Here is a 72,089-nt window from a genome sequence, read left to right on the forward strand (position 1 = left end):
TACATTACGAATTTGGTTTCAATTTCGTAAGTTTTTTACTTTGAAAAACTTTGTTCTTGATAGCCCTATCTTACTTAATTTCTTTTTCAAACCTTCTTGGACAGATCAAGCTTTTAACATATGGAAAAGGAAAGGTATAAAATGTTTTCGTGATCTCTTTTTTGAAGATACTTTGATGTCATTTGACCAACTTTCCAACAAATTTGAATTACCTAAATCTAATTTTTTCAGATATTTACAAATTAGAAATTTCTTACATAAAGTTTTACCATCTTTTCCTAATTCAACTTTGGTGGACTTTACAGATTTGATTTTTACCTTAAATCCTTGTCAGAAGGGATTAGTAGCTTTTATTTATAATATGATTATGAAGATACAACCAGAAATATCAGTTAGAATTAAACAAGAATGGGAAAAAGAACTTCGATATAATATATCAACAGATAAATGGAAAAAATTTTGCAAATGGTTAATTCTTCTTCTATATGTGCTAAACATGCTTTAATACAATTTAAAATTGTACATAGAGCTCATATGTCTAAAGATAAACTTGCTCGATTCTATTCTCATATTACCCCTCAATGTGACAGATGTCATTCAGAAGTGGCCTCATTGACACATATGTTCTGGTCATGTCCCACTTTACATAATTACTGGAAGGACATATTTACTACTATTTCCTCAATTTGGAATATAGATTTACAACCTCATTTTATTACTGCAATTTTTGGCATACCAAATGAAGATGGTAATCAGTTTTCCCCTTCAATCAGACGAATGATTGCTTTTGTAACATTAATGGCCAGAAGGTCTATATTACAAAACTGGAAAGAAGTAAATCCTCCTACCACGTTTCAATGGCTTTCTCAAACTATTTCTTATCTGAGCCTGGAAAAAATTAGAAGCACTATTTTTGACTCATCAATTAAATTTGAAGAAACTTGGAGACCGTTTATTCGACATTTTCATATGAATTAATTTGGCCTTTTCCAGACCTTCTTTCTGCTTATTCATGTTCAGGTATGGAGTTCCGGAGTTTGTTGACACTATCATATACATGTAAACTATTACTATTGCCCATGTTAGTTTAGTTTAGTGTTTTATTTTTCTTAATATATACTTTTTCTCACATACTTTCAAATTTTTTTTTCTCTTTTTTAATGGTTATTTTTGTTTTTTTTCATATATAATCATATGGACTTGATTGATTAAGGTATTTTCTTCTGTTGATGTTTAATCTTATTATCAACGTGATTTCAAGTCTATTGTATTCATAATTTACTCATTATTATGTTATGTTTTTTTTGTGTATATATGAAAATCAATAAAAAGATTGAAAAAAAAAAGAAAGAAAGGTTTTTCACCTGGCACATTCCATCCTCCCCCCACCTTCTTTATAGGGCCCCTGCCCCTCCTTCTTTAGTCCCGATGAAGGGTCTCGGCCCGTAACATTGACTGCTCCTTTCAACGGATGCTGCTCGATCTGCTGAGTTCATCCTGCTTTTTTGTACATCTTGATTTGACCACAGCATCTGCAGTGTACCTTGTGTTCGTTATCTCAGTTCTAAGAACTGCTTTTGTGCAGACTAACAGTTAAAAGAGGAAGTGTCAGAACTCTTGAATTAGCCAGTCCATTGAGACCGTATTTTAGAGAAGTTGGAACTGTAACTGGTGTCTTTCACACAGAACATGCATTCAGCAAGTGAGTAAAGTGATACACCCCTCTACTCCAGAAATGAGCTCCAACGTTTATGTGCATGTTGGACTGGTTTCACTGTCATGGCCCCTTTTAATTTTCTTTTCCTGTTAACTGATGAAGTTTAAAAAATGATAAATATACTCTTTATAGTATTATTCTGGTGTCTGATCTGTCATTTCTTGGCAACCAATAATTGTGTAGAGGGAAGTATTTGCACAGCATTCATACAATCATTGTTCCTTGATTGGAATGTCCTGATTTGCCTGTTTGGTTGAACCCCAAATCAGACAAACAATCTGGGAAAGGTTTCATTGGTAACATAATGGCCTTGCTGTAGAAGAAGTGTTTGGGTATGTCTAGAGATAATGGGTGCTTTGGTATGTGAGCTGGGTCTTTTGTTCAGTGGGAGATGAAGAGGGAAGATGCTGGAGAGAAGCAGTTGTAGGATTTGGCTTGGGGGACTGTGATTCGATGGGGCAAAGTGCCAGGGTCTACTGAGGGTTGGTGAATATGACTTTTGGAAGATTTGAGCTCCAACTTGTGCACATTTGACTGTTTAATTATAATGGGCCCTTTTACTTTTGTTTCTTTATTAACCCTTTAGTTAAGATTCATAAATATAATTCCTTTAATCATTTGCAATGTGATGTCTGTTACTTAACACTGATAGTAACTGGGTTACAAATTACACAGCATCCACACAGACCGGGGTTTGGGGTGGCAGAGCCGTCTCAAGCTCTCGGGTTTAGTGGGATTGGAGTGCGTATTCCCGAGACTTGCGTAGTCAAGGAAGCCCAGTGGGTTTCAATACGCACCCTAGACATTCAGTACATGCTTATGATAGGTGGCCTTCTCTCTGCTCAGTTACGTGGTTATTAGCAGAGTTAGCCGAGTTTGTGTACAAGCCCGGTGAGAGGGTTGCAAGTATGTGATAAATCAAGTTAAATCTTTTTATTTTTAAAATGTCTTTTAAAGATTTCTGTCCTTGGGATCAGTCTGGGCGGCTGCTGATCTCTGCCACGTGCCTCAACCTGCTGCTGCCAGGAGTTTCTGGCTGTGCCTCTCAACAGGAACTGTGCTTCCCTTGCACGACGCACTCTGCCTCATGTTCTCCACTAAACATTGGTAACTATATTATCACTAAAATAGCAGGTGCAAGTGGCCAGCTGACCCTGTTTCAGACTCCAATAACGTTCTGCTTACCGGTTGTAACCGTGTGGTACAGTGTGGACTTTCACATGAGTGACACATTTTATTCCCAATCAGGCAATTTCCCTTGCACCTAAATCTTAAAGGGGATTGGTTCCCATCCCATCATGGTGGATGTCAAGGAGGCTTGAGAGCGTCGAGGGGACCCAGCTGTGCTGCCACCTGGTCAGCTGGAATTGCTCATCTGACCCCAGCCCCGAGATGCCTCTCAGGAGAGGGTCCCTCATAACGTGAGCCGTCTGGTGGCAATGCCCACCGTGACTTACTGTGAGCCGAGAAGGCTCTGCAGGCTGCTCCTGCACACCTCTCACTTCCTTGCCCTCGTCTGCCAACTCAACTCGCCTTGGCAGTCTGTTTTACTGTCTGGGGGTGGGGGAAGGTCCAGTGGAAATCTCTTCCCCATCCACTTGTCCATTTTGTGAGTGGGAGGAGTCAGTGTACCACGTTTATATGGAACGTGAGACTTTGCAGCCCGTTTTCATATCTCAAAGGGCTGCTGCACAGGTTCTGGTTGCACTTGAGCCCTGCGCTCCTGATGTGGGTGCCCAGTATGGACTGGGGGAGCAGGCTGTGAGCTGATATCATAAATGGCACATTCCATTTCTTTCCAAACAATCAGGTCACTTCACTCACTCTAGGTGGAAATCACATGCCCCACTAATAGATGGATCAATATCGTCAAAGGCCAGTTTCCAACTCTGTTCTGACTGGGCTTCACTTTCGTGCCTTGAACTCATTGTCTGCGGGCCCACTATCCCACCCTCACAGTAAACATAGCAGACTGCAACCTGTGATCAGCACTCCCGAGAGTGTTTTACTTTCTTCACCCCCATGTCTAATTGTTGGTCACCTAATGCTCCAACCCTTTATCTTCCAGAGCCACTGTCTCCTGCATCAAGGTACTTGCTGTTTGTCAACCCATGTTTCTGTGTGGCCCAGGTCGTCCCAATATCCCTGAAATTGCTTTTAACTGTCATTGGCAAAGTCAGCCGTGTCCTTTCTCACAAACAATTCATGCACCTAGAAATGAGACATGATACCACAAATGGAAGTGACACTGAAAACCTGGCCTCTGAATCAATGGATTTCAGATGCCTCTGCTTAAGTAATTTGTTCAATGGGCGAGGTATTATAGGTAATAATTTTGCATACCCTGGCCAAATTTCCAAAGTGGTGAAACCCATTCTATAGAAATCAAACCCCAAAGGCCTTCCAACATCAAATGGCGGCCCTTCAATTCCTGATTTTGTCTCCTGCCTTGTGGAGACCGACGGACGATTCCCATTTAGTGGCTCAGCCTCTCCTTTGTAGTCTCTTCCTGCATTTAATCGATCTGTGACCTTGTAAACAATACCAGGAATTCCTTCTGTGTTCACTCGCGTTCTCTCCTCCCCTTGTCTCTTTTACTGGTCTCACCAGCACATTTTATGTTCAGACCGGCTTACAAACTACAGAAGTTTATTTAATCATAAAAGTACAGGCTTAATCATCATTCAACTATACACAAGTGCACAGTCAAGTAAACATCATTTAGCAATGAAAAGCACATACAATAACTGGGTTCACTGATTTATTAATGGTTTCAAATTAAAATACAATTTCTATTATCTACAAAACCTTCAATTCCTGGGGGCGGGTCAGAGGGAGCTCTCGGTTCTTGGAAATCCCCACTGTGCCCACAGAGATTGCAGGCTCCCCAAGGACACCCAGAAATGGAAGAGGGAGAGGCTGTCGGCTTGAGAAGGGCAGTTGATTGCCTGCTGCTTGAACTTACAAATGGTTACCTTGGCAATGTCAGCCCAAAGTCAGCCGTGTCCTTTCTCACAAACAATTCATGCACCTAGAAATGAGACACGATACCACGAATGGATGTGACACTGAAAACCTGGCCTCTGAATCACCTTCATGAATTTCAGATGCCTCTGCTTAAGTAGTTTGTTCAAAGGGCGAGGCATTGTAGCTAATAATTTTGCATACCCTGGCTTACCTTGGCTGGGGTCCAGATGCCTGGGGTTGAAGTCTGCACTGTGAAACACCAAAATGTGGGGGGAGGGAAGAGAGAAACACAAGGTGATGGGTGAAAGTAATGAGCTGGGAAGTTCATTGGTTTGAGGGCTGGAGAAAGGGGAGTCGATAGGAGAGGACAGAAGGCTATGGGAGAAAGAAAAGGGGGGAAGAGCACCAGAAGGAGGTGATGAGCAGGCAAGGAGACAAGGTGAGAGAGGGAACACGGGATGTGGTATGGTGAAGGAGTGGGGAGGAAAATTACCGGAAGTTTGAGAAATTGATGTCCATGCCATCAGCTTGGAGGCTACACAGATGGAATATAGGGGGTTGTTCCTCAAACTTAATTACTTCCAGCAATGCAACCCACCACCATCCCCTTTAATCTCTCACCTTATCTGCTTGCCTGCCTGTTGCCTGTGGAGGTTGGAGATCAGAATTTTTCTTCCAGGTGAGCTGCCAATCACAGCTGACGAGCCCATCTGCCGAAAGCGACTGGTTTTATGCGCCAGTAACCCACCTTTGCATTTCCTGTCAGTAGAAACTGTTCTGCAGGGCTTATCAGCTAAGCACACGTGAAGGCCAGGAGCAGGACTTGGTTGTCAGAGGCTATCTGAAGCACACACCATTGGGAGCTTATCTCCAACACCCTCCCCCCCGACGACTATAACAACCTTAAGGAACCCTCGCTACAACCACCATAATCATTAAGTCAGTAAGTCCCCCATTATCACTACTCAACAAGAACCGAGACCCAATGCAGTTTGCCTATCACCACGAGGGCGGATGCAATGTCAATGACTCTCCACATGGCCTTAGACCACCTGGACATTACAAACACCCATGTCAGGATGCTGTTCTTCGACTAGCTCAGCATTTAACATCATCATTCCCACAATCCTGATTGATAAGTTACAGAACCTAGATCTCTGTACTTCCCTCTGCAAGTGGATCCTCTACTTCTTAACAGGAGACCGCAATCCGTTCGGATTGGTGATAATATTGCTGACGATCAACACTGATGCACCTCAGTGGTGTGTGCTTAGCCCACTGCTCTACTCTCTATATACCCATGACTGTGTGGCTAGGCATAGCTCAAATATCATCTATAAATTTGCTGATGAAGCAATCATTGTTGGTAGAATCTCAGATGGAGATGAGAGGGTGTACAGGAGTGAGATATACCAACTAGTGGAGTGTGTCGCAGTAACAACCTTGCACTCAACGTCAGTAAGATGAAACAGCTGATTGTGGACTTCAGGAGTTGTTTTATATTGCACTGTTCTGCTACTACTAAGTTGATAAATTTCACGTCACATGCCGGTGATGATAAATCTGGTTCTGGTTCCTTTTCTGCTGCTGCTTCCCTGCCTGTCCCCAAAGTCCTGGGCAGCCTCTGGAGTTTTGCTCTGCCAAGTCATTGTCAGCCCTGCAATCTCTTTCTTTGCTCTCACATGCAGCAAGTTGAATATTCCTGATCAGATCATACCTATCATATACAATTCCTCGCTGGTGTGAAACTTGGAGTAAATAGTATATCTTTACTCAGAGAATGGCGGATGCCTGTAATGCACTGCCTCATACGGTGGTAGAGGCAAATTCATTAGAGACTTTAAAGGGATGTTTAGACAGGCACATGGATGTGAGGAAGGTGGCTGGATATGGACATTGTGTAGGGAGGAGGGACGAGTGTTCCGGTGTTCTTGATTTGCTTTTTAACTGGTTTGGCACAACACAGGATTTCATTTAAAGTCAAACCCACTAACACCTGGTGAATCAGCCAAGATTAGTAACTAACAAGACAGTGGGACTCCAAATTATACCCAACAACCAATATCCAAGGAATGCAGGCGTGTGGTCAAGAGATCATGATCTTGGTTATTGACCCCAGTCCCATGAATTCTCACAGAATTATCAAATCTGAGGAAGGAGACCTGATTGCCATCTCCCTCAGCTGCTGGATCAGGACTCCCCCAGACTGAATACCACTTGGAGGCAGTCATGAGGCGGAGGAGACAGGACCTACCCTGCTGACCAAGTTATATAGTTCTGAAGGACTTATGTGTTTGTGGGGCAACAGAAGGCATGCAAACAACCAACACGACGGGAATCGTCCTTAACATCGCCCACACAGTTTGTTGCAGGTGGGTTTGATCTGACGCTGTGGGAGACAGAGGAAATACTGATTATCAGAAGCTTGCAGTGTTATGATCAATAACGAAAGGCAAGAGGCAAACTCACAGTTTGGATTACTTGTTAATGTTAAGAACGTAATCGAGGTGATGAACACAACAATGTGAAGTCCAAATGGAGTCCATTTCCAAAACACTGTCAAGTACAGAAATGTAATTATTAGAGATCTGATAATGAGGGAATTGGAAACTTTATCAAATTAATGATTTGAAACGGAGAATGGTAGAATTAAAATCAAAAGCAGGAGAGGCACAGTGCAGGAAGCCGCCACGGTGAAAGGATTCGAACCTGGAGCAAAGATCCCACAGTAATGGTCAGCAATTCACTCAGTACTAACCAGGAAATTAAACCAATGCGATGCAGTGATCCCATTCCCAATACTGACACTCGTGCTTCTGGGGATATAGAAGTTGCTTTGAAGACTGCAGATGAACTCTACCTGCATACCCTGACAGGGTGGTGGCGAGACCTCACTGAAACCTCTTCTGGTCTCACATTCCAGCACCAAAGTAGCATCCCCACAATCCTGACCACGAACGTGTCAACACAACTGTGGACAAGCCTGAGATACCTGCTGTTCCCCCACCCATGGAACACAGACCCAAATCGGGCAGCTCACATGCTGGTTTCGGTGAAACTTGGAGGACCTTGAGCAGGTGGAAACAAATGCATAATTCACAACCACAGATTTTGAGTTGGGGGTTCACTTTAAGCGGCTTGTCTGACGTTTTCTTGTGTGGTTGGTTAAACATAAAGGAGTTGTTACGGAAAATGCCTCTGTCGTTTTATTTACGAAAACGTTTATTTACGGGGGGGGGGGGGAATAACAGCGTATATTTGAAAGACAAGAAGTGAGGGTCCCCCCAACCCAATTCTCTACACCTCACTCCAGTCCAGTTGGAGGTGATATTGCGCCGCTAACCGACATTAAAATCAGAGGAGCAGCAAAGAGCGACGCCATTTCTCCGCCCTGGCCCGGGTCCGGGCTGCGGAGAGGATTCACTTTGGAGTTCCGCCAGGTTTCTCGATCGTTTGCCTTTTGCAGCGGCCGTTTCCGCTTTGTGTGCCTGGTGCCGAAGCTTAATCTGCCGGCACTGGGGAATAATTGTTGTAAACAAACGCCATATTCGCTGTGACAGCGCTCAGAACGGTGGTACTGAGAAAGCTACCCGGGACTATTAACAGCGACGTACAGGAACTTGGACTTTCGTGGAGCGGAGTAAAGGGGAGAGGAGACGGTGTTGTAGTTTACGTTTGGTCGGTCGGGGCTCGATCAGGGGATTTCACAACTGATGCTCCATATTGAGAGTGTATAATGTGCGACGGGCCATGAAAATTTTAAGCTCTAACTTTAAAACCCGGCTGTGTGGTGTCATAGCAAACTCACTCAATGTCAGCGAGAACAAGGAAGTGATCAGAGGTGGAGAGGGTCAGAAATTTAAATTACAATCTCAGGACATCTTGAACTCAGCTTGTAAATGTAATTGCGAAAAAAAAACTTGACATCACTTCTACTTCCTTAGCAGTCTGCGAGGACTTGGCATAACGTCAAAAGCTTTGAAAAAATTACATACTGTCGGTGTGGAGAGTGTATTGAATGGCTGCATCACGGACTGGTATGGGAACACGTGCCATTGAACGGAAAATACTACAGAAGGTTGTAGATTCGGCCCAGCCCATCACAGATAAAACCTATATAACCATTAAAAACATTTACGTGTAACGTTATTGTAGAAAAAAAGAATCCATCAGAGAACTTCACCACCCAGGCCGTGATCTTTTCTTGCTGCTGCCATCAGGTAGAAGGTACAAGAGCCTCAGGACTCGCACCATCAGGTTCAAGAATAGTTACTACTCTGCAGCCAATCAGGCTCTTGAACAAAAAGGGGTAACTACACTGTCTTACCATCTATTTAGATGTTTCCATAACCAAGTCTCACTTTAAGCAACACACACAAAATGCTGGAGGAACTCAACAGGCCAGGCAGCATCTAGGAAAAGAGTACAGTCAATGTTTCGGGTGGACTGTTATTTCCATAGATGCTGCCTGGCCTGCTGAGTTCCTCTAGCATTTTGTCCAGATTTCCACCATTTGCAAATTTTCTTGTTTGTGATTGGATCTCAATTTAGGGACTCTTTAACTTGTTATTTCATGTTCTCATTTTTATTTGTATTTATTTATATTTGCATTTGCAGTTTCTTCTACACTCTATTTGAATATTTATTTATTTAAATCTTACATCTGTCCCACAATGTGAGGGAGTAAAAATCTTTGTGTTATGACTGTCACAATGTACAGACATGTGAATTTATGAGTCTAATGGCTTGTAGAAAGAAGCTGTCCCGTAGCCTGTTGGTCCTGGTTTTAATGCTGTGGTACCGTTTGCCAGGGGGAAACAGCTGAAACAGTTTATGGTTGTGGTGACTGGTGTCCCCAGTGATCTTCCAGGCCTTCTTCACACACCTGCCACTGAAAGTGTTCTCAATGGAGGGAAGTTCACATCCACAGATGTGCTGGGCTGTATGTACCACTCTCTGAAGTGCCCAGCGATTAAGGTTGGTGCAGGTCCTGTACCAGGCGGTGATACAGCCAGTCAGGATGCTCTCAAAGGTGCCCCTGTAGAAGGTCTTGAGGTGGAAGAGATGGTGGTGTGCTTTTTTTGCCACAGTCCAGGTGAGATCACTGGTGATGTGTATGCCGAGGAATTTGAAACAGTCCCATTGATGTTGATTGGTGTGAGCCTGTCTCCATTCCTCCTGTAATCCACGTTCAGGTGGCTTTTGGACATTGAGGGAGGGGATGTTACCTTGGCACCACTGTGCCAGGGTGTTAACCTCTTCTCTGTAGGCTACCTCATCACTGCTAGAAATAACTTGACCTGCTTGATCTTTCAATGAATCTTGTTACAGTTACAATTCTATAGATTTGCTGATAAGCCCGCAGGAAAAAGAATCACAGGGCTTTATGTGATGACAATTATGTACCATAATAATAAAATTTACTTTGAACTTTGAAGGCTGGCAGCATATAGACAGAATTGGATCGAACGCAAACCTGACCACAACCACATAAAGTCACTGACAAAGGCCAGTGGTGTTTGAACGATCTGGGACTATGATGGGGTAATTCCCAAACAAGAAATTCCCTTTTTTCTCATCCCTACCACAGTAATCCAAATTTAAGCAAGATCCAAATCCAGAAGCTGTGACATCACCAGACTGGCAGGGTCAGCCAATCCCATAAAATAATTAAAGTTCAAAGTAAATGTTGTTACGAAGGATGAACAACTCTGATGGGCAGAAGGGTACAGAGTTGCCTATGTCCCCCACCCCCGGGCACCATCCACGTGCTCATGAGAAAGTAAGAGAGATAAAGGAAAAAACATGCTAGAACATCTGTTACTGCTAACAGCCTGAGAGAGAGACATGTTTATCCACCATGTTATGGCTCCTGAAAGACTTATGGCTGTGGAGAGGGCTGGTTACTTGTTACCATTCTGTTCATTAAAATTCCTCAGTGGACAGCCGGAGTGGGCTGGTTTGATGGACAAAGCCATTCAAAATTGATTGACACCTGAGTGGGGATAAAAGTGAGGTCTGGGGAGACACCCCTCAGACGCACCAGGAGACACACTAGTGAGCATCAGAAACCCACGAGAAGGTGTGGGGCATCGGAGACTGAACGGATCGGTCAGGTTAACTCATAGTATGATAGCGAGGCCGGTGGGGGCTTGTGTGTGTGTCCACCCTTGCCTGGGTGACGAGTCCACCACGGAACAACGGTCTAGCTAAAGGACAGAGGGGTCATACCTGAATGGCCACAACAACACATCGATGGATCAAGAACGTAAAGGAAGGGTTGACTGGCTGTTTTTTTTCTCTCTCTCTCCTCTCTCCCCCCACTCTCTCTCTCTCCCCCACTCTCTCTCTCTCCCCCCTCTCCTCTCCCCCTCCTCTCTCCCCCCGCTCTCTCTCCCCTTACCCCTCTCCCCTCCCCCCTCTCTCTCTCCCCCCAGAACCAACAACTACCTCAGCACAAATGAAATGAACTGAACTTTACATTTACATATGACCATTCATTATCCCCTAGACAACGACAGAGCTTGTTTATATTTGATTATTATTATACCCACTTTTAGGTTTAGTATTGCTAACGTGTATTATCTATATATTTACATTGTTGATATTGATTTGTATATTTTACTAATAAACACTGTTTGGTAAATAGTACCAGACTCCAACGGACACTTCTATCTTTGCTGGTAAGACACCCAGTTACGGGGTACGTAACAATGTTATTAAAAAAGTACATAAATGTCACCGTATTCAACCCTGAGATTCATTTTCTGTGGCATCATCAACAAATCGATAGAATAACAGGGTCAATGAAGGACCACCCAACTAGGGTGTTCAACCAGAGTGAAGAAGATAACTGTGCAAATTCAAAAAGAAGAAACAATAATAATAAATATTGAGAAAATGAGATGAAGTGTCCTTGATAGTGAGAACATTTGATTGTGGGAACATTTCAATGATCAGTTGTGTAAAGTTATCCCCTTTGGTTGGGGGGGGGGGGGGGGGTTGACTCTTCCTCAACCTGGTAATAAAACTCCTGAGGCTCTTGTAGCTTCTTTCTGGTGGCAATAGTGAAAAGAGAGCATGTCTTGGGTGGCAGGGGACCCTGATGATGGATGCAGATTTCCTGTGACAGCATTCAAAGGTTCATTTATTTTCAAAGTATTCAACTCTGAAATTCTTTTTTGCCTGACAGTCATGAAACCAAGAAAATAAAAGAAAGGCAGCGCAATCATCAACCCCCAAATACCCCCTTCCCACACAAAAAAGTGAATAAAGACGGAACAGGCACATCAACCCCCAAAATCGCACCTCCTGCACAAATAAAATGAACAAAATGGAACAGGCATATTGACTGTTTAATGTCGATGTGCTCAGTCGTTGCGAGTGCCTTACCTGTGATGGACTGGGCTGTATCTGCTACTTTTGGAGGATTTTCCATTCAAGTGCACTGGTTTTCCCATACCAGGCTGTGATACAGCCAGTCAATATACTCTCCACCACACACCTATGGGAGTTAGTCAGAGTTTTCAATGTCGTGCCGTATCTCCACAAACTCCTCAGGAAGTAACGGTTCTGCAGTGATTTGTTTCTAATTGCACTTGGGTGCTGGACCCAGGACAGGTCCTCCAAAATAATAATACCTAGGAATTTAAAGTTACTGACTCTCTCCACCTCTGATCCTCCGATGGCTCATGGACCTCCTGTTTCCTTCTCCTGATGTCTATAATCAGCTCCTTGGTTTCTCGGCCTATGGCAGTGCTGCCATCAGCAAATGTGAACATGGCATTGGAGATGTGCTTGGCCAGACAGTCATAAGTGTAAAAAAAGTAGAGCAGGGGACCAAGCTGACAGTCTTGTGCTGCACCGGTTCAGGTAGAGAACATGGAGGAGAGGTTCACAGATTCAAAACACATTTATTATCAAAGTATGTATGCAGTACACAAGCACGTCTTCCTACAGGCGAAATAAACACCATGGAATCCATTCAAAGAGAAATATTAAACCACCACCCCACCCCCAACATACAAAAGAAGTGTGTTTTCTGTTACTATACAACACATAGTATAGTTAGTATAATGCATTATAGTACAGTTCAATTCCTGCCGCAGCCTGTAAGGAGTTTGTATGTTAACCCCGTTACCACTTAGATTTCCTCCTACAGTCCAAAGAACTAGCAGTTCGTAGGTTAATTGGTCATTTTAAATTGTCCAGTGATTAGGCTAAGGCTAAATCGGTGGGTTGCTGGGCAGCGCAGCTCGAAGATCTGTAAGGGCCTGTATCTCAACCAATAAACTAATCAGTTAGTTAACAAATAAATAAAAATCCAAAAATAAATTAAATTAAATAAAACAAAACACAAAATCAAATCAGGCACATCCAGGTCAGTTCAATCTGGTGCTATCATTTGCTAAACGCAGGCCACCTCAATTAAAATAGACCAAAATAGCAAGAAAAAATAAGGAGCGACCAGAAACACATCATAACCTGATCTGCAGAGTCCAACCCACAAACTGCTTCAATTCAACCATGCCCAAGACCCAGGGCTGCAGCGCTGTCCTCTGTAGTGAGAGGCAAAGGGAGGCCAGCCGTCACTTGCAGCAGTAATAAGAGGTCGACAGCACTACGCACGCACTCGGATTGAGGATTTCAGTTTTCCTCAAAGCTTTAGTCGGTGAGAAATGGAGTCAATCATGGGTTCTTGCCTCATCTCCAGGCTTCGCATGAAACTTGACCGAACACATCACTGGCAGCAAAATGCCAGATCACTCCAATTGGCCCAATAACACAACACCAAAATATAGATCACAGGTTCCAAAAGTAGCAGAAACAAAAGTAAGCCAGGAAATTATAGGCCGGTAAGTTTGACATCAGTAGTAGGTAAATTATTGGAAGGAATACTGAGAGATAGGGTCTACAAGTAATTGGATAGACAGGGACTTATTAGAAACAGTCAGCATGGCTTTGTGCATGGTAGGTCATGTTTAACCAATCTATTAGAGTTTTTCGAGGAAGTTACCAGGAAAGTGGATGAAGGGAAGGCAGTGGATGTTGTTTACATGGATTTCAGTAAGGACTTTGACAAGGTCCTGCATGGGAGGTTAGTTGGGAAATTCAGTTGCTAGGTGTACATGGTGAGGTAGCAAATTGGATTAGACATTGGCTTAATGGAAGAGCCAGACAGTGGTAGTGGAGGATTGCTATTCTGAGTGGAGGCCTGTGACTAGTGGTGTGCCACAGCGATCAGTGCTGGATCCATTGTTATTTGTCATCTATATCAATGATCTGGATGATAATGTGGCAAATTGGATCAGCAAATTTGTTGATGATACAAAGATTGGAGGTGTAGTGGACAGTGAGGAAGGTTTTCAAAGCTTACAGAGGGATTTAGATCAGTTGGAGGAATGGGCTGAAAAATGGCAGATGTAGTTTAATATGGACAAGTGTGAGGTATTGCACTTCAGAAGGTCAAACCAAGGTAGAACATACAAGGTAAATGGTAGGACACTGAGGCGTGCAGTAAAACAGAGGTATCTGGGAGTACTGGTACATAATTCCCTAAAAGTGGCTTTCCAAGTAGATAGGGTTGTAAAAAGAGCTTTTGGTACATTGCCCTTTATAAATCAAAGTATTGAATGTAAGAATTGGAATGTTGTGGTGAGGTTGTATAAGACATTGGTGAGACTGAATTTGAAGTAATGTGTGCAGTTTTGGTCACCTAATTACAGGATGGATATTAATAAGGTTGAGAGAATGCAGAGAAGGTTTACAAGGATGTTGCCGGAATTTGAGAAATTGAGTTACAGAGAAAGGTTGAATAGGTTAGGACTTTATTCCCTGGAGCATAGGAGAATGAGGGGTGATTTGATAGAGGTGTATAAAATTATGATGGGTATAGATAGAGTGAATGCAAGCAGACTTTTTCCACTGAGGCCAGGGGAGAAAAAAACCAGAGGACATGGGTTAAGCGTGAAGGGGTAAAAGTTTAAAGGGAACATTGGGGGGGGGGGCTTCTTCACACAGAGAGTGGTGGGAGTGCGGAATGAGCTGCCAGATGAAGTGGTGAATGCGGGCTCACTTTTGACATTTAAGAAAAACTTGGACAGGTATATGGATGCGAGGGTTTTGGAGGGATATGGCCCAGGTGCAGGTCATTGGGACCAGGCAGAAAAATTGTTCAGCACAGCCAAGAAGGGCCAAAAGGCCTGTTGCTGTGCTGTAATGTTCTATGGTTCTAAATATGAAAGAAAAAGATGACATAAAAGAAGTGACAGTAGCAGCTTTGTGAATCATTTACAAGATGTCATTGCTGGCCGTGTTGTTCGCTGGTGCCATTTTCTTACATACTTAAGCACATCATCTGTACAGGAAGATGTTCCTTCTTGGTCTCTTGGTGTTTCCTTCCTCTCCCAGGGATGAGGACTTTGGAGCTCTGTTGGTCTTCTGTAGCAGTGGGTTTTTACAGGATGAGGTTGCGAACCTCATGCTTAACCCTCCTCCTTTCACAGGCGGGCTGGGGACCGACCATGGCGAAGTTATGAAGACCCACACCTCACTTTAACAAGAGTGTCTGCCCCACTGCCCTCAGGATCGTGGACTGAACTGAAAAACCTAACACTAAGACAAAAAATTTTCTATCTCTCTCTCTCAATTTTACACTAATGTCATTGTTAATTTCTGTACATGTGCGTTATGAAAATATTGTATTAATTTTAAGTTGATGTTAAAATGGAACATTATCTAGCTGATGACGTTGTGCGGACCCATATAAACCTACTCAATGATCAGTCTAAACCCTTCATCCTACACAGCCAATAACCATCCCCCATCTTTATTTATCAATAAGCCCATTTCAAGAGTCTCTTAATGTCACTAACGAATCAGCCACAACAACCATGCCCAGCAGAGATTCCAGGCATTTACCACTACTCCCTGTAGAAAAATCTACCTCTGACGTCACACCCTATATTTTGCTCCAATCACATTAAGAGTCTGCACTCTGGTATTAGTCATTGCTACCTGAAGAAAGGAGCTGGATGTTCAAAGCCTCTTATCATCTGATACATCTCAATCAAGTTATAGGGAAAGGTTGAATAGGTTGGGAGTTCATATGTCTGGAGCATAGGAAACTGAGTGGAGGTTTGATAGCGGTATACAAAATTATGAGGGTTATAGTTCGGGTAAATACAAGCAAACTCACTCCACTGAGGTTAGGTGAAACTAGAAAGTTAAGGGTCAAAGATTAAATATTTAAGGGAACCTGTGGGGAAACATCTTCACTCAGAGGGTGGTGTGAATGTGGACGAGCTGCTAGTGTACACAAGCTGCAACTTCTGAAAATGGGGAGAGCTGTCAGAGGCCCAAGAGAAAGAGACTCCCTCTGCTTCTTCTCAGAATCTGGAATAATGATTCCAGTGCTAATGAAAATTGTTCACATCCAGGGTAAGCTCATGACGTTGGCGAGAAACTCTTCCCAGGCTCCTGCCTAAATCAAGGTCACTGGGAGGCAAGTCCACTAACATGTATCAGAAGATGCTGAATGCGGTGCCAATCCTAATTGAAGAGATTGGTCATCTGATGTGACAACTTGGATAACGTCTAACTTCTGAAATAAACAAAATGCAATTGTTACTAGATGACAAATATATACATCGACAGAAAGGTGCCAGAAAAAGGCCAGCAATCACATGAAGGATCCCACCCACCCTACACATGTCCCTCTCCTATCAGAGAGGAGGCTACATAGCATCCACACCAAGACCACCAGATACAAAATCAGTTACTTTCCCCAAGTAGTTAGGCTGATCAACACCTCCACTGAATCTTGAAATCTTCACATTCAAACACTGGAGAAACAGACAACAGCAGCAGCAAAATGGAGGAGCCAGATGTTGCAATGGGAGAAGACTGAAGCTGTCACACTGCAGAATAAGGTATAGCCTGGGAGATAAGATCTGTAACTTACAAGAGGAATGTGCCAGACAGGGTATCAGTGAGATAGTCAGAGAAATCGTGCACTACATTATATCCAATCACATACCTGTCAGTTTAACAGAGACAGAGGCTCACTCTGGGGCATGTGTTTCAATGTCTGACAGACGGTGGCATAATAAACAGAGCAGAAAGATTCTGAAGAGTGTGTACAGTACATAGGAGAGTGGGAGGGGTTAGACAATGAGTCAATTTACAATTACATGAACACTGAAACAGTGCAAGAGTTAATAGAAACAAAGTACCTGTACTTCAGTATGTCTGCCTTGCCTTGTTTCTCGGTTTCGATCTGTAAAAAATACATGAATCGTTTGTTTTTTTATGCAAATTTAATATGCAATGTTATCAGAGATACCTGACTGCACTCACCATTCTTCTGGATATATCTACTCCAGATGTTAAAGGCAAGTCCTGTTCCTAGGGCTGAGCAGTGAGGCAAATTATAAAGGAACTGAATAAGAAATTATGCCTTTAAAAAAAAGCACAGACATTGAAAATCAAACTCAACAATCCAGAGAAAACAGAAAATGATGGAAGCACTCAGCAGGTTGAACAGCAACTGTGGAGACTGAAACCAAGGAATAATTTCAGCTCCATAAGACATGGGAGCAGAATTAGGCCATTTGGCCCATTGAGTCTGCTCCACCATTTAGTCATGGCAGATCTAATTTTCCCCTCAGCCTCAATCTCTGCTTTCTCCCTGTATCACCTCATGCCCTGATCAATCAAGAATCTACAAATCTCTGTATTAAATATACATAAAGATTTGGCCTCCACAGCTACTTGTGGCAAAGAATTCCACAGATTCACCATCTCTGGCTGAAGAAATTCCCTCTCATCTCCATTCTAAAAGGATGCCCCAGTATTCTGAGGCTGTGTCCTCTGGGCTTTGACCCTCACAGCATGGGAAACATTCTCTGTACATCCACTCCATCAAGGACTTTCAGCATTCGTAAGGTTTCAATGAGATCACCCCTCATTTTTCTGAATTCCAGCAAATACAAGCACAGAGCCATCAAACGCTCTTCATATGACAAGCCATTCAATCCTGGAATCATGTTCGTGAATGTCCTTTGAACCCTCTCCAGTTTCAGCACATCCTTTCTAAGGGGGCAAAACTGTTCACAATACTCCGTGAGGCCTCACCAGTGCTTTATAAAGTCTCAGCATTACATCCCTGCTTTTCTGTTCTGGTCCTCCTGAAATGAAAGCTAACATCACATTTGCCTTCCTCACCACGGACACAAACTGCAAATTAAACTTTAGGGAATCCTACACAAGAACTCCCAAGTCCCTTTGACCTCAGTTTTTTGTATTTTTTCTCCATTTAGAAAACAGTTATCCCTTTCATTCCATCTACCAAGGTCAATGACAGTACACTTCCCAACACTGTATTCCATCTGCCATTTATTTGCCCATTCTCCTTATCTGATACGTCCTTCTGTAGCTTCTCTACTTCCTCAAAACTCCCTGCCCCTCCACCTATCTTCATATCGCCTGCAAACTTTGCAAGAAACCCATTAATTCCATCATCCAAACTGCTGATATCAAATGTAAAAAGAATCGGTCCTAACCCAGACCCCTGTGGAACACAGGTGCTACCCAGCGGAAGGTGCAGTAGGAAATCACCGGAGCAGGAGTCCTGACAACTACTGGCAGCTCCACATGAACTGACAACACCCACAATAGCTCCAGAGCTGTTCCCAAATGATGGCAGCCATTCAGGGACAAAAGGGGTGATGTGCTGAAGATTTAACCACAACTGTCTACTTTTCAGAAGCCAGAGTGACACTGAGACCTGGAGAAAGTTTTCACTGAAACCCACTGCCATAGAAAGCGAGCAAGGAGATGAACGGTTTAATCATTTTGATACTTACACTGACAGAGCAAAAGGTGGAGGAGAAAGAATACTGTACAGCCCAACATTGATGCGAAGAATACTCTCCAGGTTACGAAGCTGCTGTCACAAACTTGATCTAAAGATGCATAAAGAGAAGCCATTGACACCCACTCACATCTCTAACACAGGAACATATCATATAACCATATAACAACTACAGCTGGGAAACAGGCCATCTCGGCCCTTCTAGTCCATGCTGAACGCTCACTCTGACTCACATCTCTAACACAGGAACATATCCAAAAGCACTTTCAGAACACTTCACATACAACCTGCGATAGAAACATAGAAAAACCTACAACACAATACAGGCCCTTCGGCCCACAATGCTGTGCCGAACATGTCTAGAAATTACCTCGGGTTACCCGTAGCCCTCTGTTTATCCAAACTGCGATGAGAATGTGATGTGTGACTGTCACCATTAGTGGGTGTAATCCATCTAATATCAAATAACAGGAGTCTTCCGTAGATAGTTCCCACCAGCTGCTCCAGTGTCACAAAACCCTGCTCTGCTATCTGATCTTGGAGTCACCCTAATCCCTCTGTTGTACCCTCACTACCCTCCCTCCTCAAGGCCTCAATGTGATGGAGACATTGGCACCATCGACCTAATCTGCCCAGTTGGATACGACTGCTGGGTACTGGGTACTGGGTACTGCCCAGTTAGATACGACTGACTGCAGGGTACTGGGTACTGCCCAATCGGATGCAACTACTGGGTACTGGGCCGCTTCAGGGGAATGGGGGTGTCCAGAACAGAGGGCAGACCCAGAGGAAGAGGAGGAGGCACCCGGCACTCGACTTTGCTGATAAGTCTCTTTCTCTTCACCAAAGCCGAGCCGTCCCACTATGTCCCATTCTGACCTCCACAGCTCCCCCGAAAACAGTGATTCTGCCTCTCTCCGCACCCACCAAATACAGACTCTGCTTCCCCCAGCACGGGTCCTCTCTTGTCATCCCCAAGCAGGAACTCCACATCTCTCTTCGTAACTCCAACCGTGCACCAACTCCGGTTTCTTTTTGAAAAGAGCAGTCTTGTTTGGCACCTGTCCATTGACCCACGCTGTGCAATGTGCCATCTGGGTCAAAGCAAATCAGAGGGATTGTGGTGGCAGCCCGCCAAGAGTCACCACACTTCCGGTGCCAACACGGCATGCCCACCACGCACTGACCCTCAGCAGTATGTCTTTGGAATGTGGGAGGAAACCAGAGCACCTGGAGGAAACCTACGCTGACATAGGAATTGAATCCTGATCTTACGGATGGTGTGCTGCAAAGCGTTACACGTTAATAACCCTAAGAGTGGCTAGTGTTCAGGTATTTTGATTTGCTTTGTAGCTGGTTCCGGTACAACTTTGTGGGCTGAATGGCCTGTTCCTGTGCTGTACTGTTTGATGTTCTATAATAAACGCAGCAATAAATACAGCGATAAGTACAAAATAACGTCGTGGTTCAGAGATCGTAGTATGATGTGAAGCAGTACAAAGAGAAAGCTAAAGTGGCAATAACACGATTAAACATGGGGGGTAAAATTAAAAGTCCAAGCACGGGGCAGCAGCAGATGTGAACGAGGACCAACAAGCAGCTCAGTGTCGGCAGGACATTCTTCTGGTAAGCCCTGCTTCCCAGCTCTCTAAACATCAGAATGCCCCTTTCCTAAACCTAACTTTCTTCTGCCTCGTGACTCTATTATGTATAAAACTGTTCAGATATCCTCCCTGATATTATTACTCAGTACCAGAGCATCTCCAACTTGCACTTGTTCCCATAAACTGGTGCCAGAGAGATTCAAGCAGAGATACGGCCCACTGACGAGCCTGTTTGGGGTAGTCCTGCTTTCACAAATTCCCACATAATGCCGTCTGGACACACAGGCTGCCAGGCCATATCTTTGACCAGAGTCACGGAAAACTACAAGCACAGAACAAGCTCATCTAGTCTTATGCATCTAAAATATTTAAACAGCCTAACCTTAATTACTTAACTATGTGGCTAAGTTCAGCTCCAATTCCATATTCAAGTTTGCAGATGACACCACTGTTGTGGGGCAAATCAAAGGTGCAGACAAATCAGCATACAGGAGAGAGAGTGGCTGAGTGGTGTCAAAACAACATCCTCTCTCTCACTGTCAGCAAGGAGAGGGAAAGCAGAGCTCCATCACCCTGTCCTCATCGAGGATCAGAGGTGGAGAGCAAATTTAAATTCCTGTGTGTAATATTTCAGAGGACCTGTCCTGGACCCGGCACGTAAGTGCAATTGTGAAAAAAGCACAGCAGCACCTCCTCATCCTTCGAACTCAGCGGAGATTCAGCATGACATCTAAAAATTTGACTGGCTGCACTGCAGCTTGATGTGGAAACATCAATACCTTTGAACGGAAAATTCTATAGAGTACTGGGTTTGGACCTGTACGTCACAGGTAAAGCCCTCCCCACCAGTGAGCACATCCACATGAAACACTGTCATAGGAAAGCAGCTTCTATCATCAGTTTGTTGTCTTCTGCACTCTGGTTGACCTTTCACTGATCCTGTTATAGTTTCTATTCTAGACATTTGCTGAGTATGCCTACAAGAAGATGAATCTCTAAGTTGTATATAGTGGCATATGTGTACTTTGATAATAAAATTTATTTTGAACTCTGAACTTTGAAATAACATTTTTGATCAACAAGCTTTGATGATTATCTTTAGAGAGTTTGCTCAAGCTGTAAATGTAACCCAATATTGTATACTGTGGTGACCCATTTCCTGGCACATCCAAACCGACTCACAATTAGATAGCCTACGGGGGTTTGCGAGCACAGAGCTTTGGAGCCTCTGCGCCATGGGGGGCAGGTTGAGGGAGGCTTAAAAGTGAGGCTGAAGATTTCGAATAAAGTTTTTTTCCTTCGACTGCAGTTACCGACTCCGTGTCGTAATTTTAGCGCTGCGTGTAGCACACCGCTACAATTGGTGACCCCGACGGTCCAAACGATTTTTGGACCAGAAATGACTGACTGTTCATGCGGTTTCGTTGAAACTGCCGGGTTTCTGGACACAGCGCCCGGACCTATGGTTCCAGCAAGCCGAAGCCCAATTCCACGTTCGCCAGATCACCTCAGAAGACACCCGCTACTACTACGTGGTGAGCTCCCTCGACCAGGACACAGCGGCCCAGGTCGCGGAGTTCGTACAGTCGCCCCCGGCAGACGGCAAGTACACGGAATTCAAAGCCCTGCTCCTCAGGACTTTCGGACTCTCACGGCGCGAGCGGGCTGCCCGTTTACTGCACCTGGATGGCTTGGGAGACAGACCTCCATCGGCTTTAATGAATGAGATGTCTCTCGCCGACGGACAAACATGCCTCATGTTTGAGCAGGCATTCCTGGAGCAGCTGCCCGAGGACATACGCCTGCTGCTATCCGACGCAGATTTCAGTGACCCCCGGAAGGTGGCAGCCCGGGCGGACTTGCTGTGGAACGCCTAAAAGGTGAGCGGGGCGTCCATCGCGCAGATCTCCCAGCCACGCTCCCGGCAGCAAACCAGTCCAGACCCGGCCACAGTGCCCGCTAACCCCAGAGGCAGGAGTGGGGAGCCCAACGAACAATGGTGTTTCTACCACCAGCGGTGGGGGGCAGAAGCCCGCCGTTGTCGCCCGCCCTGCCAGTTCCCGGGAAACGCCAGGGCCAGCCGCCGCTGATGGCTTCGGCAGCTGGCCATCGGGATAGCCTCCTGTATGTGTGGGATAGAAGGTCGGGAAGCCAGTTTTTGGTCGATACTGAGGCTGAGATCAGCGTTTTACCTCCGACGAGTTACGACACCCGCAGCAGGGCACCGGGTCCCCCCCTGAGGGCCGTGAATGGCAGCACAGTAAGGACCTATGGCACCCGTCAGGTGCAGCTACAGTTCGGCTCCAGCCAGTTCACGTGGGACCTCACACTGGCCGCCGTAGCCCAACCGCTTCTGGGTGCGGATTTTTTGCGGGCTCACAGCCTACTGGTCGACCTGCCCAGGAAGAGACTGGTACACGCCGAGACCTTTCAGACGTTCTCCCTGGGTGCAGCCCAGTTGCCAGCCCCTCACCTCGGCTCCATCACGCTGTCCGACAACGACTTCAACAGCACCACATCCCGACCCAGGGACCACCCCTCCACGACCGCACTCGGCGGCTTCCCCCGGACAAGCTCCGACTGGCGAAGGAGGAGTTCCAGAGGATGGAGGAATTGGGGATCATCCGGTGGTCCGACAGCCCATGGGCCTCCCCCCTGCACATGGTGCCCAAAGTGACGGGGGGCTGGAGACCGTGCGGCGACTACCGCAGGCTGAACGAGGCTACCACACCGGACCACTACCCTGTGCCGCACATTCAGGACTTTGCAGCAAACCTGCATGGCACACGGATCTTCTCCAAGGTAGACCTCGTTCGAGGGTACCATCAAATCCCGATGCATCCTGACGACGTCCCCAAAACGGCTCTCATCACCCCGTTTGGCCTTTTCGAGTTCCTTCGCATGCCGTTCGGCCTGAAGAATGCCACACAGACGTTCCAGCGGTTAATGGACGCGGTGGGACGGGACCTGGACTTCGCGTTCATCTATTTGGATGACATCCTCATAGCCAGCAGCAGTCGTCAGGAGCATCTGTCCCACCTCCGTCAACTCTGCGCCCGACTGAGTGAGTACGGTCTTACAATCAACCCTGCCAAATGCCAGTTTGGACTCGATACCATTGACTTCCTGGGCCACAGGATTACTAAAGACGGGGCAACCCTTCTGCCCGCTAAGGTAGATGCGGTCCGCCTCTTTCCCCGACACACCACGATCAAAGGCCTTCAGGAATTCGTAGGTATGGTCAATTTCTACCGCCGCTTCCTCCCTTCAGCTGCCCGGATCATGCGCCCCCTGTTCGCCCTGATGTCGGGTCCGAGAAGGACATTAACTAGGACGAGGAGTCCGCCGCCGCTTTCGTTCAAACGAAGGAAGCTTTGGCTGACGCCGCAATGCTAGTACATCCCAGAATGGACACCCCTACCGCCCTCACAGTGGACGCATCTAACACGGCAGTCGGTGGGGTGCTGGAGCAACTCATCGCAGGTCGCTGGCAACCCCTGGCGTTTTTCAGCAAACACCTGCGGCCACCCGAGCTCAAGTACAGTGCTTTCGACCGGGAACTGTTGGCGCTCTACCTGGCAATCCGGCATTTCAGGTACTTCCTAGAAGGTCGGCCCTTCACCGCGTTCACGGACCACAAACCGCTTACCTTTGCGTTTACGAAAGCGTCCGACCCCTGGTCATCCCGCCAGCAACGCCACCTGTCCTACATCTCTGAATACACGACGGATGTCCGGCACGTCTCGGGTAAGGACAATGTCGTGGCGGATGCGCTCTCTCGCCCTACCGTTCATGCCCTTTCCCAAGGGGTAGACTTTGAGGCACTGGCAGAGGCGCAGCAGGCGGATGAGGAGATTCCGAGTTACAGAACCGCAGTCTCCGGTTTGCAGCTCCAGGACCTCCCTGTGGGCCCGGGTGAGAGGACCCTACTCTGTGACGTCGCCACCGGCCAGCCCCGTCCCGTCATCCCGACAGCCTGGCGGCGCCGCGTTTTCGACTCCATTCATAACTTGGCGCATCCCTCCATCCGGACAACAGTCCGGATGGTCTCCAGTAGGTTCGTTTGGCACGGACTCCGCAAACAGGTCAGTGAATGGGCCAAAACGTGCATGCACTGCCAGACGGCCAAGGTGCAGCGGCACACCAAAGCCGCCTGCGAGGAGCCAACTGGGCAGACGAGCTTCCCTGGGTCCTACTCGGCATCCGCACAGCGCCCAAGGACGACCTGCACGCCTTGTCGGCCGAGTTGGTAAACGGTGCGCCCCTAGTCGTCCCCGGGGAGTTCCTACCAGCCCCAAGGGGGCAAGAGGACGATTCCGCAGCAGTCCTGGGCAGACTACGCGAGAAGCTCGGTAACCTGGCCCCCATACCCACTTCACAGCACGGGCGGCACCCGACCTGCGTACCCAAAGACCTACAGAACTGTAAGTTTGTGTTTGTACGAAGGGGTGGGCATCGGCCACCGCTGCAGCGGCCATACGAGGGGCCGTTTATGGTGCTCCGGAACAACGGGTCCACGTTCGTGCTGGATGTTGGGGGGAAAGAGGAGGTTTTCACAGTGGACCGCCTCAAACCGGCCCATGTGGACCTGGCGCAACCGGCCGAGTTTCCGGCACCTCGGTGCAGAGGCCGACCTCCCAAGCAGGTTCTGGCCCAGACTGTGGACATTGGGGGGTGTATCGCCGGTTCTGGGGGGGGGGGGGGGTTATGTGGCGACCCATTTCCTGGCACATCCGAATCGACTCACAATTAGATAGCCTACGGGGGTTTGCGAGCACAGAGCTTTGGAGCCTCTGCGCCATGGGGGGCAGGTTGAGGGAGGCTTAAAAGTGAGGCTGAAGATTTCGAATAAAGTTTTTTCCTTGGACTGCAGTTACCGACTACGTGTCGTAATTTTAGTGCTGCGTGTAGCACACCGCTACAATACTAACTCAATCTTAGTTTAAAACACCGGCCAAACTTCGAGGGAAGAAAACCCCAGCACTCATTATTCCATCAGCAACCCACGGCACTTTAGGAAAAAGGCAACGTCGTACTTCTGTCCCCACTTAATCTCCCCAGTCTCCTGGGATCAGTAGAATACATACACTTGAACTCTACATTACTTCATTTCAGAGCAAAAGCCTCCTATATTAACATTCGGAAAAGTTCTCAGTCCAGAGCCATTCACTGCTCACAATAATCTTTCAATAACCAATACACCAGCCACTTAATTAACACTGTAAATTGTAGCATCTCAGTTGCCAATTGTGAAATAGATTCTGTTCATTTTAACATTATTAAATGTTAATTGCAAAACTTAATGAAATTCAAGGAAGCAATGAAGCTGAAAATTAAATTCTGTCTAATCACCATGATCCGGAGGTTGGGAATCTGTAGATGTTCTAGAAGGTTTGCTAGGCAAAAGGCAAATGTCAGAGAGATTTATCATCTCTCCATATTACCACAGCTTCTCTCGCTGCCCCTTTCCAACATCTATTCTCTACCATCTTTAATTCTAAATATACATTTGTTGTGTCACCTTTTAATATTGATGTGTATTCTGCTGTTACCAGTATATTGCAAGCCTTTAGTTAGATCCTCTCCAATCCAATCACAAACTTAAAATCGCTTTTTTAAACTTCAAAAGAAATAAACAGCAAAGGAATGCATATAAAGTCAAACCCATTAACACCTGGTGGTTCAGCCAAAATTGGTGAATAACAAGACAGTGAGACTCACAGAATTGTACCCAACAACCAATATTCAAGACATGCAGGTCAAAAGGTTGTTGACCCCAGTCCCATGAATTCTCACAGAATTATCAAATCTGAGGAAGGAGACCTGATTGCCATCTCCCTCAGCTGCTGGATCAGGACTCCCCCAGACTGAATTCCACTTGGAGGCAGTCATGTGAAGGAGACAGGACCTACCCTGCTGACCAAGTTACGTGGTTCTATGTTCGTGGGGCAACAGAAAGCATGCAAACCAACACAAGGGGAATCATCCTTAATGTCACCCATACAGTTTGTTGCAGGTGGATTTGAGCTGAACTGACATTGTACAAGACAGAGGAAATACTGATTATCAGAAGCTTGCAATGTTATGATCAATAACGAAAGGCAAGAGGAAAACTCACAGTTTGGATTACTTGTTAATGTTAAGAATGTAATCGAGGTGATGAACACAACAATGTGAAGTCCAAATGCAGTCAATTTCCAAAACACTGTCAAGTAGAGAAATGTAGTGATTAGAGACCTGATAATCTGAGAGGATTGGAAATTTTATTAAATTAACTATCTGTTTCTTACCTGTATTTTTCTGGAAAGAGACTGGCTTTGAAACAGAGGGTGGTAGGAACAAAATCAAAAGCAGGAGAGGCACAGTGCAGGAAGCCGCCACTGCGAAAAGGTTCGAACCTGGAGCAAAGATCCCACAGTAATGGTCAGCAATTCACTCAGTACTAACCAGGAAATTAAACCAATGCGATGCAGTGATCCCATTCCCAATACTGACACTCACCCTTCTTACACAGCTTCTGGGAGGACACAGAAATTGCTTTAAAGACTGTAGATGTACTCCATCTGCTTATCCTGAGAGGGTGCCGGCGAGTCCGCACTGGAACCTCTGCTGTTCTCCCAGAGATGTTCTGCAAAGCTAACACTGAAGTGTGTGCACGTGTCTGTGTCTATTGTTGCTTTTTCACTGAGTATGCTACTATTCTGGTCAACGTTTCAAAGTGGTGGAGATGATGGTTACTGGGGCTACATGTTCACTGGCCCTGGGCAGACGGGTGTTAGACACTCACGAAGCTCTCCTGGTCTCCATCCTTACACACCGACCTTCCTTTCATTTTCACAGCCCTTCAGCCCTTCTTTGCAAAAGAAAACTAATTTCTAACCTGCCATTCTGATGCTAGACCATTGACTGAATCATTAGTTCAGGCCTCTCTCTACGGAAGCTGCCAGACCTCTGAGCATTTCAAGCATTTTGTTACGAGTCAGTTGAAGACGCGGTCTGGGGCGAGTGGAGGGAAGAAGCTTCAACAGTTACTGTTGGGGGAGGTTGGGAGCTGGTCAGCAACTAAAAAGAACAGATGTTTCAGTTCAAATCTGCATGTGGTCCAGCTCCTCTGCAGGAGTGTGGACACTGAGGACAACATCGCCTGCTGGGATGTGAGGCTGACTGACTTCTGCAGCACCTAGTCCAATTTCTATCATGGGCATCCCGTGATTCAAGTTTACTTGTCATGAGTACATCAAAGCAGATAGTGAAGTTCGCAGTTTGCATTCACAAACAACAGGCCTGAGTATGTGCTGGGGTGACCGGCGTGTGTCACCACACATTCCAGCACCAATTCTCAGCAAAACACAGAACACAACAAGAAACAAAATAACAGCAGCAAAAACAGGAGCCATTTCTCCATCCCACCCACACGCATACAGAGTTCTTTAATCCCAGTACAGGGCTTCAGCCTCCAGCAGATTCAAATTCGGCCTCCCCAGCAGAGACTCACAGAATTACCTTCGGCCAACAGGCCTCCAATTCCAGACTTCCGATTCAGCCCTGGGGTCTTGATCCTTAGGATTAATCCCAAGATAAACTTATCACTCAACATTAAGCCTTGAACTCTGGACTCATTGGAGACTTGATGACAAACAAATGCCCTTGAACACCGGTCTCACTGATTTGCAAACCCAGGGGGGTGTTGGAGTTCATTCCTCCCGCACGCATGGATCTCTGACCTTGGATCCTGCCGTCAACACACTGACCGGAGCGACGGATTCCTCAATCACTCTCCGCTGGCCAGACATCTAACATCTGGCCACAGATATCCCACGTCGGTGTCACCGGCCTTCGAACATGGAATGGAGACTTAGACTCTGCTTGGCCCCGAATTTCCCCACCTTCCTGTTCCTGAACAACGTAAGTGTTTACTAATTACTGCACTTAAAAAAAATAACAGAACAGCCCTCAAAATTGACGTCGGCTCAGGTGACCCAGTCCCTGGTGCCCCAAGCACCAGAAATTGCTTCAGTCTGTCCATCACTCCCCAATACTGCCTTGAGACCTTCCATCACATCACCCTCTCGCTGTTCAAACTCGAAGGATGTAATCTCTGCTCATAATTTAAATCCTTAGTAAATCTACATTGACATCACACAGAAGTCAAAATACATCTTCCTAGCCTGGGCCCCAGTATTGCTCTCAGTTCTCCAGCTGTGATCACACCAGGGGTTTGTCTGGCTGTGAGACAACTCTTACCACCCCCCCACCCCCGTCCTCCAGTGGCACAACCCTTACCCCCACCCCACCCCCGTGCTCCAGTGGCACAACCCTTACCACCCCCCCACCGACGTGCTCCAGTGGCACAACCCTCACCCCCACCCCCGTGCTCCAGTGGCACAACCCTTACCACCCCCCCACCCCCGTGCTCCAGTGGCACAACCCTTACCCCCACCGCCCCCCCCAACTCCAGTGGCACAACCCTTACCCCCACCCCCGTGCTCCAGTGGCACAACCCTCACCCCCACCCCCGTGCTCCAGTGGCACAACCCTCACCCCCACCCCCGTGCTCCAGTGGCACAACCCTTACCCCCACCCCCGTGCTCCAGTGGCACAACCCTTACCCCCACCCCCATGCTCCAGTGGCACAACCCTTACCACCCCCCCACCCCCATGCTCCAGTGGCACAACCCTCACCCCCACCCCCGTGCTCCAGTGGCACAACCCTCACCCCCACCCCCGTGCTCCAGTGGCACAACCCTCACCCCCACCCCCGTGCTCCAGTGGCACAACCCTTACCCCCACCGCCCCCCCAACTCCAGTGGCACAACCCTTACCCCCACCCCCGTGCTCCAGTGGCACAACCCTTACCCCCACCCCCGTGCTCCAGTGGCACAACCCTTACCCCCACCGCCCCCCCCAACTCCAGTGCTCCGGATCCGAAGCCAGCATCCATTAGCTGCTTTGATGATCCCCTGTAGCTGTTTTGGACGCTTTAGTGATCAGTGAACCTCCCCTCCCCCACCTCTCAAGGGCTATCGGATTGATATTTACCATTAGAAACCACTCTGCTCTATCCTTTCTAAGTCTAATTTGAATGCCAGTGATTAAATATGCTTTGCCAAACACCTCCGCTCCATCCACTAAAAGCGAATCTTCCTGGTGGCCAAATATTTTAATTCCAATTCCCATTCCTGTTCTGACATGTTAGTCCATGGCTTCCTCTTGAGCCACCTTACATTCCGTCTGTGTGGCCTCCAACCCGATGGCATGAATATCCATTTCTCCTTCCAATAATTACCCCCCTTCCCTCTTCTTCTACTCCCCACTCTGGCCTCTGACACCCCTCACCAGCCTGTTATCTCCGCCTGGGTCCCTTCTTCTTTCTCCTATGGTCTACCCTCCTCTCCAGCCTTTTATCTTTCCTGCCCACCTGGCACCACCAATCACCTTCCAGCTATCCGCCTTCCCCTCACCCCACCTCTGTATTCTGGCATCTTCCCGCATCCCGCTTCCTTTCCAGTCCCGAAGAAGCGCCTTGGCTCGAAACATCGACTATCTATTCATTTCCATAGATGCTGCCAGACCCGCTGAGTTCCTCCAGCATCTTGTGTGTGTTGATTTGGATTTCCAGCATCTGCAGTCTCTCTCATGTTAATGACATCCATTTGCCATAGTTTTGAACATTTGCCCGGTCTAACCATCTCTCTCTCTCTCTCTCTCTCTCTTTGCTTTAATATTGCCATTCATCACTCTTACGATGTCACATTTCTCTGTGCCAATGGTGAACTTGCTGCAGCCATTGTTATCATAGATAGGAGGGGTAAACCTGAACGTATTTCGGTCGATCGCCTTAAACCGGCCGAACAAGATTTGGGGATTCCGCTACCACGCCCCTGGTGTCAGGACCTGACCATGAGTGTGTCAACACACCTCTGGACGAGCCCGAGTAACTAACGGGTGGAAACACATGCATAATTCACAACCAACGGCATTGAGTTCGGGATTCACTTTAAGAGGCTGGTCTGACGTTTTAATTCATGTGCTTTATGTTCTCTGTGGTTAACATAAAGGAGTTGCTACGGAAAATGCCTCTGTCGTTTCATCAACGAAAACATTCATTTACGATCTAAAGGGCTTTTAGGGGTAATTTAGCGTCCATTTGAAAAACAAGTTGTGAGGTTTTTTTCTCAAATTCTCTTTGACAACCCTATACACCAATTCATCTCTGCCACAGGAGTAAAATAATACTGCATAACTGGTGACGTGTCCGCCCTGGCCTGGAGAAGGTTCGACTTTATCATTAGTGTATCGTTTGCCTTTGCAGCGGCCGTTTCCGCTTTGTGTGCCTGGTGCCGAAGCTTAATCTGCCGGCACTGGGGAATAATTGTTGTAAACAATTCCCTGTGACAGCGCTCAGAACGGTGGTCACCGAGAAAGCTACCCGGGACTATTACAGGAACGTACAGGAACTTGGCCATTTGTGGAACGGAGTAAAGGGGAGAGGAGACGGTGTTGTAGTTTACGTTTGGTCGGTCGGGGCTCGATCAGGGGATTTCACAACTGATGCTCCCTATTGAGAGTGTATAATGTGCGACGGGCCATGAACGTTTGAACGCATCCCGCCCGCACTGTTGGTGTCTCCTAATGATCAACACATCCTATTTCCTTATGCACCCAACCCCACCCCCCACCCCCGAAGAGTCCGCTATCGCGCAGTTGCTTTCCCGTCCTCCCCGCCTATCACACACGCACTCACCCCACGGTCCCCCTCTCCTTGCTTTTTCATCAGATTGCTGTCCTAGAGCCATCTCTATTTCCTGAGGAGACTGAGATCCTTTAACATCTGCCGGACAATGCTGAGGATGTTCTACGAGTCTGTGGCGGCCAGTGCTATCATGTTTGCTGTTGTGTGCTGGGGCAGCAGGCTGAGGGTAGCAGACACCAACAGAATCAACAAACTCATTTGTAAGGCCAGTGATGTTGTGGGAGTGGAACTGGACTCTCTGACAGTGGTGTCTGAAAAGAGGATGCTGTCCAAGTTGCATGCCATCTTGGACAACAACTCCATCCACTCCATAATGTACTGGTTAGGCACAGGAGTACATTCAGCCAGAGACTCATTCCACCGAGATGTAACACTGAGCGTCATAGGAAGTCATTCCTACCTGTGACCATCAAACTTTACAACTCCTCCCTCGGAGTGTTAGACACCCTGAGCCAATAGGCTGGTCCTGGACTTATTTCCACTTGGCATAAATAACTTATTATTATTTAATTATTTATGGTTTTATATTGCTCTATTTCTTCACTGTTCTTGGTGTGGCTGTAATGAAACACAATTTCCCTTGGGATCTATAAAGTATGTTTGTCTGTATATGTTTCTATCCTTGGAAAGGAGGATTAAGGAAAACCCAAAGGCATTTTATACCTATATTAACATCAAGAGGCTGGAAAGAGACAGAGTAGGATTACATGAGGACAAAGGAAGAAATTTCTGCCTGGATCCTGAGGATAAAGGGAAGGTACTTAATGAGTAGTCTCCAACCTGATGGCATGAATATTGATTTCTCATTCTGTTAATTTTTTTCCTGACCCCATACCCTCTTTTATTCTCTGCTCTGGCCCTTTATCTCTTCTCACCTGCCTATCACTTCCCCCTGGGTCCACTCCTCCTTCCCTTTCTCCTGTGATCCATCCTATCAGATTCCTTCTTCTCCAATCCTTTATCTTTTCCACCCACCTGGTTCCACCCATCACCCTCCATCCAGCCTCCTTCCCCCCCAAACCTTTCCAGACCTGAAGAAGAGTTTCAGGCCCAAAACATGGACTTTATTTATTTCCATAGATGTTTGCTGAGTTCCTCCAGCACTTTGTGTGTGTTGCTTTGCATTCCCAGCATCTGCACATTCTCTCGTGATAATGACATCTATTTGCTGTAGTTTTGAACATTTGCTCGGACTAATCCTCTCTCTTTTTGCTTTAATATCGCCATTGACAGCACTTATGACATCACATTTCTCTGCCAATGGTGAGCTTGGTGGTGCGTCTTTTTATTCCAACACTTCAGTCAATCTGACAGAAAGCTGTAGTGCCAACACAGCTCCTTGTCTGACACCATTAACCTCATCCTGTCACTGTAAGCACCTGAAAATGACCTTCACTGCTTCCTGCCGCTGGCTGTGGGGTCCAGGACTGCAGGTGCTGGTAGTCCAGGTAAAGTGACTCACAATTACCAACTCATTCCATTCTAACAATCCAGCAGACAACAACTGTGACCATTTTCATTGAAATAGAAATCATTTTGTGCACCTACCTTCACTGCTAATCCAGCAAATGAGGGTAATGAAGATTGCCACAAGCAACGCAACATTACAGATAAACAGGCCCAGCAACCAACTTCTGAGGTTCTTCAGTCCTACAAGGAAACAATCAAGAACAGTCAAAATGTGAGATCCACACAAATGATTTAACACAGGAATCAACGGTGAAAGTTTTCCAAATAGGGATGGCATCCAGGTTTGGTCAGGCTGTTGGCGGAGAGGCAACCTGACCAGTTTAAAAACAGACCAGTTCAGTGTCCCCTCTAATCTGAAATGGCCAGTGTGTGCAAAGATCTTGTACTCTGCAATTTTTGCCCAGTGACAACGTGTGCACTGAATAACTTCTTCAATAAAAACAGTATAATTCAGCCAGTTCTAAAATCTGCAGACAAATCTTCGCAAAGTCCATGTTACAACACCGTCTGCATCAGAAACCACAAAATTGTGTATGATCGTGAAGTATCACAATTTCGTGATATTCGTTAAAGTAGAGGGCGACAACCTTTCGTGTGCAGTTTAAATTCCTTTGTGCACTAGTAGGAAATGATTTGTGCACACGCACCTTAGAGGGAGCACTGGACCACATGACAGTCTATGGAATTGGAATTGGTGCAGAGAGCTCATTGAGACTTACAGCAAGTGAAGAATCTGTACAGACAAAACACACTTCTGTGAAACAGCTTATATTTGACACTTTGTGTAATCTCATTATCCGCTGGCTGTGGATATGAAAAAGACAGATTTGCTGGAATCCAGTGCCCAGAGGAGGAAAGAGCTCCATATGAATCAGCTCTGCCGTTTATCCCAATAATTTTGTTTTGCAAGAATAACCCTCCCTAGCCACTGTGCTGAAATTACACTGTTCTGAGTATGAAATCTTTTCCAATGCCAAGAATTGGAACATTACCGAAGTCAGATGCTCTGAGGAAATGGCAGGTGTTCTGGTCCAGAATGTAAATACGGTGCAGGCTGAACTATCCGAGTGCAGGGACACTTCACGTAGAAAGAGTAAAAGTTGCCCAAGGAGTCCAGGGATAACTGGTGACCCACATATAAGGATACATCACCACACATCTCTCCTTCACTTGGTTCTTTGTTCAATTCATTCGGCTGTTGGTCCAGCATTTGTCGATTCTCATCATGTGCCCCAGAAAGTGATGCTGTTACCTTTTGCTCTGCTCCCTTCCCCTATTCCAGTCCACTTCAAATCCCCCCTTCCGGAAAAGATTCCCTCTCCGATCCCTTCCCATGATATTTTCAAATTTCCAGCCACACCCTCTAAAAACCTCTGAATTTCCAGTTTTTGTTGAAATGGTTTCTCTCTTCAGCCTGGTGAAAAAATACAAAAGCTGAATACTTGTTAAATTCTGAGACACTGAAAGTTGAGGGTGTCGAATGGGACCGGGATCTCCTTGTACATAATCACCAAAAGCTAACGTGTAGGTAGAGCCGGCAATTAGAAAGGCAAACAGCACATTGTCCTTCCTTATGAGAAAAAAATCAGTTCAGGAGTAGAGATACCTGACTCCGAATGCATAGATTTATTATATATAATGAGCTGCATCGGGAATATTGTAAAAACAAGAGATTCTGCAGATGCTGGAAATCCAGAGCAAGTGCTGGAAGACCTCAGCAGGTCAGGCAGTATCTATTAAAAGGAATAAACAACCAAGACCAGTTCTGATGAAGGATCTCAGCCCAAAGTTCGACTGTTTATTCCTCTCCATTGATGCAACCTGACCTGCTGAGCTCCTCCACCATTTTTCTGTGTGTTGCTCAAGGTTTCATTTCTCTGATGAAGGAAGGACACACTTGTCATATAACAGGAGTGAACAAGACTTCATCAGATTCATTGCTGAAAGGGTTTATCGTTCAGACGGTAATGCTTCCCCTGGCCACAGAGCTGCAAAATAAGCAGTCACAGTGTTACGAAATGGGGCAACACAATTAACACTGAAAGAAGGAACTGTCTCAATCAGAGGGTAGTGAACTTGTGGAATTCTCTACCAAAGGAGACAGGTCACGGAATAAAGTACAGTCGGATTCAGATTCAGTTTATTGTCATTTAGAAACCACAAATGCAATGCAGTTAAAAAATGAGACAACGTTCCTCCAGAATGATATCATAAAAGCACATGATAAAACAGACTACAGAAAATCCACATAACGATTGGCAATCCCCAATCAGAGAGGCTGCTGCGTATTAATATTGCGCTATCATCTTAGCGTGTTTCCCAGAAAGGAGCTCCACAGCCACTAGACAAAACAAGACCAAAAACTAAAGCTACAAGACCTGCACAAAACCACATAGTTACAACAGTGCAAACAATAACATAATTGATAAAAAGCAGACCATCAGCACAGTAAAAATAGTCCAAAGATGTTAAAAGACTATAAGTTTGAAAGAAACCATCAAAGTTTTCACAAGTCCTCAGGGTCCTGATTGACTCGTCATCCCACACCGGCAGCAGAAGGGAATACCCCCGCTATGGACTTCCACAGCGCCGCCTGACTCAGCCTCACAGACACAGCACACAATGAAAGCCACCTGACTGCAGTGGACTCCGAGTCCGTTGAACCTCCAAGCTGACGACCATCCTCTCCGGCACTGCTTCTCCGAGCACCAACCTTTGCCGAGCATATTAGGACGCCCCTGCCAACAGCCATCGGCAACGCGACCCCGAGGACTGGGGGCCTGTTCTTCCCAGCAGAGTCCCGGACCTCACAGCAGCAGCAGCAACGAAGAAGGTCTTCCTGGAGATTTCCCGATGTTCCTCCTTGCTCCCACGTCCGTTATGATTGCGCACGGCACCCAGCTTCACAAGTAACAGATAATCAGCTCCAGAGTGGCCGCTGCAAGCTGCGTCGTGCCGCCATCTTATCCGCAAATTCCGCATGCGTGAATTCAACCAACCGCAAATCGCGAAAACCTGGAAATGCTCTTCCAGTACTTGTTGTTCAAGCACATACAGACTTTTTTTCTTGTCATTATTCCATAAAGAATGCAGTATAACAACTATTTTACATAGAATTTACATTGTATTAGGTATTCTAAGTAATCTAGAGATGATTTAAAGTATACGGAGAGATGTGCGTGGGTTATCGTGGATCGGGATTGAAAAAAGTTCTCTTACTAATTAACAGGTATATCCGGTATTATTTAGCGTCAGTTAGTCAAATGTTTGTCTTACCATACAGTATATATTTTACCTTTCTATGCATATAAAACACTGAAGAACGTAGTTTCATTGCTGGGCTCAGGAATGGCCTGAGTTCGATCCAGTGACAGATCACTCCCGAGTGCACTCTCCACCATGCCGGGTTGATGTGGAGGATCAAAAACCCAAAACCCCAAAACCCAATGATTAGACCACTGTGTTGCTTTGCTTTCATCGGGGCAGAGCCTTTCTCACTTTATCCTTTAAAATTGTTCCGATCATTGACCGACGTAGCCTAACGCTTTTCCATTGACCGATGGCGTTTCACCTCTTTCCGATTGCTTTATTATTTCCACTTTATTTTCAATCGTGATTACTTTCGTGAACAGAAACACTGCGGATTCAGAGCTCTGACGCCGGGTCCTACTGTGCACCTCACTGAGACACGTTAAATAAGGTATCGGGTTCCGCTGGGTCCTAAGGTCCACCGTATTTAGACAGGTTGAATAAGGGACTTGAGTATCTGCGAATTCTGGTATCCCTGAGGGGTCCCAGAACCAATCCCTTGCGGATAAGGAGGGCCGACTATACATAGTAAATATCTTAACTCAGTTTCTTGGTTTAACATCTGTCTGGTGAAGGGGCTCTCAATAGTTAACATGACCAGGAAGCCACAGAGACTTAGGGCACAAACCCCTTAATAAATGACACGAAACACAGACTGGTGTCATTTGGCAGAATTCCAGGTTCTTGAGTGAGGTTCTTGAATATTTGGAACCATGGATTGTTTATGATCTAGGCAGAAACTGGAAGCAGGGTTTTCCCAGCTGACAGCTACTGGTGTTGAAAGACACAGGATTAAAAGATACTCCAAAGTTTTAAAGAAATAGCAAGGACAGAAGGGAAATGAGTACAAGACCTGAGGGAGCCAAGCCTATCCCACACACACATTGCACCCCAATCAGGATGAGGCACCTTTCTGTCACTCCTTACCACCTAAACTTACTCAACATTGGAAGAAAATTCAACATGATTTGTCAAACACAAATGATTTGAGACTCCCTCTTTTCCTAAATGCCTCTCTGGAGTTGGGTCAGAGGTGACTTGTGCATCATTCCAGCTGTTCTGTGTTACCACAGAGGACCATTTCACATCTGGGCAAAAGTGGACAACTCTATCCCATAGATCACAGGGACTGTTGGGAAGAATGCCTGGTCCTGTTCCTTTGCCGTCTTGCTTGTGGAACACAGATCGGTACCACACAGGAACAGGCCCTTCGGCCCACAATGCAGCTGTCCACTGTGATGGGTATTTAAATTAATCCCACCTGCCCGCACATGGTCTACATCCCTCCATTCCCTCTCTGTTCATTTGTCTGTCTAAATGCTTGTTAAAATTAATCAAAGTTTACTTAGAGAAGCCTGTGTGTTTATACTTAAATGCTAATTAGCCAATGATAGGTACCTTTGTCAAATTCCAGCTTCCAGCTGTGCTGAAGAACACCATCAATAAGAAACAATGAAGAAATCATCAGTTCGATGATCGACAGAGTTATAACTGCGATGTCCACAGGGGGAAAGCCTGCAATTAAAATAGATTTAAACCATGAAACTGGACACTGGAGAAATGACCGCAAAGGCTGCTGATTGTGGCAATGAATAAATTGTTGCCCTTAACTCCTGCAGGGAGGTGAATGTGCTAACCCCTGCTCAGCCTCACGCCCTGTGATTTCAGATCTTCTTCTTCCTCTTCTTCTTTCTCTCTCTCCCCCTCTCCCCCTCCCTCCCTCCCTCTGAGGGGTGTTGACAAGATACTGAATTGTAATACCAGCCAGCAGCATACAATTGATAAGATCCATTCATCTGCCTCGTGGGTCTCCTAATTTCACCACTGGCTGCTTCTTTGGGTGTTGGTGTGGCCAGATGGGATTAGCACAGTTGGGTGCCTGCTGGTCTGCATGGACATAGTGGGCCAAATGGCCTGTTTCCATTTTGTACATCTACAACTGGAGTCAGATGTTGACTCAACACTGGGTTTAAGTTCCTTCATACTTTGTCACCTGATTTCTTCCATTTCTTTCATCGGGATGAGGTCTGGTAATTGTGTCAGTATTTTCTGTGTGCCGTGCACCATTGTCCCTTTTGGAGGATACGCTTCAAGTCTTTCCAGAGTCGGGTTTATGTTGTTTTGTGGCTGCAGTACTCTGCAATACATAATAGTTTCTGTGGCACCGCTCCTTGAAGATGTCTTCGAAACCATGGAGGCTATAGTACCTGTGATGGAGTTTCTTTCAATCTTGCGCAGTAGGGAACCCCCTTCCCCCTCCCCTGCTCTACCCGATGTTAATGCCAAGGGGCCTGAGACGTTTACACAGTACTGTATTTGTAACCTGAAACAGAGAGTGAGTTTGAAAATCTGGTGGGAGCAGAGGATGTTGGGAATGGTGAGGGTGGAACATCATGAAAGGGGTGTGGGACAAATGACAGAGAAGGAGCATGGTGGGGGTGGGGTGTTGTTGGCATAGGTGCTGACACCAGGCAAGGTCATTTGATTCTAAACAATTCTTTTACTGATCGATACAGAATGTCTCTCTGGTACTTCCCGCACCCTCCCCTCTCCCTTCCCCTTTTTCCCAACCACGGTTGCTCTCACTCTGCCTCCTTCCCACTGTCAGTCCAAAACAGAGACTCAAATCAGAATCAGGTATGTCATCAATCACGTGTCATGAATTGTTTTTCTTTGCGGCAGCAGTACAGTGCAATGTATAAAATTACTACAATACTGTGAAAAGTCCTGCACCTCTTTCCTGACGGTAGTGGGACAAGGAGATGAAAGAGTAGGTGATAACGGATCATCAACAAAGCTCGGGCCCTTCATGTACAATGCTCCCGGTAAAAATTAGCTTCTGTACTACGCAATGATACAGCCAGACAGGACATTCTTGATGCTGCTTCTGTGGAAAGTTGTTGGAATTGGGGCATGTTTCAAGAGTTGATGCTGCTGTGCCTTCTTGATCCATCATGGAACTTTATGCTCTTCACTCTCTCCATAGCAGTGCAAAGAAGGCATACGAGACCTTTGCTTTATAAAACAACTTATTAGGGTGCGATGCTCGACTATGAGTGGATGCACACAGAACAAATTCTAGCTTTTCAGATGACACAAAACCTGGAGATGCCTTGAACTGGGGCTAATACATTTCAAGGAGACAGAGACAGGCTGCTGGAGTGGGCAGGTAGGTGCAAAAGAAATTTAATGCCAAGAATACGTTCCATTTCTGGTGGGAAGAAGAGGTCGCTACATACACCAGAGCATGCAACTCTAAATAGGGCACCACGCTCTCACTGTCACCATGAAGCAATGACAATGAAGTTCTTTTCTGCTCTAAAGAGAAAGATCTGGGATATACTAACAAAGGTTGTTGAAAGTGGCTAAGCAAATTGAGGAAATGTCTAAAATCACGCAGGTTACTGGTCTCTATAATTTGAGTGTAAGGTGAGGAATGTTACAAGCGATGTTAATAAAAGATATTCTTGGTACCAGACTTTAATAACTACTGTGCATGAATGCTTTGGAGCAGGTGCAGAATAAGTTGTGGAATGAACTTGAGTAAGTGAGCAGAGGGTAGAAGCTGTGTTTATTTGACTTGGAACAGAGGAAGTTGCAAGAGGATCTGAAAGAGGGATTTTAAAACTTGAAGAGTAGAACAGCAGATGGAAAAGGTCATGAGTTAGAGAGAAATAATTGACAAGAGAAGCAAAGCTGGCTAGAGCCTGCACTGAATTCGGTTCAGACTGAAACAGATTCAACTGTAGTGTTGAAAGGAGAGCCATTAACATGTATGAAAGAAAAGAATTTGAAGGGCCATGGATAAAGGGCAGGGGAACGGAATAAATAAACTGCTCTGACAAAGAGACAATACAGATCTGATGGACAATATGGCCTCTTGCTGCCCTGTCACCTTTCCGTGAACCTTAATTCTCTGCTGCTGTAGTAATCAGCACAGGGTGCATTCTAAATCCCACCAATCCCAGCTAACCACAAGGTTTAGACACAAAATGTCATACATAAATTAAACTCACCGTGAATAGTCAGGGTGTAGTCTGTCTGGATGGAGCTGACAGGATTGGTTGCCACACAAGTGTACATTCCACAGTCACGTCTTGAAGCCTTCAGGAACACAAGAGTCCTGTTACCGTCTGTCAGCTGGTATGGCTGGGAGATTTCCCCTCCGTCTTTCCGCCATTGATACTGGTGAGGATCTCCACTGACGTTACAGATGAGCTGGATGGTGGAACCACAACTGAGGGATGTGGAGTTGGAAAATATCAAAGCTTCAACCAGCTTCTCTGAAAGGAAAGAAATGTTGATTAATGAACTGCAATCACTTCCACAGATCTCACTCTGACTTTGGACCAAATGTGTTTGAATGAAGGGATTTGCTTTCATGCAACAGGTTTGCACTGCCAAGGAGTTCACACCCAGCATGCTTGGAAAACATAGAAAGTGCAAATAAGAGAAAATCTGCAGAGGCTGGAAATCCAAGCAACACACAAGTGCCGGAGGCACTCAGTAGGCACTCACTTTATTATTGAAGTAAACAACTCTGAAATTCTTCAATTCTCTGGGTAGCAATGAAACCAAGAAAGAAAGGCAGCATGATCATCAACCCTCAAATAGCACCCCCCCCCCCACAAAAAACAAAAGTAGAACAGGCACATTGATCCCCAAATTCCTCCTCCCACATAAAAACCAAGCAAAACAGAACTAGCACATCGACTCCTAAATCCTTCCTCCTTCTCAAAAACCAAATGAAATGGGGATCATGCACATCGACCCCCAAAACCTCCACCCCGCACAAAATCCGAGCAAAATGTATCAGGCACGTCGACCCCCAAACCCTCCTCCCCACACAAAAACCGAGCAAAACAGATCAGGCACATCGACCCCCAAGTTCCCCCACCCTGCACAAGAAAACAAAAATGAGAAGGTTAGGCAGGAAAAAAAACAGAAAATAAAAACTATAAGACTGAAAAATAAACTTTATAGCCCAAGTCCACAACCAAAATGCAGAAAACCTGGGCAACACTGTCCACAGCAGCAAACTCCCCCCTCTGGTAGCGTGGTGAAGTAGAAGCAGCAAGCACATCAAACGTAGTTTCTGTCAATGGGTTGGCAATCTAGGATTCAATTCCCTTCTTGTTCCAAATTAAATGCTTCTTAAATGAAGGAACTGTGGGGCCTCTTCTTAAAGAAATCAATCTCCGAGGGATGCAAGTGCCAGTGGATTTACAAATACCTGGTCCCTAGAATGCTTACTAACTCTGCCATGGATGGTCCCAAGTTCGGGCACAGGGCTAGCAATTCCATCCCAGAGCTACAGAAACACCACAGAAGCTCTGAAGTCCTCATCCCTGGAACTGAAAGGATCTTAACTGAGAAGGCATATGAAGATGGGCTAAACCTGAAGACAACTTGAGAGTCCAGCACAGGACGGAGGCTGGACTTAAGTAACAATGTTAATTAATCACAACATGTGGGTAGAAATCACCTTTGAGGAGATCCAATATCGACTGACTGGTTGGATCAAGGGATATTTTTGTTATGATCTGACACATCGACCCCAAAATTCTTCCTCCTACATAAAAACCAAGCAAAACAGCATTGGACAAAAGGTAATAGCTAACTATTTCTACACTGTTTAAGGAACTCCTCATCCATGATGTGTAACCTTAGAATAGTATATAGTGATTAGGTGTCACAACGATCATTGTCGGAGTGGACAGAGTTAGGGAGGTGATTTTAAGGCTTTAACTCTTCAAGGATACAGTGAGGAGAAGCTGTGAAAAACAGTGAGGAGAAGCTCCAGTCAGAAAATGTGAAAAACAAAAGCTGCAGATAGGGTTTCTTTTTCATTTTCTCACCTTCTTCACATTTGCTCAGCTCAAACAGTAGAGATCCCTGGCAGGATAATTGAATGCTCCTCCTGTGGGATGTGGGAAGGCAGGGAGACCTCCAGTGTCCCTGACAACTACACCTGTGAGAAATGCTTCCAGCTGCAGCTTCGAACCATCCGTGTTAAGGAGTTGGAGCGGGAAATGGAAGAGCTCCGGATCATTCGGGAGGCTGAGGGGGTGATAGATAAGACATATAGAGAGGTAGTTACACCCAAGGTGCAGGACACAGGAAACTAGGTGACAGTCAGGAAGGGGAAAGGGTAAAGGAGCCAGTGCAGAGTACCCCTGAGGCCACCCCCTGAACAACATGTATACCACTTTGGAGAAAAGTCACAGCAGTCAGGTCTCTGGCACTGAGTCTGGTTCTGTGAATCAGAAAAGAAGGGGAAAGAAGCAGCATGCTGTTGCTGATAGGAGATTCATTAGTTAGAGGAACAGAAAGGAGGTTCTGTGGGCGAGAATGAGGTTTCTGGATGGTATGTTGCCTCCCAGGTGTTAGGTTCTGGGACAGCTTGAATCAAGTCCTCAACATTCTCAAGTGGGAGGGTGAACAGTCAGAGGTTGTAGTCTATGTAAGTACCAATGACATGGGTAAGACAGGTGACAATATTTTGCATAGAGAGTTCAGGGAATTAGTTGCTAAGGAGCAGGACCTCCAGGGTTATGATCTCACGATTGCTACCTGTGCCATGTGCTAGTGAGGCTAGAACTAGGGAGAATATATAGTTTAACACGTTGCTAAGGAGTTGGTGTAGGAGAGAGGGCATAAGATTTTCAGATCATCGGGCTCTCTTCCAGGGAAGGTGGGACCTGTACAGGTGGGATGGTTAGCACCGGAACTGGAAGGGTCTAACATCCTGGTGGGAAAGTTTGCTAGTGCTGAATAGTGAGGATTAAAGTAGACTTGCAGGGGGATGGGAACCAGAGGGCCAAATCAGTTAGTGGAGAGGCTGTGATGTTCCTCAAAGTCAGGAATCAAAAGATTGAACATGGTACAACTAGTGTTCTGAGCTGTAGGTACTTCCATGCAAGAAGTATCATAGGAGAGGGAGATGAGCTCAGGGCATGGATCAACACCTGGAATTATGATATTGTAGCCATCAGTGAGACTTGCTGCAGAAGGGGCAGGACTGGCATCTCAATATTCAGGGGTCCCATTGTTTTACATGTGACAGAGTGGGATTACTAGTCAGGGAAAACGTCACAGCAGTACTCCATCAGGACAGACAGAAGAGTTCATCTATTGATCAAGAAAGGTATGATCCTGTTAATGGGCTTAGTCCTAGGGATTTAGAAGAACAAATCTGTAGAGATCAGAAATTGGTGCCAGAAACATAATGTTATAGTAGGTGATTTTAATTTTACACATGACTGGGAATCCCATACTGTGAAAGGACTAGATGGGATAGTGTTTGTCAAATGTGTTGAGGGAAGTTTCCTTCATCAGTAGAAAGAAGATCCAATGAGAGTGTGTGATACTGGATCTGTTAGGGACTGAGACAAGACAGGTGACAGAAGTTTGTATAGAGGAACACATTCTAACCAGTGACCACAATGCCATTAGTTTCAAAGTAAACATGTGAGAAGACAGGTCCGGTCTGTGGGTTGAGATTCTAAATTTGAGTAAGGCCAGTTCTGATGGTGTCAGAAATTATCTGCCAGTGTGGTTTGGGACAGGCTGTTTTCTGGCAAAGTTTTCAGGCTGTTTACTTGGTCAGCAGGGAGGCCTTCAAAAGCAAAACTGTGAGAGTACCATAGGTTTCAATAGGTACACGTAATGTCAGGGAAATGTATATAATATGCATCCTGAAATTCTTTTTCTTTGCAAACATCCACGAAAACAGAGGAGTGACCCAAAGAACCTTGTATGTGCCTGTTGAAATAAAAGGTAAAGATTACATGTGCTGGGAGCCTTGGTTTTCAAGAGATATTGAGGCTCTGGTTATGAAAAAAAGTGCATAGCAGGTATGGACAAGTAGGAACAAATGAGGTGCTTATGGAGTGCAAGAAATGCCAGAAAACAGTTAAGAAACAGAACAGGAGGGCTAAAGGAAGACATGAAATTGCTCTAGCAGACAAGGTGAAGGAGAATCATAAGTCTACAGATATGTTAAGAGCAGAAGGATTGCAAGGGCCAGAATTGATCCTCCGGAAGACAAAAATGCTAATCCATGTGTGGAGCCAAAACAGATGTAGGAGATCTAAAATATTTTTTTTGCATCTGTGTTTACTCAGGAGATGGACACAGAGATGATAGAAGTGAGCCAAAGTGATATCAACTTCAATGACCCTGCAGATCACACAGGAGGAGGTGTTTGCCACCAAGGCGCATCAGGGTGGCTGATGAGGGGAAACTTCTTCACTCAGAAGGCCCTGAGTGTGGAATGAGCTGACAGCACAGGTGGTGTGTGTGAGCTTGATTTCAACGTTTGAGGGAAGTTTGTTTACGTGCAAGGAAGGTAGGGGTATGGAGGGCTATGTTGATAGGAGCAGGCAGTTTAAATGGTTTCAGCATGGACTAGATGGGCCAAAGGGATTGTTTGTGTTGTACTTCTCTATGACTCTATGTCATTAAGCTGATGGTATAATAATTACTGTACATTGTTCTGTCATCTCAGAGCACTGTATCTGGGTGACTTGCTTGCATATCACTTTAATATAAAGGTGAACAGGATAGCTTGTTTCATCTCATTGTTACAGGGTGTTGCAGAGGATTTGGCATTTTAAATGAGGCACTATTATTTTAGAGCTTGTTCTCGCTGTCAGTTACATTTTATCAGCCAGCCTCTATGGTTCTTCCTCAATCATTCAGCTTCCTGGGGAGTTCAATTCACAGTTCACAATGAGAGGTCAAATAAAGAGGTTAATGGGATCAGTAGTGGAGATTGTGTCAAGTTTGGTGTGCAGTGTACCATTCAGCTAGGTGTTCTAATATACAGTAACAAACTACAACAAAATCAAACTGGACCAAATTATAAATCAAACACGAGGAAATCTGCAGTTGCTGGAAATTCAAACAACACAGACAAAATGCTGGTGGAACACAGCAGGCCAGGCAGCATCTATAGGAGAAGCACTGTCGACATTTCGGGCCGAGACCCTTCGTCAAATTATAATCTTGTTTATTACTTGTAAGGGAAGTCTACCTCCATACGTTAGGTTGTTGGTAGGTGGCTTAAATCTTACAGCTGAATATAGACCATTTTTATATGTTGTGGTGAACTGCCTGTCTGGACACGCCCCTGCTGACTGCTCCTGTGGCTCCTCCCACAGGCCCCTGTATAAAGGCGATCTGAGGCCTGACGCTCGGCCTCAGTCTCCAGGACATAGTATGATGGACACTCACTCCTGGTTCCTTCTTCCAGTCAATAAAAGCCGATATCTCGCCTTACGTCTCAGTGTGAGTTATTGATGGTGCATCAGTTTTATTGACTGGAAACCGTTTTGCGTCCGGACCGGTTGGATTTGGACCCTCAAGACCCTGACGCAGTTCTCGCTTTTGAACACTGGCTGGCATGCTTCCAATCGTACTTGGAGGAGGTTCATGCAACTGAACCCGCCGTTATGCACAGAATTCTACTCTCGAGGGTCACCCCCAAAGTTTACTCCATTATCCGGGACCTGCCGACCTACGATGGGGCACTGGATACCCTCAAAAGACAGTACCTGCGGCCAGTGAACACCGTCTACGCAAGACATCTTTTAGCTACCTGGCAACAGCGGCCTGGCGAATCGTGCGCTGAGTTTCTCCGAGCACTACAGACACTCGTCCGACTTTGTGACTGCAAGACACTCACGGCAGAACAGCATGCGGAGCTGCTGGTGCGAGACGCTTTTGTGACGGGACTGAGGTCAGTGTACGTGCACCAGCGACTGCTGGAAAATGCCGACCTTACCTTACGCTCGGCGATCGGAACGGCCAACGCTCTGGAAGCTGCTTTGCATAATGCTGACGCTGTCCAGTCGCGCGATTCCCCGCCGGTTCCGTGGACACCTCAGACCCTGCCACCGGTGGCTCCTGCGAGCGAATTCGCCAACGCCGCTGCCAGTCGCGGTTCCACGAGCTCCCCGAACCCGACCACAGCGGCAGCCTGTCAGAAGCCTGTGCTTTGTTATTTCTGTGGCCATAAAAAACACCCTTGACAATGCTGTCCAGCGCGAGAAGCGACCTGCTCCAGCTGCGGAAAGCGGGGCCATTTCGCCAAGGTCTGTAAGTCTCAACCTCGAGCGGAGTACAGCGCTGTGGGTGAGCCATGGGGGCCGCCATCTTGCATGCCTGGATGTGGGCGGCCATCTTTGTCGGCGTCAGCACGCCCCGCCCCCAACCCTCCGATGCTTACTGGGTACCCCGGATGTGGGCGGCCATCTTTGTCGGCGTCAGCACGCCCCGCCCCCGACCCTCCGATGCTTACCGGGTACCCCGGATGTGGGCGGCCATCTTTGTCGGCATCAGCATGCCCTGCCCCCGACCCTCCAATGCTGACCAGGCACCCCGACGGCGATTCAACCCTGGCCACTGTAACCCTCGACCAAAGCGCCCCACACCAGCTTGCAAGGTCCATGATGGACATCCGGGTGGAGGGGCACAGGACTAGATACCTGTTTGACACGGGCAGCACTGGGAGTTTTATTCACCCGGACACAGTGCAACGCTGCGGACTTGCAACGCGGCCGGTAAGTCGGAGGTTCCATTTGGCTTCTGGGTCACAGTCCGCAGACATCCGGGCGGGTTGTGTAGCGACTTTGGTGGTGCAAGGCACAGAATATCGGAACTTTGAGCTGCTGGTCATGCCTAATCTGTGCGCACCTGTGCTATTGGGGCTGGACTTCCAGAGCCATCTCGAAAGTGTGACTATGGTATATGACAGGCCCCTCCCACCATTCACTGTCAGGAATCCTCAGTTTTGTGGGACTTCTTCACATACCCCGCTACTGACCACACACACACACACGGGCACACACATCCCATCCAGAACCCGGCTGACAGCTGCGCTACCGACACTTGCAGCCTCTCCACTCTCAAGGTCCCTCCCCCACCGCTGTTCGCCAACCTGACCCCTGACTGTAAGCCTGTGGCAACTAAAAGCAGGAGGTACAGTGCGGGGGACAGGGCCTTCATTCAGTCGGAGGTACAGTGGCTGCTCAGGGAGGGGATCATTGAGCCAAGCTCAAGCCCTTGGAGGGCCCAGGTGGTTGTTGTTCGGACTGGGCAGAAAAATAGGATGGTGGTGGACTATAGTCAAACCATCAATAGGTTCACACAGCTTGACGCGTACCCCCTACCCCGCATCGCGGATATGGTCAACCAGATTGCTCAGTACAAGGTGTACTCGACAATAGATCTGAAATCCGCTTATCACCAGCTCCCCATCTGCCCAGAGGACCGCCCCTACACCGCCTTCGAGGCAGGCGGCAGGCTCTATCACTTCCTGCGCGTCCCTTTCGGTGTCACGAATGGTGTCTCTGTCTTCCAGAGGGAAATGGACCGGATGGTGGACCAGTACCAACTGCAGGCCACATTTCCCTATCTGGATAACATCACCATCTGTGGTCACGACAGGCCAGATCACGACGCCAACCTCCAACGATTTCTCCAAGTGGCCGCAGCTCTGAGCCTTACTTATAACAGGGACAAGTGTGTGTTTGGAACCACCCGCCTTGCTATACTTGGGTATGTCGTGGAAAACGGGGTTATTGGCCCTGATCCTGAACGTATGCGCCCCCTGTTAGAACTCCCTCTTCCCACCACTCTCAAGGCCCTCAGACGGTGCCTGGGTTTTTTTTCCTATTACGCCCAATGGGTCCCCCATTACGCAGACAAGGCACGCCCCCTGGTCAAGTCTACCTCATTTCCCCTCTCTGCTGAGGCCCGCGCGGCCTTCAGCTGCATTAAAGAGGACATTGCTAAAGCTACGATGCATGCGGTGGACGAGACCGCTCCCTTCCAAGTGGAGTGTGACGCCTCTGATTTTGCTGTGGCTGCTACCCTCAATCAGGAAGGCAGACCAGTAGCATTCTTTTCTCGCACCCTCCGAGGCTCCGAAATTCGGCACTCCGCGGTGGAGAAAGAAGCCCAGGCCATAGTGGAGGCTGTTAGGCACTGGAGGCACTATCTCGCTGGCAAAAGGTTCACCTTGCTGACCGACCAGCGCTTGGTTGTGTTCATGTTCAGCAACCAACAGTGGGGCAAGATCAAAAATGATAAGATTTTGCGGTGGAGAATAGAACTCTCCACCTACACCTATGATATCCTGTACCAGCCTGGCAGACTCAATGAGCCCCCTGATGCCCTATCCCGGGGAACATGTGCTAGCACACAGCTCGACCAGCTGTACACCCTTCATGCACAACTTTGCCATCCGGGGGTCACCCAATTTTACCATTCTGTGAAAGCTCGGAACCTGCCATACTCCCTGGAGGACATCAGGACAATGACCAGGGACTGCCAAATTTGCGCTGAGTGCAAACCGCACTTCAACCGTCCTGACACGGCACAATTTGTCAAGGCCACCCGCCCTTTTGAACGACTGAGTGTTGACTTTAAGGGCCCCCTTCCCTCCACTGACCGCAATGTCTATTTTCTCAGTGTTATCGACGAGTACTCACGGTTCCCCTTTGCCATCCCCTGCCCCGACACCACTGCCACGTCCGTCATAAAAGCCCTGCGCCAGCTCTTCACTCTGTTTGGGTATCCCTGCTATATCCACAGCGACGGAGGGTCCTCCTTTATGAGTGACGAGCTGCGCCAGTACCTGCTAGCTAGGGGCATTGCTACCAGTTGGACCACGAGTTATAATCCCCGGGGTAATGGCCAGGTGGAGCGGGAGAATGCCACAGTGTGGAAGACCACACTTTTAGCCCTTAAGTCAAAAGGGTTGCCGGTCTCTTGATGGCAGGAGGTCCTCCCTGAGGCACTGCACTCTATCCGCTCTCTGTTATATACGTCCACCAATGCCACCCCTCACGAACGCCTATTCTCTTTTCCCAGGAAGTCTGTCACTGGGACCACCCTACCAGTTTGGCTGACGTCCCCGGGGCCAGTGCTGCTCCGGAAACATGTGAGGAGCAATAGATACTCCCCGCTGGTAGAGAGGGTTCACCTTCTACATGCGAACCCCCAGTATGCTTACGTGGTCTTACCTGATGGGCGGGAGGACACGGTCTCCATCCGCGACCTGGCACCCGCAGGTGCAGCAGACCACTACCCTGAAGGCTCTCCGGTAACTATGAACCCTGCACCAGAGGTGACACCGTGCTCACCAGGCCCTACACAGACTCCTCACGACACTTATATACCGGGCGTTTCGTACACATTTATACCAGGCGCCTCACACATGCGTGAGGGATCACCAGCGCCTAGTGGGCAGGAATAAGCGCAACCTCCGTCCCCTGTGCAATCACCAATGTCGCCGGCATCCATGCGATCACAGCCGGTGCTACGTAGATCGCAGCGACAGATTCGCACCTGATAGACTTGACCTGTAAGAAACTTCGCCACATGGGGGCTCTTTTAAACAAAGGGGGGGGGGGGTGAATGTGGTGAACTGCCTGTCTGGACACGCCCCTGCTGACTGCTCCTGTGGCTCCTCCCACAGGCCCCTGTATAAAGGCGATCTGAGGCCTGACGCTTGGCCTCAGTCTCCAGGACATAGTATGATGGTCACTCACTCCTGGTTCCTTCTTCCAGTCAATAAAAGCCGATATCTCGCCTTACGTCTCAGTGTGAGTTATTGATGGTGCATCATATGTTTACAGAGTCCAGTAATTCATCAACATTATGTCTTGGAGGTTGTTTGAGGACTGACGAAGGGTCTCGGCCTAAAACATCGACAGTGCTTCTTCCTATAGATGCTGCCTGGCCTGCTGTGTTCCACCAGCATTTTGTGCGTGGGGCCTATTTGCTGTTTTTTTTGCAGTCCAGCCTGTCACTTTATTGCACTTAGAAAACTCATCCATTTGTCCAGTAGGAGCTGCACACTTAATAATCACAACCTATTTAGGCTCACGGAATGCTACCAATAAGTTTCATATGTACACTGAATTTTTTTTGATAGGGACCCCACCTTCCAGGTCAAAAATCCCTTCATTTCCAGGGCGTAACACGAGTCAGTATAAATATTGGCAGTCTGGCCTCCAGCAAGTATACAAACCCTAGTGAGTTCGAAGATCTCTGCTTGTCGTGCAGGAAGTAAACACGGGAAGTGCTGCTGCCTCCACAACATGGGTGAGGGAAATAATTACATATCCTGCCCATGGTTTTCCCACATTGTTACAAAAAGCCAAGCCATCAACTATTTTCCAAGGAATCTCAAATGCCAAATCACTGTCAAAACTCTTGAGTAGTGTCACTTATGCTCTATAAGAGAAAGCAGTCCTGTTAGTAAAGCAACTTTTAGGGTTGCACCCAAAATAATCCAACCTTTCCAAAATCGTTAATTTCAGATTTTCAATTTAACTGTCTATCAAAGATCAATTTCCCAAATGCCCATTTCCCTCTGAAATGAGATGTATGGATTTCCAATTCCTTAACCCGAATTCCACATAACCAGTCTGGAACCCGGGTTTCTGCAAAATCAATTACGTGGAAACAAATAAAGAAATAAAGAAACACCAACCAAAATGCACAGACAGAACAAAAAAATCCATCTTTTTACTGTTCGTCCTTCAGATCCTCCACAATATTGGTCACCAACCCACTGATCACGATCGACCAGTCGATCTTTGAGACTTTCCCAGTAGATCCCGAAAAATAAATACACAAATACTGTCGAGAGATTGTTTCCAGGTTGCGTGGTTTTAGTTCCGTTCTTTCTGCCCAGTGCGCATGCGTGTAGCTCCCCCCCCCCCCATACTACACTGTGTAATTCAGTGGTCCCCAACCACCGGGCTGGTCAGCTACACCTTCCCTCATTCCCTGTCAGCCCACTGTTGAACTTGCACTCGAGGTCATCAGTCGCTTAAACGCAGTGATACCCTCACGCCGGGGATCACTGTTTGGCCTCGGGCAGCCAGTGGGAAGTGCCGTCGCTACTGGCCTGGAGCGCGGCCTCTAAACCTGTTTAGCACATCGACTGTTCGCAGGGAACCTGGTGCTAAAATATTCGCCGATGGCCTAATTCGGGCTCAGCATTTCGTAAGTATCGGAGCAGCTACCTCGCTGCGATCTACTGAATCAAACTTTTGTCGGCCGATAGATCCTGGGGGGGGGGGGGGGCGCTCCCTGTTGCACACCTCGCTCGCTCTGTCCGGACTGCAACTGCCGCGGCCCTGGCATGGGGACCTCCGGCCCTGAGCTTGTCCTCTCACCCCACCCAGGACCAGCCACACCTGGCCAAGGCATCTGGCGGCGGGCGGGTGGGAGGCTGGAGTTCGGGCCGGGAGGCTGTCCGAGGCAATGAATCCCTCAAAACGGCTTTGTTACCTTGAGTCCAAGCACCCAGCACTTAAAGGCAATCGCGTTGAGTTTTGTGAGCAGTACGGGACAGAAGCTAAGTGTCGAGAGCCGCGAAATTGCGGAATAAACTGGACATAAGGAACCTGCTTTGAGTATCACTGTATTCCCGTTGTGTTTGACACCTCCCCCCCTCCACCGTCGGCCAGTCCACAAGAATATTGTCAATATTAAACCGGTCTGCAGTGCATAAAAGGGTGGGACCCCTTGGTGTTCATACATTATTCTCCGGGTTGCTGGGTTTTACTTCCGGTCTTTTCTGCCCCGGTGCGCATGCGTGTAACTAATCGATCTGGGGTCGATCTTGCCTTGAACTAAGGCCGAGGTAGGAGATGTTGGGCTTAAAAAGGTTGGTGACCACTAGTCTACAAGTAACTGCAAAACTAAATAAATAGTTAATTCTCACTGTGAAAACCTTTCACCCATTTTACAAAGAACAAGGGGCTGCATGCTGCTGCTTGGGGCCCAGGCTCATTAACATATTTTAAAACATATTTTACTCTGGAGTAAAATATTTCACTTGATCACCTTTTGAACTGAAACACAAGATTAATTAAAACTTTTTCCCAATATCCATTGAGCAAACACAGAACAGCCTTTGCCCTCGCTCCCTCTTTTGTGAACTCACATGCGTCCACTCTTTACACAATTAAAAAGTGCAAACCATCCATACTTTACACCATGTCAGAAAATCTCTTGTTCCTAACGGTTAAACCATCGCCAAAATATTCAGTTAGAATAAAAAAAACTAAATAATATTATTTTATTAATAGAATTTGATTGATATTTACAAATATTTTATTAATAGCAATTAATAAATAACAATGAGAAATTAAAGAGTGGTGAGAGTAGACATACGACCACTAGAAAATGTAGCTGGAGAAATAATAACAGGACAAGGAGACGGCAGATAAACTAAATGAGTATTTTTCATCAGTCTTCACTGTGGAAGACACTTAACAATGTGCCAGATGTGGGAGGGTGTGAGGGAGTACCACAGGGGCCAGTCATTAATGAACCTGAGCAGTCTATTCCATGGGATGGTAGGGTATATCACAGCTATGGTGGCTGACATTCTACCGGGCGAAGCAACCCAGAAACAACCACATATCCTGTTGTGAACGATAAATTGCGTCATCACAAACAAGTGCAATACTCACCAAAGAGGAGCAATTGGATTGTTTGCAGCTCTTGGTCATTGACAGTGAAGCTGTAAGCTCCCTCGTCACCGGCTTCTAATCTGTTCACTACCAGAGAGCCGTTGGACGGATTAAACTGCAAACGGGACTTGAACTGTTCACTGGGCTCTGCCCACCTCGCGTAATGTGGGATGTGATGTAAAATGGTGAGAGGGCTTCTGTGGCTGGCAACGAATATCCAAAGAATTTCACTTTTGTTGAGATCAACTCTGACTTTAGGATCCAGTAAAACTGATGAACCAAGGGCTCCGACCAATTCTTCTTTGTCTGATTAGGGTAAGAAGAGAAAATGTAACCATTTAAACTGGTGACAGTCATGAAACTTTAAAAAAAAGCAAATGGAAGGCTACAGCAAGTGTACATTACTGGGAAAAGCACTGTGAAGTGACACACTGGCTATGTGAGACAGACAGACAGACATACTTTATTAATCCCGAGGGAAATTGGGTTTTGTTACAGTCGCACCAACCAAGAATAGAGTAGAAATATAACAAAATAAAACCATAAATAATTAAATGATAATAATAAATTATGCCAAGTGGAAACCAGTCCAGGACCCGCCTATTGGCTCAGGGTGTCTGACACTCCGAGGGAGGAGTTGTAAAGTTTGATGGCCACAGGTAGGAATGACTTCCTATGACGCTCAGTGTTACATCTCGGTGGAATGAGTCTCTGGCTGAATGTACTCCTGTGCCTAACCAGTACATTATGGAGTGGATGGGAGACATTGTCCAAGAGGTGAGTGCAGTTTGCAGTATATAAACTTCATATTATAGACAAAGTATCTTTATAACTTATATAACTTTATAACAACACAAAGGTCACACCATTTTGACCATGAGTGTGTTACAGCCAAAGCTACTCATGACTGCTTTATTCATCCTGAAAGAACTTAAAGATTCAGTTTGCCGAGTCAGCCCTCGGTGATATAAACAGCTCTGCCAAATCTGCACCAAGTTACCATCCTCTGTTCTTCCAGTCTCTCCCGACTGAGCAGTAATCACTTGGAACTGTTCTACTAAATCCCATATGCACCTCTTCCAAAGCCTTCACTTCTCTCCTATAATATAGAGTTCAGAGAGTTCAAAGGTACATCTTGTTATCAAAGTATGCACGCAGCTAAATGAGTGGTTGAACCAACTCGGACTGTTTTCTCAGGAGCATTAGAGGCTGGAGCCCTTGCAGTTTATGGTACATAGTAACAACTTGAATGTGAATGCAGGGGGCAAGATTAGTGTGTTTCTGAATGACACAAAAAGATTTGGTGTTGTGGATAATAAAGAAGGATGTCCAAGAGACAGCAGGATATAAATCAATTGGACAGAGTGTCAGCAAGTAGAATTTAATCCCAACAATTGTGAGGTGATTCATTTTGGGAAGACAAATGGGGTACAGCATATACAGTAAATGTCAGAGCACTTAAAGTGTTGATGAATAGTTACGTGGGGTTCAAGTCCATCGTCTCCTGACAGTATCAGAATTGATGGATTCGTGGTGAGGATAGCTTATGTCGTACTTACCTTCTTTGGTTGCCCATAGAATATGGAAGTTGGAATACGGAAGTTTACATTATAACTATAAAACACTGCTGTATTGTAATTCTGGTTGCAACACTACAATGAGGATATGAATGTGCTAGGAGCCGCGCGGATGGCAGGGTCGGTTGGTCGGGCAAGGAGACACATGGGTGGGAGGGCGTGGAGTTTTCTGCTCCTTATTCTTAACATGCCTGAGATTATTAGAATATCCTACAATAAACTTTCTTTCCTGTGTCCTTCCCTGCAGTGAATACCGACACAAAGTACTAACTTAACTCCTCATAAACATGAGAAAGTCTATGGAATGCTGGGAATACAAACAATACACACATAACGCTGGAGGAACTCAGCTGGTCAGGCAGCAGCACTGGAGATGAATAAACAGTCAATGTTTCAGGCCAAGAACCTTCTTCAGGACTGAGAAGGAAGGGGGAAATTCCAGACTAAAAATGTGGGGGTGGGGAGAGGAAGGAGGCTAGCTGGAAGGTGATGGGTGAAGCCAAGTGAGTGGGAGAGATAACAGACCGGAGAAGGAATTTGATACGAGAGTGGACCAAAGGAGGATGGGACACAGGGGGAAGTGAAGGCAGGTAAGAGGTAAGAGGTAAAAGGCCAGAGTGGGGAATAAAGTGGGGGGGGGGCAGGAAAAATTACTGGAAGAAGAAGTTGATATTCGTGCCATCAGGTTGGAGACTACTCATTTAGTACATTGCCCATATCAAGTCAAGTCAATTTTTATTGTCACTTCGACCATAACTACTGGTACGGTACACAGTAAAATGAGACAATGTTTTACAATACCATGGTGTGACATGAAACAGTACAAAACCTACACTGAACTACGTAAAAACACAGAAAAAACCATACTAGACCTACCCAGGACTGCATAAAGTGCACAATACAGTGCGGGCATTACAATACATAATAAACAATCGGCACAGTAGAGGGCAGTAAGTTGGTGTCAGTCCAGGCTCTGGGTATTGAGGAGTCTGATAGCTTGGGGGAAGAAACTGTTACATAGTCTGGTCGTGAGAGCTTCAGTGCCCTTTCCCAGATGTCAGGAGGGAGAAGAGTTTGTATGAGGGGTGAGTGGGGTCCTTCAAAATGCTGTTTGCTTTGTGGATGCAGCTTGCAGTGTAAATGTCTATAATGGTAGGAAGCGAGACCCCGATGATCTTCTCAGCTGACTTCACTATCCGCTGCAGGGTCTTGTGATCCGAGATGGTGCAATTTCCGAACTAGGCAGTGATGCAGCTGCTCAGGATGCTCTCAGTACAACCCCTGTAGAATGTGATGAGGATGGGGGGGGGTGGGAGGCTCCTCAGGCTCCTTCCTTTGTCCTCGAGTAGTTCTGCTTATCCTTGTAATCAGAACAAGTGCTACACCTGCCCTTACACTTCCTCCCTCACCACCATTCAGGGCCCCAGACAGTCCTTCCAGGTGAGGCGACACTTCACCTGTGAGTCGGCTGGTGTGGTATACTACGTCCGGTGCTCCCGGTGTGGCCTTTTATATATTGGTGAGACCCAACGCAGACTGGGAGACCATTTCGCTGAACACCTACGCTTGGTCCGCCAGAGAAAGCAGGATCTCCCAGTGGCCACAGATTTTAATTCCACGTCCCATTCCCATTCTGATATGTCTATCCTTGGCCTCCTCTATTGTCAAGATGAAGCCAAACTCAGGTTGGAGGAACAACACCTTATATACCGGCTGGGTAGCCTCCAACCTGATGGCATGAACATTGACTTCTCTAACTTCCGTTAATGCCCCTCCTCCCCTTCTTAACCCATCCCTGACATATTCAGTTGTTTTTTTTCTCCCTCTGCCCCTCACTCTGCCTGTTCTCCATCTCTCTGGTGTTCTCCTCCCCCTTTCTATCTCCCAAGGCCTCCTTTCCCATGATCCTTTCCCTTCTCCAGCTCCGTATCACTTTTGCCAATCACCTTTCCAGCTCTTAGCTTCATCCCATCCCCTCCAGTCTTCTCCTATCATTTCGCATTTCCCCCTCCCCTCCTACTTTCAAATCTCTTACTCTTTCGGTTAGTCCTGACGAAGGGTCTCGGCCCAAAACATTGACAGTGCTTCTCCCTATAGATGCTGCCTGGCCTGCTGCGTTCCATCAGCATTTTGTGTGTGTTGCTTGAATTTCCAGCATCTGCAGATTTCCTTGTTTGCGCCCATCGAGTAGTTCTGCTGTCACTAACTAGCCTCCTGATTTTAATACGTATAAAAAAACCTTCGGATTTTTCTTAATCCTACTTTCCAAGGACATTTCATGGCCTTTTTTTCTGGCTTCCTTTCTATGTTCTTTAGGGCCCTCGCATTAGGGTTAGTAGGCCCTTCAGTTCAACTAGTTCGCACCAAACTAAATGCCTCATCTGAGCTAGTCCACCATCTTCTAAACTTTCCTCTCCATGCAGCTGTCTGTTAAATTTTGTTACCGTATGTATCACAATGACTGACACTGGTTGTGACCCTCTGTCAAGACTGAGGGTGTAAAGGGGAATATAATGAGGTTTCATGAGCTGGTAAACGATCGCTGCAGCCAGGTGTGACAGGGTTTGTGGGCAGATGGGGCCACGCAGGGAAGGGCGGGTGGAGACAAATGACGAGAGTCTGGGATAGGACAGCAAATCTGATGAAAAAGCAAGGAGAGGGGACCGTGGGTTGAGTGCGTGTGTGATAGGCGGGGAGGAAGGGAAAGCAACTGCGAGATAGCGGACTCTTCGGGGGTGGGGTTGGGTGCATAAGGAAATAGGATGTGTTGATCATTAGGAGAAACCAACAGTGCGGGCGGGATGCGTTCAAACGTTCATGGCCCGTCGCACATTATACACTCTCAATAGGGAGCATCAGTTGTGAAATCCCCTGATTGAGCTCCGACCGACCAAATGTAAACACCCACCACCTGCACCCCACCCCTGTCGTTTATTTACAACAATTATTCCCCAATGCCGGCAGATTACACAAAGTACACAAAGTGGAAATTTTGTGTGTTACTCACCAATTTGGTGATCACATCCCAGTGCTTAAACAGAAAATATGACGTGTTTACTTCAATTATTCCCCATTCTGCACCAAACACACAAAGGAACAAAAGGCTAAGGCACATCTAGCAACGGGAAGGATGTGTGTGTGTGTGTGTTTACTTCGCCCCACAAGTGTCGAAGTTGACTGCACTCCCTGCAATAATCGCAGGAAACTCCTCCCGTGTTTAACTGGAAAAACTTTTAACCCTATTTGGTGTAAAGTTCTGAGCGCTCGTTGTTTACTACAATGAATCCCCTAGTGGCGGCGACCTACCTTCCGCACCAAACACACAATGCAGAAGATGAGGGAGCAACAACATCAGGTAACTCAGGACGCCAAAGTCAAATCGTTTCCACGGTCCGGGGTACTGCGACAAGTGCAACCCAAACATTGCATCCTCCATCATGGCTTCCTCTTCACCGACTCAAATGCCCCTTTACCGACACCTATTGGACTGTCCTTTATCCAATGAACGCTAAATATTACCCCCAAAACACTAAATTGTAAATAATGAAAGACAATATTGTGAATTACATTAAAATCACTTCCATAACTTAGTAATTTTTAAAATGAAAACTATCAACTACAAAGCTAGTAGTGCAGCCTGCATTTCCTTTCTTTCAACCTTATATGCTTCACATCGTAAAATATGTTCAACTGTTTCATAACGATGACACACCCCAGAGTGATGTTCTCCAACAAGTTATCAGGATTAATTAAGCATAGTATTTTTACGTCGAGTCAATATTATTCCTTCTCTTTTTGTTTACCCCCTTCTCCCATCAATCCAACAGTTGTATGTTTTATGTTTTCTGTAAAAGTGTCTCCCATTATCCCACAAGTCTTACCATAATCCCCTAATTCCTAGCCTCACCAAACGCTTAGCTTCTGATTTGCTGAATGGAAGGTCCATTTCCACAGATTAAATTTTAACAGCTTCTTTTGGCCAAACAATCAATCCGCTGAATCCCTCAGCACCTCTATGTGCAAGGACCCATAAGAAGAGGACATGCAAACCAATACTTTGGATATGAAATAAAATTTGAAGAGCTTCCAGCAGTAAATCTGACCTGTTTAAAGACTGGTCAAAACCGAAAAAGAATCTGAACAAATTATAATTCTGCAAAAACAGATTTCCTCCACCCACTGTATGGACAAAATGATGGCAACCAGTTATGCTGTATATACTAACAAATGTATATACTAACTAATGACATTTCTTTATCATTACCTGTAATTCAGGCACAAAAACAGCCACACCAACATTCCCTGTTAGATTATCTTTTGATGCAGCATTAAATATGATCAGCAGCTTAACATTCAGCTTTCACGCCCCCCCCCCCACTCCCTGCCTGCCTTCTGGTCCTCCAGTGGGTGACAGGTGGATCGCAGAAGGCAGTGGTCAGAGAAGAATCTGACCGAGGTGGACTCTGACAGGAAGAGGAAGTGGATCCGGGAACGGGCTGAGCCGTCCGATCTTGTCCAGGTGGCTTGCAGCTGAGCTCCACCTGTGGGGTCGCCAAAGGCCGTCTTAACCGTTTCCATCCAGAGTCTGGAGGTACAATGCAGCTGCATCAAAGGTGCAGCTGAATTCTCCGGCCAGAACAACCGGCTCGGAGATCACCAGCAGCAAGCAAATAACTGTATAACCCAAGCTAAAATGTAACAATAAACGAACTGGAACTTCCCACCATAATCCCATAAAAACATTTTAACACAAGAACAATGAGCAGTACTGGTCATTAGAAATGCAGGGGCAGGCTGTTGACTACACCCCCACCCAGGACATCAGAATATTTATTGGCCCTTTACATTTGTCAATTATTTTACTGACACGGTGCTTCCATATCAGCTTATTATCCAGCTACAGGCTGAGATATCTTACCACTGACGCTTGAAGAGTTTACCATATCATTTCAAATGAAGTGCAGGTCTACTGATCCTCTTCGTAACACACATAACTTGTGTTTTAGCTGCTGCAAGTTTAATACCCCATCTATTTGCCCACTGTTCGACCTTATTAATTACTAATTGCATCCTATATACAGCTAAATTAAAATTGCCACCGCCATAAAGCTCCATCATCTGCAAAAGGTGATTTACCCACCCCAGTACTTGTCTAAGAGAATATATCATTAATTGTAATATTGAACAACAAAGGGCTACAAATAAGAGACAATCTGCAAACGCTGGAAATCCAAGCAACACACACAAAGTGTTGGAGGAACTCAGCAGGCCAGGCAGGCAGCATTGAAGGAAAAGAGCACGGCCGACTGGAAAAGAAAATGACTCAGAATATTAAAAATAGTGGGGCAGGGGAGGGGAGGAAGAACCACAATGTGATAAGTGAAACTGGCAGGAGGGAGGGGTGAAGTAAAGAGTTGCAAACTTGATTGCTGGATGATGTACAGGACTGGAGAAGGGGGTGGGGGAATCTGATAGGAGAGGACCAAAGGCCATGGAAGAAAGGAAAGGGAGAGGACCACCCGGGGGAGGTAATAGGTAGGTTAGGAGATAAAGTGAGAGAGCGAAGGGGGGAAGGGGCATTACCGGAAGTTAAAGAAATTGACGTTCATGCCATCAGGCTGGAAAAGGGGGAGGGAGAGGGAATGATGTGCTTGGTGGTGTGATCCCATTGGAGATGGCAGTGGTTATGGAGAGTTATGTGCTGGAGTAGAGGTTGGTGGGGTGGCAGGAAGATGGGGTAAGGGCAGACGTACCTGAAATGGAAGAGAAGGGGTTGAAGCCAGTGTCGATAGTGGAGGAAATGAAGCCCCTTTCTCTGAAGAAGGAGGATATCTCCTTCATTCTGGAATGAAAAGCCTCCTACAGGAGCAGATGCAGTGGAGGTGGAGGAATTGAGTGAAGAGGATGGCATTTTTACAAGTGACAGGGTGGAAAGAGGTATAGTCCGTGAAGCTGTGAGAGTCAGTGGATTATAATAGACATCAGTAGATGAACTGTCTCCAGGGAGATCCAAAAGGGGAGGGAGGTGTCAGAAATGGATCAGACAAATTTGAGGGCAGGGGGGAAGGTGGAGACAAACTTGAAGTCCACGAGCTCTGCATGGGTGCCTATCCATAAACTATGAGCATCTACTAAAGTTTAATGAAGGTTGGCAGACCAGCATGAGGTAGACTACTGCTACATACTGAGCAAAGAGAGAGTAAGCATACACCCATTGATTTCCACCCACACCGCGATGTGAAAAGGGATCTAATGCTTTCCCCGTGTATACGATGAATAAACTCTTCTCAGGCTTCCAGCAAGATACAGGTATTAATTTTAACTCGTTTAAATCGATATCTATGCCCAGCTGAAAGCCAGAGAACAATTTATTCATTAAACTCAGATGTTATCAAAAAGTAAAATACTTTTTACAAAGTCAAGTTATGCACTATGATAGCAGTTAGATCCTAACAAACTATGATGTGGACATTTCCTTGGCACCTCATAGGATCTGCGTACAAACAGTATATGTGGCACCATTTTTTGAGAAGTGTCCCTATCATACATATTAGTTCTGAGCAAGGAATTATTCAAAATATTTATGTAACTGTTTAAGTATAACTTCTTCCATCCAACTTCTGAGTTTTACATAAATGCCATCCTTGCTTTACCTTGCCTAATTTTGTTGCCACAGGCATTATAGCTTTTACTTGCCCTTTATGCAAAGGTATCACTACATTTATATACTTAACTTTCGGTGATTGTTTGCCTAGGTCGACCACCTTGTTTTCCTCAACCCCAACTTGGGCAGGACACATAAGAAATGGACACATAAGCCTAGCCCTTGAGGTCCCGAATGAATCTGTCTCTTAATCCAGTCAGCCCTATGTATATGATATGGCAGTGAATTACATGCACCAAGCTCTGTTGTTCCAAAGGTATGCTCTGCTCTTTTAGGGCCCACCTTCCTGTAGCTCTGTTGTGTCGGCTTTTTGATATTCATAAATGTTTTCACGCCTTACAATTCCTATGACATACATTTTGGAGCTGCAGGTAATTTGGTCTGACTCGTATGTTCTTTATGTTTCTACCTCTTTTAAAAGCTGACATAATTGTGCATTGATCCAGTGGGCCCTCCTCTGCCTCAAGTTGTTCAAAGTGAATTTTAAATGTCCTGTGGGTATTAATCGCCATTGCACTGTATCTTGTTATTAATGGTAGCCTGTGCTATATGACATACTGTATGTTTTAGCAAATAATTTTGCTTTTTCTGGGTCAGTAACTGTCCTGTGGGGGTGTGCCTGTTCTGACTGTCAAACGTGGCTTCCATTGTGATTTGTTAGTTTGGAAACTGCAGCTGCTGTTTTCTATTGGATAGCGACCTGGCATCCAGTGTCACAATGTCTGGGTATATAAAACAGCATGTGCAAGGGGCTTGCTCTCTTCTTCCTTTGTTTAAAACATGGTGATTGGGAAGGTACGCTCTGCGCCACTTTTAACTAAGTCTGTTTGTTGAGTGTTCAGCTTTGTAGAGTCCGTAACTTGGGGAACATGAATGTTTGGTCACATTTTTACTGTTGGTAAATGTGTTGCCTTTTTGGCAGTTATTTAGTTTATAATATTTTCGCTTAGTAATTCATTTGTTAATATTTTCTAGTTAGAATTAGAAGTGTTTAAAGTATATTCATTGCCTGTAAAATATATCGGCATGCGATGACGTCACATCCGGTTTCGCCGCGTCTTGTGGGAAAATACCGGTTTGAGATCAACACGAGGGTGGGGGCTCACCACGAGGCAGACCCGAGCAGAAGTTGTTTTGCAGGCATGAGAAATCACAGTGAGAGCAATGCGTTTTCACTGTAGCGTTCTCGCTCGGGTGTAATGGAAACGCCGAATTAAATGCCGAGATAAACCACAGTCAATGAAACAAGGTCGCAGTAAGATTAACCATTTACTGTTCACTCTTCACATTAACATATGGTGAAAACTGTTGATAAAACAATACAAGATTGATACAGTATTTGTTCCCTTCTTGATATCACATTTCCATTGTAAATACTTCTAAAAGTAACTATAACTACATTACATTAAAGTGCAGTATACGGGCAGAGTTTACCTACGCCATTGACTACTTTAAATACACTTCAATGCAAACTATCCGCAACTCTTTAACTAACGAAAACATAAACATTATCGACCGTCGTTACTTTTAACATGATCGACGTTAACATTTTAATTCAACATATCGATTATCTATTAACTTACAGCGTTGCTCTCACTGTGATTTCTAATGCTTGCAAAACAACTTCTGCTCGGGTCTGCCTCGTGGTGAGCCCCTGCCCTCGTGTTGATCTCAAACCGGTATTTTCCCACAGGACGCGGCGAAACCGGATGTGACGTCATCGCATGCCGTTATATTTTACAGGCAATGAATATACTTTAAGCACTTCTAATTCTAACTACAAAATACTAATAAATGAATTACTAAGCGAAAATATTATAAACTAAATAACTGCCATAAAGGCAACACTCTAATGCGAGCAAGCGGTCAAGCGGTTCACGTCCTTAGAAAAAAACCTGAAAAGGAAACCCGAGATGCAACAACAATATATAGCATTTATGGAAAAGATCTTCGCTAACGGACATGCCGAAGTAGCACCACCACTGAGGGAAGGTGGGGAGTGCTGGTACCTCCCAACATTTGGAGTTTACCACCCACAAAAACCCAATCAGATCAGGGTGGTCTTCGACTCCAGTGCCCAGTGTGCCGGCGTCTCCCTAAATGACGTGTTCCTTACAGGCCCCGACCTTAACAATACCCTACTCGGGGTCCTGCTGCGCTTCCGGAAGGAGAAGGTCGCAATTTTAGCAGACATCCAGCAGATGTTCCATTGCTTCTTAGTACATGGTAATGATTTCCTCTGTTTCTTATGGCACAAGGACAATGACATTAACAAGGAAACCATTGAGTACCAGATGTAAGTCCACGTTTTCAGCAATAGTCCATCACCTGCCGTGACCATCTATGGGCTTCGAAGAGCCATCAGAGAGGGCACACAGGAGCACGGTGATGACACCGTTAAGTTTGTTGAAAGGCAATTCTACGTCGATGACGGCTTGATATCACAACAGAAAGAAGACAAAGCAATTGATCTGCGCCGACCTACACAAGCCTCACTCGCTGAGTTAAACCTCCGCTTGCACAAGTTCGCATCAAACCGTCAGGCAGTAATGGAGGCCTTTCTACACGATGACTCTGCTCCGACAATCAAAGACCTAGATTTAGATGGAGAAACCATACCCACACAAAGGAGCTTGGGTCTCCTCTGGGAGATAACGACAGACTCATTCACATTCTCTGTGCCAACCATGATCAAACCATTTACCCGCCGTGGAGTCCTCTCCACTGTCAACAGTGTTTTCGATCCTTTGGGTCTACTGGCACCAGTTACGATTCAAGGAAGAGCCCTTCTCAGAGAACTTACGTCTGAGTCCTCTGACTGGGATACTCCCCTACCTGAAGACAAACTAAGCAAGTGGGAGGCTTGGAGAGATTCGCTCCCAGATTTAAAACAGATTCATATCCAACGTAGGTACACGATGACCTCACTCACTGAGGCAGCGCACACAGAATTGTGTGTTTTTTCGGATGCGTCCACCAAGGCCATCGGCGCTGTGGCTGACTTGAAAGTGGTCGGAAAGGGCGGCCAAGTCGAAGTGGGATTCGTAACGGGTAAGGCGAAGCTCACTCCTCCGTCCGAGCCGTCCTGGCCGTGGAAATGGCAGACCTTATCCAGGACGAGCTGGACCTAGAGTCCGACGATATCAAGTTCTACACGGACAGCAAAGTCGTGCTTGGTTATATTTACAACGAATCAAAACGCTTCTACGTGTACGTTCATAATAGAGTTCAATGCATCCACCTGTCATCAAAGCCCGAACAATGGCATTATGTACGTACCGAGGATAACCCTGCAGACCACGCATCAAGATCCTTACCTGCATCCCGCCTGGCTCAGACAACCTGGTTTACCGGACCTCCCTTCCTGTATCAGCCACCATCGGAAGGGACTCAAATGAATGAGACATTTGAACTGATCGAACCCGAGAGAGACTCGGAAATTCGGCCGCAAATACAAACAGGAGCCACCTACCTCGAAGAATCGATACGTACTAACGAACGCTTTCGGCGGTTCTCCACTTTGAATTCTTTAGTGAGAGGACTTGCGTTCCTCATTCACATGGCCAGATCACACAAACATTCATCCCGAAACAGTAAATGTAGGGGATGGCACAAATGTACTTTGCCTCGCACCGTGGACGAATTGGCCCAGGCAAAGGACGTCATCTTCAAAACAACGCAAACAGCGGCTTTCGCAGGGGAGTTTTCAGCTCTCCAAGTCAACAAACCAATACCAAAGGACAGCCCTTTGAGGAAATTCAGCCCGATCCTGAAGAACGATATCATCTGCATTGGAGGCCGGTTAATACACTGCCAACTTCCGGCCGCAGAAAAGAGTCCAGTAATCCTGCCCAAAGACAGCCATGTATCCTTACTGCTCACTCGCCATTATCATGAACAGGTAAAGCATCAGGGCCGTCACCTGACCGAAGGAGCAATAAGAGCAGCGGGACTGTGGATCTTGGGAGGTAAAACACTGATCAATTCGGTACTTCATAAATGTGTAACCTGCAGGAAACTACGAGGCAGATTAGAAGTTCAACGTATGGCGGACCTCCCACCTGAGCGCCTCGAAGCCTGCCCTCCCTTTACATATGTGGGGCTCGATGTATTCGGCCCCTGGTCTATCACTACGAGACGCACCAGAGGAGGACAAGCAGAGAGCAAGCGGTGGGCCATCATGTTTAGCTGCATGAGTTCAAGAGCGGTACATATTGAGGTAATTGAATCTTTGGATACATCCAGCTACATTAACACTCTCAGGCGCTTCCTTGCACTGAGGCCCTGCAAAACAGTTAAGGTCTGATTGCGGCACGAACTTTGTAGGAGCATCAAAGGAGCTGGGGATGGACAAAACAGTGCAAAGATACCTCAGTCAGCAGGGATGCAACGGGGAGTTCAACACACCACACGCCTCCCACATGGGAGGCGCATGGAAGCGGATGATTGGGATCGCCAGAAGAATTCTTGATTCAATGTTTCTGCAGCAACGCACCCAATTGACTGTGTACATTAATGGCAGAGGTCACAGCCATTATAAACGCACGACCACTCCTACCTGTGTCTTCCGACCCAGAAAACCCCTTCATACTCTCACCATCAATGCTCCTTACGCAGAAGGCAGGAGCTCCCTCTCCACCAGGAGACTGCTCAGACAAGGATTTGTACACAAAGCAATGGAGACAAGTCCAAGCTCTGGCAAATCGGTTCTGGTCTCGTTGGAGATAGGAATATCTACCTTTGTTGCAACAGAGACAAAAGTGGACAGAACCCCGCAGGAATCTTCAAGTTGGAGACTTAGTCCTGCTCAGGGACAGCAAATCGCCCGCAACAGCTGGCCAATGGCCAGAATCACTGCCACATTCCCTAGTGGGGATGGACATGTCAGGAAGATCGAGTTGAAAACTACCGATCAAGGCGATGTGAAAATTTACCAAAGTCCAGTTACAGAAGTTATTCTACTTCTACCTAATGACTGATTTAGAGACTAAGTTTCGTATTCTGTTCATTGTGTCCTTATGAAGGTCAAGCGGGGAGTGTGTTGCCTTTATGGCAGTTATTTAGTTTATAATATTTTCGCTTAGTAATTCATTTGTTAGTATTTTCTAGTTAGAATTAGAAGTGTTTAAAGTACATTCATTGCCTGTAAAATATATCGGCATGCGATGACGTCACATCCGGTTTCGCCGCGTCTTGTGGGAAAATACCGGTTTGAGATCGACATGAGGGTGGGGGCTCACCACGAGGCACACCTGAGCAGAAGTTGTTTTGCAAGCATTAGAAATCACAGTGAGAGCAACGCTGTAAGTTAATAAATAATCGATATGTTGAATTAAAATGTTAACGCTGATCCTGTTAAAAGTAACGACGGTCGATAATGTTTATGTTTTCGTTAGTTAAAGAGTTGCGGATAGTTTGCATTGAAGTGTATTTAAAGTAGTCAATGACGTAGGTAAACTCTGCCCGTATACTGCACTTTAACGTAATGTAGTTATAGTTACTTTTAGAAGTATTTACAATGGAAATGTGATATCAAGAAGGGAACAAATACTGTATCAATCTTGTATTGTTTTATCAACAGTTTTCACCATATGTTAATGTGAAGAGTGAACAGTAAATGGTTAATCTTACTGCGACCTTGTTTCATTGACTGTGGTTTATCTCGGTATTTAATTCGGCGTTTCCATTACACCCGAGTGAGAACGCTACAGTAAATAAATGATTATTATACCATTTCCTGTCTCACTTGCCGGTCCCGTGCACCTGATTCAACAATACAGTAACTGCAACCTTCTCCCCGCCAAACAAAACCAGTGATGCATCCAGTTTTCAAATCCCCCTCATTTTCTGAACCATATCCAAACTTCCTGTACTTTCTGAATCCTTCCCAAAGCTATCACATTGTGTTCTCCAGTACATTTTCTTTGCCCTTCTCACCACCTTTCCTACTGTGGCTTGACCTGTTTTATATTACCTGACAGATAAATATGAGTATCACTGCTTAAGTTGGCAACTCTGATAAGACGGTGGCACGTTCGATCACAGCGGCTTCTACAGGGGAAACCGCAGGCATTATCGTCCTTTTTACTTTCTTTATAAAACTTTTTATTAATTAAATAAAAAAGCACACACATATATATATATAAACAAGAGGAGAATTATCACAGATATCTATATCAATAACAGATCAAATAAATGGAAAATAAACATTATCAGGATAGCATTAATGTAATAGTACATAATAAAGAGAAAGATACTTGGTTCTCCTCTTATCCATAAAAAGAAAAAAAGATAAAGAAACTTTTATAATTGAAATATACAGAAAAGACCCCAAAACACAAAAAAAAATTAAAAATAAAGAACTGGGCAGCTCACAATGAGAGTCAAAGCAAGACAAAACAAGGGAAAACTTTCTGATCAAATCCAAAACTTCGAAAGGGTAACTGGAAGGGTGATAAGTCAGAGCATATGAAAATATTGAACAAAAGATCACCAAGGTTCCTCAAATTTAGAGGATGTATCAAATGTCCGACTTTTTCTGTAAACTTAAACAGGACATACTGGAGCTAAGCCAATAAATAACAGTAGGTGGATTAGAATCCTTCCATTTAAGCAAAATGGATCTCCTAGCCAATGAAGTTGTAAAAACTATCATCTGTTGAGCCGAAACAGGGATATCTCCTGCTTCCGATGGAATGATCCCAAAAATTGCTGAGAGTAATTTTGGTTGTAGATCCAAATTCAGAACCTTAGATAAAGTTTTAAAGACTTCTTTACAAAAATTATCTAACTTGATAAAGGACCAGAACATATTTGTTAAAGCAGCCACCTCAATATTACATCTATCGCAAATAGGATTAATATTAGAAAAAATACGGGCTAATTTGTCCTTTGACAGATGCACCCGATACACTACCTTGAACTATATCAAGGAATGATTGGCACAAATAGAAGAAGTATTTACCAAATAAAAATTTTTATCCTATTGATTATTTGAAAGAGACTTTCAAAACTTCAATTCCCACTCCATTAAAGTCAACGGATCAACAAAATTAAAACCAAGTTCTTAATGTATGTTTAATGATAGGATTCAAATCTTGACTGCTGATCTTAGAAAGCAAAAAAGGAAGAGGAGCTCCCAATAAAGAAGCCAAAGAATACCCTTTCACCAAGGTCACCTGTAAGGGACAATCATGTGTGTCTGAAAAATAAATCCAGAAAGAAATGTAACAAATATTGATTGCCCAATAATACAATCTAAAGTTTGGCAAAGCCATACCACCAAACTTTTTAAAATTTCTGCTGTAAAGGTTTACTCAATCTAGGAATTTTATTATTCCAAATAAAAGATAAAATGTTAGAGTCTGTTCTATTAATAAACAGTTTAGGAACACAAGAGGGGATTGTTGAAATAGATATAAAAACTTTAGTAATGCTATCATTTTAATAGCATTAATATGGCCAGTTAATGATAATGTCAAAGCAGACTATTTAGATATTACTTGCTGTGTATACTCAATTAATGGAAGAAAGTTATACTTACATAGGTCATTACATTTTTGTTGATTTTAATTCTGAGATAAGTAAAGTTAGTTTTAGATATGCTAAAAAGAAATTGGTCATATTGATCAAGACAATTATTAATAGGAAATAACTTACTTATATGCAAATTTAATTTATGTCTAGAGAAACGACTAACTTCAGAAAACATTGATAACAAAGCAGGAATAGTTTTCTTAGGATCTGAAATATAAACCAGCAAGTCATCTGCATACAATGAACCCTTATGCCGTTTATCTCCTCTCCTAATACCTAAAACCTCTCTGGAGTTCCCGAAAAGCAATAGTAAAGGTTCTAGGGCCAGGCTGAATAACAACAGACTAAGAGGGCAGTCATACCGGGTACCTCTATATAAAATAAAATAAGAAGATTTTTGATTATTAGTTATCACTGCCACCAAAGGGGCATGATAAATCAATTTAATCCAAGAAATAAAGCATGGAAAAAATTAAATCCTTCTAAACCCTGAAATAAATAGGGCCATGATACCCTATATAAAGGCTTTTTCTGCATCAAGAGAAACTTGAAGCATCAAGAATAATAGTGCATAGTTCCCTGAAGGTGGAATCTCATGTGGACAGGGTGGTGAAGAAAGCTTTTGGTATGTTGGCCTTTATAAATCAGAGCATTGAGTATAGGAGTTGGGATGTTATGTTAAAATTGTACAAGGCATTGGTGAGGCCAAATTTGGAGTGTTGTGCACAGTTCTGGTCACCGAATTATAGGAAAGATGTCAACAAAACAGAGAGAATAAACAAATATAGAATGTTAGCGGGGTTTCAACACCTAAGTTACAGGGAATGGATGAACAAGTTAGGTCTTTACTCTTTGGAGTGTAGAAGGTTGAGGGGGGACTTGATAGAGGTATTTAAAATTATGAGGGGGATAGATAGAGTTGACATGGATAGACTTTTTTCCATTGAGAGTAGGGGAGATTTAAACAAGAGGACATGAGTTGAGAGTTAGGGGGCAGAAGTTTAAGGGTAACATGAAGGGGAATTTCTTTACTCAGAGAGTGGTAGTTGTGTGGAATGAGCTTCCAGTAGAAGTGGTAGAAGTTCAGTATTATCATTTAAAGTAAAATTGGATAGGTATATGGACAGGAAAGGAATGGAGGGTTATAGGCTGAGAGTGGGTCAGTGGGACTATGTGAGTAAGTGTTCGGCATAGACTAGAAGGGCCGAGATGGCCTGTTTCCATGCTGTAATTGCTATATGGTTATATGGAAACAACACATTCAAATTATTTAGATGGAGAGGAATGGATAATATTCAGTCATCTCTGAATATTAAGATATGAATATCTATTCTTAGTAAATCCAGTTTGATCCTTAGAAATAACCTTAGGTAAAACATTCTCGCTTGTTAGCCAAAATCTTAGAAAGAATTTTAGAATCAACATTTAATAAAGAAATTGGTCTATAAGAGGCACATTCAAATAAATCTTTTCCTTTTTTAGGAATGAATGAAACTGATGTCTCATAAAAAGTGTTCGGGGAGGGGTCCCAGAAGATAAAGATTCAGTGAAAATTTGGTGTAAATGAGGTGTAAGAATATCTGTAAGTATCTTTAAAAATTCTACCGTGAATCCATCCAGTCACGGTGCTTCATCTGATTGAAAATTAGATATAACTCTTACTATTTCCTCTTGCTTAATGGGTGAGTCTAAACTAGTCATATCTTGGGTAGAAATTTGAGGTATATTCAATCTTTGCAGAAATTCATTCATAGAATTAGCCTTGTCAGGAAAATCAGATTTATAAAGATTAGAGTAAAAGTCCAAAAAATCCTTATTAATTTCCTGAGATCAGATGTTTATTTTAAGCATGTTCTTTTAAAGATGTCCTTTTTAAACATTTTTTAATGAACGCAAGTACACGCTGGACATTAAGAATTGAGCACTGTAGGTCTACCCCATCAGCGAGTTGCTCGTTGCCAGAGAAATTGAAGGAGCTGGTCGGTGTGGATTGTGCTGTCAGAGGAGCTGGTATGGGAAGGCAGTGAGCAGTCTAACAGTGAGTGATCGCTTTCCTTGTGATTGTAGGAACCTGTTCGATATTGGTAATGTGGAATGCTGCAAGTCCGATTCACTGTTTTATTGGCAGATGGCGGAGGAGTTGCATGGCCTCCATTGTAGCAACGAGTGGGCCTCGAGCCACGTTGTTGCCTGTTTACAGACGCCCAGGAGAGAGGCGTCAGGGCTGGTGTGCTCCACCGGAGGTGGTGTGCTGTGCCAACCAAACTGGAGTCAGGGCTGCACCAGTGTTCGCACAGCAGAACGAAAACTCTATTGTGTTAGACAGCAGATCCCTGCAACTTGGTCCCAGAATAAAACTGTTACATTGGCCTGTATTCATGGCTATCGATGTATGGCTGAATGACAATTACATTTGTACTTGAACCTTGGCATTTCTTTCATCGGTCTACCCGGGAACAGCTTTCCTTTTGTTATCACCCAATAATCTGGAAATTCTTTCCTTAACTATTAAGTTGTGTGTACAGAGCACAAGGTATTATTACACAGCTCGATATCTGCCAAAGTTGACTGATCAGGAAACTTACTTTCACATAAATTGTCAAGTTCATCCCAATTTGACTTTTTCAAATTCCACCTGGAGATATAGATCCTTTTCTCTGAGACAGATCTATTCCCATTGTACAGAAAACAACTTCCACAAATTCACCCCCCTCTGCCTGAATAATTTCCTCTGCTGCTCTGTTTTAAATGCATGTTCCTTTATCCTGAGGCTGTGCCCTGTTGTCCTAGACTCCTCTACCAAGGGAAACATCCTTTGCATATATACTCCGAAACCTTTCAAACATTGAAAGGCTTAAACAATGAGATCCCCTCTCATCATTCTGAATTCCATCAAGTACAACCCACCACTATCAATGCTTCCTTGTATGATAACCCTTTCATTCCTGGATTCATCCTTGTGAACCGCCTCTAAACCCTCTTCAATGCTAGTACATCTTTTCTTAGATGAGGAGCCCAAAACTGTTCATAATACTCAATGTGAGGCCTCACCAGTCCCTTATAAAGCCTCAGCATCACATTCCTGCTCTTGTATTCTAGACCTCTTGAAATGAATGTTAACATTGTATTAGCCTTTCTCACCACCAACAGTACTTTCAAATGAACCTTTAGGGTGTCCGCATAAAGACTCCCAAGTCCCTTTCACATCTCAGATTTTTAGATTTTCTCCTTGTTTAGAAAATTGTGTGCATATTTCTTTTTCTTCTACCAAAGTGCATGACCATGCATTCCCCAACACTGTATTTCATTTGCCACTTTCTTGCCCTTTCTCCTAATCTATCTAAATCCTTGTGCATCCTACCTGTTTCCTCAATACTACCTGCCCCTCCACCAATCTTTGTATAATTTGCAAACTTGGCAACAAAGCCATCAATTCCTAATTCTAAATCATTTTTATACAGCATAAAAAGAGGTCCCAATACTGACCCCTGCGGAACATCACTCGTCACTGGAAACCCACCAGGAAAGGATACTTTTATTGCTACTGTTACAAACTAACATTTTAAAAACAAATCAGCAGCAAGAGATTTCACACTGAGTCAGGTTTTAATGTTAAAACCATTATCTTTATTATTATCTACTTATAATATTGCAAACCAACCAAGATAAACAAAAGTTAACAGTGTTATGTGTATACATGTCTGTAAATTTAGCTCCCAAACTATATTGAGCTTGGGGAAACAAAGGCTTAGAGTCTTGAGTTGGTAAAGCAGGGAAAGTTCAGTCATCCATGGAATAAATGATGGGAGGGAGAGATATTTGTAATCCAGTGTGAAATGTAGAGAAAAGGTGGTTATGTCAAAATCCACAGGTAAACAAAAGAATCATCATCGAAGATCTTGCCCGTCATATCGTTCCAAATCCACATACAAATTATCATCGAAAGTGACCTGTCACAGGGATATCGTCTTCAAGTGGCTACCACACAAGGGTTAACACATAAGTGGTCTCCACAAGATATCCTGAAAAATCCATTCCTTTGGGTTATACAAAGTGAGAGATACACATTTTTTGTGCACTGTGTGCCGATGTTTAATCAGTCTTTTGGGTTTAAAAG

At 45.4% G+C, this 72,089-nt stretch overlaps 1 protein-coding gene across 1 annotated transcript; it reads right to left on the bottom strand.

Moving 5' to 3' along the window:
- Window positions 1–4,464: 4,464 nt before the first annotated feature.
- LOC132394521 (uncharacterized) lies at window positions 4,465–57,228 on the bottom strand. Its single transcript, XM_059970790.1, has 16 exons — window positions 57,079–57,228; window positions 52,196–52,501; window positions 41,179–41,265; window positions 39,710–39,976; window positions 37,092–37,208; window positions 32,463–32,564; window positions 26,452–26,559; window positions 26,280–26,366; window positions 18,550–18,648; window positions 17,042–17,095; window positions 16,918–16,961; window positions 12,347–16,286; window positions 7,545–7,752; window positions 7,154–7,240; window positions 5,306–5,394; window positions 4,465–4,748 (listed from the first exon to the last, which is right to left on the bottom strand). The coding sequence occupies exons 1-12, from the start codon at window positions 57,209–57,211 to the stop codon at window positions 16,197–16,199; spliced, it is 1,494 nt and encodes a 497-aa protein (XP_059826773.1). The 5' UTR covers window positions 57,212–57,228; the 3' UTR covers window positions 4,465–4,748; window positions 5,306–5,394; window positions 7,154–7,240; window positions 7,545–7,752; window positions 12,347–16,196.
- Between the last annotated feature and the right edge of the window lie 14,861 nt (window positions 57,229–72,089).

The sequence above is a fragment of the Hypanus sabinus genome, chromosome 5 (assembly GCF_030144855.1).
Source record: "Hypanus sabinus isolate sHypSab1 chromosome 5, sHypSab1.hap1, whole genome shotgun sequence".
Taxonomy (NCBI): domain Eukaryota; kingdom Metazoa; phylum Chordata; class Chondrichthyes; order Myliobatiformes; family Dasyatidae; genus Hypanus; species Hypanus sabinus.

Excerpts from the sequence above, each read along its gene's own strand:
- LOC132394521 (XM_059970790.1), bottom strand. The coding sequence starts at position 57,211 with ATGATGGAGGATGCAATGTTTGGGTTGCACTTGTCGCAGTACCCCGGA. Across the intron at positions 52,502-57,078 it reads TTGTGTGTTTGGTGCGGAAG|ACAAAGAAGAATTGGTCGGA; the intron begins GTAGGTCGCCGC and ends TACCCTAATCAG. Across the intron at positions 32,565-37,091 it reads GAAGCTGGAATTTGACAAAG|GACTGAAGAACCTCAGAAGT; the intron begins GTACCTATCATT and ends GTTTCCTTGTAG.